Below are 54401 nucleotides of genomic sequence, written 5' to 3'. Positions count from 1 at the left end.
TTCTTATAATTATAATCCTTAGCTCTAATTTAATTTTAATTTGTCCTAATTAGAGAATGAGTAAGGATGACTGTTCTAATCATAGGTTGCTCTCTCACCACTTGTATTTCACCAGCTACAGGACAGACAGTTTAATAATGAATCAATGGCAAAAGAAATCCTCTCATATGAGGAATAAAATCCGAACAGACAGGGCTGACAGGGCCATTAAAACACTCCTGGATTCAACTTTTGCTAATAAATTAATAGTTTAGGGTAAAAATTCGTGTTACGGTGTCATGATGTCGCCTATGAATTTTGCAAAATTCAACAACGGCAGCTATTGAAGTTCTCCACCAACTCAGCATTGTGTTTCGATAAATTACCCAAGCTTCCATCCAAGTGTAGTAAACTTTTTTAGCAGGATTTCAGAAAATCTGCAAAAGAAAATGCATAGCAAAGAGCATTTCCATCCACCACTCTTCATGACATCATGACAAACAGCTGGTGGCGCTAGTTTTCCAGCTGGGTGCCATTAAACCTCTGCAGAGGAAGAGGCAGCAATGATGGAGTAATTAATCGACATTAATAGTCTCCTCATGGCTCCCCAATCAATAAAGCATCACATGGATTGACGAACAAAAAGCTTTAACTCGGATGACCTGAGCTGAGTTTACCAAATTTTGCTGATGCGTTCATTGATGAAGCTTCAGCTAAAATCTGAACTAGAAGCACTTTTTGATATAATGCAATTCCCAGCTTCTTACCCGAACCTAATTCTAAACATAAGCCTGAAATAAAGGTTGTTGTGCAGTCAGCTTAGAGCCCCTACTGGAATATAAATCAAACACACACACACACACATACATGAAAGGCAGCAACAAGGCAGATCCAAAGGTGTCTCCCCTCTGCGCTGAAGAGTAATTTCTACATCTTGATATGAGCTGGCCAGCCTTTGATCCTGCAATCTGCTTCACCGATGCTGGATGCTGAACATCCAGACCTCACACGGTGATTCAGAGCCTTTCCCCCCTCCAGAGCTTGTGATAAACCTTCTGCTGTGCGGTTAAATTTTGCACCGAGGAACATTGCTTGGATTAAGCAGAAAAACAACAGATAAATCCAAGAGGCCACCTTCACTTCCTTTAATACAAATTAACCTCATCTTATCAGCTGTGAGCATTAAACAGGTGAAAAGTTCATAAACACTGTTTGGATTTTTGTTTTTTTCTTCTCACTCTCAGGAGATCTTCGGGAGGATAAGCTGTCCTGTGTCTGGATTTGTTCTAAGGCTGAGAAGATCCTCGAGCCGGGCTTATGATGTGGTGTGTGCCAGAGCAGTGAAAACATGTGTAATGGCCAGAATTCCACTGAGTTTATCTTCAGAGAACACTGACGGCTTAAAACAAAGAACAAGACAACGCCAGGAAATGTGAGTCTCACGCTGTGAGATGGGGACGTCCAGACTTTTAGCGAAACGGATAATGCTTCCTGGGTTCAGGGCTGGATTCAAGGGTAGATTAAGAACTCTTTGCCGAGAGCCGTCTGTGGAGTCGATCGGCAGGCGGGCCGTGATCGCTGGCAGAGATCCAGCGCAGAGCTTTGCAGTATCAGAGTTTAACGGGCTGCACCTGCAGCTGACTGATGAGTCAAGTCCTGCCAGGCAACTGTCACAACTACTTTATTTACTCTGATATTAAATAACAGCGTGCCACAGAGTGCCTTGCAAAAAAAGCATATTCATCGATATAAAGCATGGAAATTTATATCACTTTCTGCAGTGTCTGTGCATAGCTGTGGTTCACTGGAGCTAGCTCAGAGCTGAGTTAAAATCAGCTTGTTTAAATGAGCTGCAAAGGCTGCAGGTCTTCTACAGTGTAGTCTAGTACAAGTCTGTTGACTTGTTGTTGGGAAACGAAGGCTGTTTAAAAAAAATGCTGTGAGCCGAACTTGTTTCTCAAGACTGGTCGGATGCTTCAACTCGAGGTTTCAGATTGGTTGCCGATGCAGCTGATGTTCGGACTGAAAAATGTGAGTTCATTCATTCGTTCATACCTGCATCTGAATTGCCATGCCAGCAGTAACTTTTCGGGGAGTTAACAACGCTCACATCCGTGTTAATTAGTTAAAAATGGATACGTTCAGTTCACCATTGACCAAAACGTGAGCACATTCAAGCCTTGGAAGAAAATGAACTGAACTGCAGCTCCTCAATCCCCTGAGAGGCTTACAGTAAATCTGACAAAACATCTGACCCCGGCACTCAAATTTAGCCAATGATCAGATAATCTGTTGCACTTGAAAAAAGACACAATTACTTTCATCCTTCCTTTGCTGTGGCCTATCCAACCATGCACTGGGATAAAGGAGGGCAAAATCTTGGGAATGTAACCCTGAACGCTCCGAAGCACGAGCTCCAACAAAAGAGGGCATCAGCAAATCAAGCGGCCGGCATCAGACGCTCTCCTCATGTCAGTTTACTTTCAATAAGGGTTTGTCCCACTGGGCTCGACCGAAACGTAAAGGCATTCTCTGCCCCTGTGTTGACTTGGCATGAAAGTTGGAGTGGATCCAGGCTATCACTCAGCAATGCTGTAAGCTGCTTACAGACAACCTTCTCTATAATGCAAAGGACTGATGTCACAGCAATGAGGGAGACGGTGTGCAAATGTAAGAGTTGCTGCAAATGTGCTGAAGTATGGAGCGCGAGCAGTCCTTCCTGGACATGAGTTTGGACACGGGGGTCGCAGTGCTAAAACGTGCCGTGTCCTCCCAAGTGAGTGAAAGCAACTGCGAGTTGAGTGAGCAAAATCCAATGTCAGACAGCCTCTGCAGCTGGAAAGCATTATCAAATGTACTGAGCGTGGCTTTGGAGAGGTCAATACATACTGTAGGGCAGCACAGTGCTGCTTTCAGGGAGTGACTTCGCAATGTCATCTGTATCAAACCAGGCATGAAGTGCAGATGGGACAGATTGATGTCGAAACTGGAGCCGTGTTAAGAGGAAATAATGTCTGCAATTCATTGTTAACGTGACAAATATGTGTAAATATGACGTACGTAAACACAGAATCCCTCAGTCTATAATGCTTACCCGACAAAGGGTCCTGACACTGGCTCAGCTCCATTTCATTGTGATCCTGTGGAGGAGCATGAATTTATTTAAGATGGCTTACCAGGCAGGACTTTTGCCAGGATCCTTGCCAAGATGAGTAAGGCTGTTGGACAAATGCCTTGGCAACTTTCAGGTGGTTTAAACACCAAAGAATTTGAAGTAAATCTGTCAGCCTGATTACTCAGGCGCAGGAGGAACACTGATGCTGGATCAGTTTGACTTTTACAAGTGCGCTTTGTGATTGTGCATACAGTCACAATGAGGCAAACTCCCGCTAAAATGCCTCTGTGGTCAATATAATCATTGATTCTGCCTTTCAGCAAAATTGACAGGGCTGAACTCTGCACATTTAATCATGTAGATGCTTTGCAAAGCCCTGGCTGCATTCAGGTGGTCTTAAGGTCACAGTGATACAGCTGGGAGTACCTCCTTCAAAGGGTTTTTTTTTTTTTTTTTTGTCAGTGTGGGTGTGAAGGGCTCAGTATTGAAGTCCTCCACCGGGGCAGGACAAATGTAATCAATGCTTATGAAGAATGACAGAATGTGACACGCAGGGCAAACAATCAGTCACAGGCATGAGGAGAGTAGAGCTGCAGTCGGTTCCCAAAATGTGGTTCAGGGACCTTTAGGGGCCCTTAGACAGGACTTAGACAACAGCTGTGTTCTACCTCAGCTATATCAGTGCTGCACTGAGTGCTCATTGGCGACAGGGATATAATACAGTCAAAATATAAATCAAAGTAAATGTGCAAAGGCAAGCAAAGGAAACCTGCAAGGACGACGAAGACGATGTTTGGATGTCAGAATAATACTGTGAGCAGAAAGCATTTGTTCTGCAGACGAACAGCTAAATTATTACATCAGCTTCGAACTGAATACTGATGCGTTGCTGTGGAAGTAGTACTGTCGTAGCTGGTTGAGGTGGAGCTCGTTTTAAGGACATCCCATGCTGTTGGGCAGCATCGTAGTTTACAAGATGATCATACAGTATATCTTGGGTGTAAAATCTTCATCAGCAAAGTAATTAGTAACTTAATTTTACTGTGTATGGACTACTTCAGCATTTATCCTTTGTATAATTATAATTATTCTGGAGGAAATGAACACTGCCATTATATTGACATGCTGATTGGATGATAATCTGTGGAAATGATGTGTTGTCGATAAAGTTTTAGTTCCTACAACAACATGTAGTTAACAACAGTCGTTTCCCCGGTGACTCACAGATTCAGCAGGGATGCTTTTTAACAGAGTCAGAGGAAGAGACGGACCACAGCAGTGCCTCTGCGCATATCCACACACACACACACACACACACAGCTGCTGCAAACCTCCACTGACAGGAGGTTGTAAACTGCGATCAAACAGTTGGATCTGGACTCTTGAACTGGCTTTACAGTGTGGCTGCGCCTGCTGCCGGAGACGTGCATGTGCAAAGGATGATTTATTCCTGGATGTCTCATCAGACAAAAGGATCTCCCCTGTGACTGCACGAGCCGGACAGAGTGAAGCTTCCAGGTAGGCACTCCATTAACAACATATACTCACTTTTTTTTTCCACCCTGTTTCATTGTCGCGATGGAGTTTTGTCTTGAAGTCAAGACATCACGTGTGACTGAATTATTGTGCATGCAATTTGAATAAGAAAAGGCAAAATTAGAAAATGGGTTTTTGTTTCTGGCTGTGTTTGTTCATTTGAAGATTAATGTTGCACCAACTGGACGTCATAATTCACACAGTTATTGATTTCCCACTGTAAAAAAATATATATAAAAATGCTATTTTAAAGAGAATTTTACTGTCTCATTAAAGACTTTTTTTTAGGGCTGCAGCTATATATTCTCATTACAGATTAGATTAGATCTGCTGATTGATTAGTCAATTAATCATTCAGGCTGTAGACCAAATTTGGCTTTGCAGGGAGCTCAACCAACAGTCAAAAACACATCATATTCAATTTATTATAGAGGAGTAAGAAAACAAAAGTATTTATATGTACAACCAGAATAAAAGATGGAACCTGTTAATTTTGATTTTGCTTAAAAAAATAACAATTGTTGCTGTTTCCTTTTCTGTCGAAAGACTAATTGTTGTAGTATTTATTATCACAATAGGTATGTCATATTCTAATAAAGATGATTGTGATTGGCTGTCTTACTCTCTCTTTTGCACCTGCAATAAGATTCCTACAATGTTTCTACAGTCGTGTAGTTTTAATGAGACATTTAACTTATCAATATTTTTTCTGGGACACCCGGATAAATCAAAAACATGACATTCATCGTCTCGATCAAAAAAGCTGCTTCCTGCTTATCAGCTGGTCTTTGTGTCGTTATCTTCCAGACAAATGCATTGTGTCCTTTGCAGCCTGACCTTCACTGCTCTCACATGCACCGCTGTTAATCGACACACAGTTTTTTATTATTATTATTAGTTAATCGCAAATCACTGTTTCAAAGTTCATCTGCTGCATACTGATGAGCTCACACCTTGTTTAATGGCTTGTCATTCTCTCCCAGGGACACATTTTGAATGAAGGGGCCCATGCTACAGAAATATGCTGTTATTATTATTATAATCTTGAACTTTAGCAGCTTCCTCTCAAAGGAGGAAGGAGTCTGAAAAGGGGCACTGGTGTAGAAATTTCACTGAAGACGTGCTGGAAGGTGACGAGACCAGAAGACTGACAACCAGAAAATGATTGAAAGCACATAGGAAGTTAGTAGAGTTGTCAAATCTTCCTCAAACTCACACCATCACAGGTTTTAACGCCATCTTAGAAGAGCAAAGCAACAACTTTACTGACTTCTAACTAACAACCTTCTCTGGGCAGCAGAATACAAACAAAGAAATTCCTGAATGTGAACTTTCGGGTAAGACTTGACATTTTCTCAATCTCACCGCCATCTCTTTGTCTCTTTCTCTCTTTCTCAATCACAGGTTTCTTCCGAAAAGACGACTCAGTCAAAAAATGTAATTCCTTTTCCCCTCAGCTGGGCTGCACTTTGACATCTCATTTAGCGAGTATGCAAACCTTCGGACATTTGCCCCTTTGGAGTTGGATCTGGACGTGGTTTTCCGTAACTGTTGAGGTAAATGACAGACAATAACGTCCGAGTGAATCCTGAAACGTGCCCTGAGATTTAAACTTTAGCCAGTAATGCTCAAATTAAGAGAGACTTTAGTCCTTTAGTCCTCATTCATTCGAACAAGGCCAGCATGCAGAGGGGTCCAGCAAAAAACTGCAGGGTCATCGGCCAAGAAAGCTGAACCTGGCTGAACATAACCGAACATCACCCAAAAAGGGACTGCGCTGGCAAATCACATGCATTCAAGTGCACATTTCTGTGATAACTTGCCAGAGTTATAAAATCTTGAGTATCTTAAACCACTGCGCAGTGTTTTGGCATCTGATGACCCTCTAAATTCACTCAAACTGGACTCCCTCGTTTCTATTTCATGTCTCACCAGTACCCAAAGCAAAACACCCCCACCTACGCAACCCCTGGCGTTATTCTAACGCAGGGCTGATTTCAGTGTGAGCGCTCGCTAATGGGGGCCTCTCGAAGGTGCGGGTCATCCATAAAACCTCCTTCCTGCCGTCCTCTTTCGTTCGTGGGAGCACTGTGGCTTTTGTCAGCGATTATGACTGTGTGTGCTTGCCCTAAGGTCTGTCATTGCACGGACAGGAACGGTGTGGTGGTGCAGTGCACCTCGCGCAACCTGGAGAACATCCCGCCGAACTTGCCCAGGGACACCGTTGTTCTTTTGATTTCGTCTAACCGCATCAGGCACATCCCAAAGGAGGCCTTCGCAGACCTCCACCGCCTCAGGGAACTGGACTTATCTCACAACGCCATTGAGAGCATGGAGGTCGGTGCCTTTCAAGGAATTTCCGAGAGCCTGCGGACCATGGATCTTTCAAACAACCACCTCAGCAGCCTCCCCAAGGACACCTTCACCAAGCTCCACGCCCGTGTCCGCCTGTCCCACAACCCCTGGCACTGCGAGTGCTCCTTACAGGAGGTGCTGAGGGAGCTGAGGCTGGACCCCGAGACGGTGAACGAGGTCAGCTGCTACACGTCAGTGCAGGAGGAATACGTGGGACAGCCGGTCATCCACGTCCTGGATTCGGGGATCAACTTTTGCAATTTCCACCACAAGACGACGGACGTGGCCATGTTTGTGGCCATGTTCTGCTGGTTCTCCATGGTGACAGCTTACATCATTTACTACATCAAACACAACCAGGAGGACGCCAGGAGGCACATGGAGTACCTCAAGTCCCTGCCCAGCACTTCCCACATAAGCAAGGACTACGACACAGCCAGCAGCGTGTTTTAGTGTCTGAAAAAATAAGCAACTGTACCAATGAATATAGATGAAAGTGCACCAGTGAATACAGATGAAAGTGCACCAATGAATATGTTTACAGCATACAAGGAACTGATAAGTCACAGCTTTGCAGTAAGTGATAAAACTCAGCACAAAGACATTAGGAAGAGGTTTAACAATCATTATCATCATCAAGTGCAAACTGAAAAGTAGCATCAGACTCTTTAAAGCCACAAAATAAAACAAAAATAGTTAATTTTACACTTTCAGCGACTCAAATGTGGGACCAGCGGGGAAAAACATTTAAAGCAATCTCGATTTGTTTTCCTTCTGTGATAACAAAAGGTGGCAGATCATTATTTTCCTCTGAAATGTTATGTATAATGCATAGAAGCATCTCCGAGGGAAACTTCACCAAAACCCCAAACAGTTTTGCATATTGTGATGTGGTTTAAGAGTTCGCGGTGAATTCATCCACCGAGTGAGGCGAACCTGAGAGCCACTTTTTCGTGTCAAACAGAGTTCGGTGAAATTAGGTACCTGAAAAATAATCCCCACAGCTGCACCGGGGGACAACTCGTAGAAGAACATCACTTTTAGGTTGTCTGTGTGAGTAAAGTGAGTTAAGTTTTTTTGACGTATTTAAAAAAAAAAAGGAAATCCTGACTGGGGACTTCTGGGGAAGCAGCAGAGAAAGAGTGAAAGTAATATCTGTTAAAGTCCCTGTGAAGACTCGTATAAGCTTCTTAATGTGAAGTGCATTTAATAATCCGCAAAGGATCTAAGATAGAAGCACAGATTTGGTGGCATTGAAACCTCCCGACACATTACATTTAAGGTGGAAGGGCGGCCAGAATTGCATTTCACGCTTGAACACTTGTCACCTCGCTTAATGTTTTGCTTCAAAAGGAAATAACTTCGCCACTTCTGAGAGTGAACGTAATCAATTCCTGTCACAGAAAGTGTCGATTAGATGATCTGACAGATTTCTAGAAATTGCACTCATGTGACTTTTGTCAAGTTCAAGATAGTAGAAAGTGGTTTTGTGAAATTCCTCCAAACATTGTAAAGGAGAGCTGACCAAACAGCAGCCAAACTCCGGCACGTTACAGTCGTGTTCAACATGAAAGGAAAAACGCAACAGATCAGTAAACTCTGCACTCACTGGATCTGCGGTTCTTCTTCAGGTGGAAACGAACACTGCAGCATCTTCAAGCAACTTCCTGCACATGCTTCGCCCACTTCCTGATGTGCCTGACACCTGAAATTAATTTGGGTAGGTGGATCCAGATCACATGGTCTTGCAAGTCAAGGGTCCATGCAAATATAGTGCAAATTCTGACCAAACTGAATCCACTGCTGCGATGTGCCTGCGTCGTTCCTTCAGTTGCAGCCCTGCTTCTTAATTGAGACTAATAAATTTGGTGGATTTCTGATTAAAATCTTTATGTTGTTGAAGTCAGTTTTCTAGTTGTATTCACACTGAGCTCCTGTCCCGTCTTCATAAGGCGGATACAGATGTCTCGCTTCTTATCACAAGACGGTGGTGCACTTACTTTTGTCCTTCTTCTGGCTGAAATAAAACAAAACTTCACATTTCTCAGAATCCTGCTCCTTCTTCGCCTCAGGAAATAAAGGATCTGCGTTTGTTTGATGGAGGGATTTGAATCCTGCATTGAGTTCTGTGTTTTTTAAAAGCATTGTTTTCTCCAGCCAATTCATCTGCTGCAACTTTTAAACCTCTCATACGATCCTTTATCAACTCATCCGGAGCTGTGACACACTCCTCACTACTACATCCTGTTATTTATCCCCCCAGATTACTATGAAAAATACCCACAGCTCCAAATATGGAACCCATATATCTTCTGCTGCATAGATCCTGATGAGGCAGAGTATTAATACAACGTCTTGCAACCCAAAAATAGTTTCATCCCCACAGTTTAAATCTATAAATCTAATGAGCCTTTGTGCAGGGCATTTCAGGGGCCGCTCAATTAAGTTCTCACTGCAGAATCTATATTGTGGATGTCTCAATGCATTTTAAAGGGGGACAAACTGTCATACTTTTGGACCCTAACAAACATAGAAATGCACCGCACCTGCAGCAATTTTATTTTCAGTGAAAATAACTCCTTTGTTTGTCTTTTGTTCAAATGGCTCACACCTGAGTGGCAATAACCTGCTCATCCTTTCTGACACAAACAGCTCAGAGACAATATATTTAATGTTTGACCTCATCAGCTTGGATGATTTTTGTAAATATCTGCTTATTCTGAATTTGACAAGAGCAAACACCTGTTTGGAACATTCCACAGGTAAACAGGTTGATTGGTAACAGGTGACAGTATCATGATTGGTTATGGAAGGTGCATCCTGGAGAGGCTCAGTCGCTCACATGACGATTGTCATTTCTGTCTCTTCTCGGCTGCAGTAGCCAAGGCAAAAACCATCTAGCGGTAGCTGGAAGAAGTCATTGGCGTAGCCAATCAGAGCTGCCCCCCTGAAGTGAAAAGAGAAATTTCATCTTGAACAATGATGAATTAATTCTGTGTGACAGCGCTGGCGGCCTATAAATAAACAGGCCTTTAAAGGAGGCTGGACTTTGGACGCATCTGATTTATAGAATGATTCATCTGTTTATTATTTCTGAGTGTTAGTCAGTTTGCTGTGTTTCACTGACACAACATTGTGTGTTGTCCTCTAGCTTCTGTCTTCCAGCACACAGCACTGATATTTTATATCTATCACTGACCTTGCAGTCTCTAAAACCTGACCTATCTGTCCTGTCAGCCTGTCACAACATTAATTACAGTCCACATTAGTTTGTGTTACAAGTCCCAAGGGCTGTGCTGTACATCTTGATGAATTGAATATTATTAATTAGCTGCATACAGACGAGGTCAGTGTGTCTCTCTTTGTCTGAGTTCAGGAACAGAGTGGCACTTGATTAGTGTTACAGAAGCAGCAGGAGAAACATTTGCTTCAGACCTCGTCCATCTCTTCACTATCAAATCTCCTGGATTTCAGACGGAGGTACGCAAAGGCAGGCTTCTTATATCCTCCACGTTCTCAGTTCTGGATCAGCACTCATGAATCATCGCTCTGCGGACTCTTGCTTGCTTGACAGTTTAGGATTATTCTGCCCCATGCAAACACTGAGCGTGCACAGTCTACATTTCTTTGAGTTCTCAACATTTTAGTAACCTTCAAAATCACAGCTCCTGTAATGTGGCGTAAAAGGCAGGGCTAATATTGTAAAAGACTTGCTCCTCAAACTGACCGCAAATTAGATTCCGCGGGCTGATGGATAATCGGGCGCACACACCGCTGAACAAGCAAGTCTCAAAATGTACATTAAAGATTAAAGCCACGTGTCCTGTAAGTGTGGCAGCCAGACAAACATTTACATTCTCCTCATTTGAGAAGACTTTCTTGCACTGTACTGACATCAGCGTGTTGGCAATTGTGCTCTTTTATTAACGTTGCATTGTTCAGTTTTCTTATTTACTCGAAAGCATCGCAGTGGCATTGATTTATGATCAGAGGCTTCAAAACAACAGGATTCCTTTATGGAGATTTACCACAATGTTTGCAGATTAGATGAAGGCCATCCTGTGTCTTCATCCATAACAATGACCTTCACTGAAATAGAAAACGTCAAGAGGTAAATGTGTATGCATAGCAGTTTTAGCTCCTGTCTTATCACTCTCTGCAGCCAGTCAGGATTAGGCCTCCTCTCAAGGTAAATTAATTCTTGAGTGTTACACAAATTAAATTCAAAAGTATTATAATTTTTGTTGCCAAGGGGCCCATATTAGGCAATGCTGAGCTCTCTGGGGTCCCGTTTGGCCCCTCGACAGATGTGCTGATACAGTATGTGGTCTTATCAAAATCTGCATGCTGAGTGAACAACTTTGCACCAAAACACTGACGATGTCTGTGTTTTGGGCTCACTCAGTCCTGCAGGAAGCCAAAAATGGGAGGGATGCATGAATCTTGTCATTGTCAGCGCTAGGTTAATAATTTAAGTCGTATATTCTCCTCTGCGATTAATCAGTCTGCCTTTTTAGCACAGAGGGTTTGAGCGTGCAGACAGCAACCACAAGGCCATTGGCACGGTGCCCATGCAGCAACCGAACGCCAAAAGTCGATGAAGTTCTAACTTCAGGTCAGAAGATGGAAGGTTTGAATCCCCTGAAAATGAGCATGAAAAAATATTATTTCTTATGTGGGACAATAAATATTAAGTAGAAGGTTACTTTAAATGGAATCAAAGCCAAAGCCACTAAAATAACATCCACATTGCAAGTGAAAGTAAACCTGCGTTTTAATTAGTTTATCAGAAAATCTGCTCTCAGTTCCAGTCATGCTCTCACTTTATCCACAAAACAAATGCGTCTCTGTCACACCGACTTCTTACAATACTCATCCACAGACTTCACCTCGATCAGGTTGGAGCTGATGCGTGACGCAGCACCTTCACGGATCACTGTTCAAGGTTCAACACCTGCAGAAGAGACAGCGAACGAAAAGGATATTTATACTGAGATGCCTTCAAGACGAGCCCTGTCTGTCTCTCACAATCTGCCCTTCTGTCACCACAGGGATAACTTATTTGTATTTCTCTCTTAACAAAGATCAATATTTTCAGGCTGTTTACAATACAGTGCAACACAATGGCAGTCTTAATGCTGTTTTTCATCAGTAAAATGACTGGGCAGCTATTTTTCACTTGAAAGAAAATAGCTGAATATATCAAGTACAGTTTTATGATATCACTGTAACTGAGGCGATGGCATGCTGACACAACTATAAGTGGTGACTTCTGCAGGTGTAAACACTCTCCTCTTACACCTGTGACCATATCTGTGAGTCTTCAAACTGGACTGAGAAGTCAAATGCACTGCATAAGACAGGCCAGAGGAGACTGAGGACCTTTCTGACTCTATCTTGCATGGAGCGGTCTCTTGGGGCAGCAGCATCTCGACTGCTAACACGAAGAGACTGAACAGACATATTAGAGAAGGCCAGCTCTGTCCTGAGATGTCCCCATCGACCCAGTGGAGGTGGTGCGGGGAAGGAGGTTGCTTCACCCATGCTGTGTGAAGGAGAGATACTGCATACCGTCTTCCTTTCTGCTGCTGTCAGACTTCATAATCACACTGCTCCCGGGCGAACACACACACCCAAACTGAAATTCAATCATGTGCAATATCATTGTACACTAAACTGTATGTGCTACAATGTGAATTCAAGCATTGTTGAATTGTTTTACTGCTATTTTACTGATATTCATAATGACCGTGCTAATGCACATGCTAATGAGACTTGCGATGCATCCTCAGAGACGAAGACTGTGAGTGAATGTATGAATGAATGAGTCTGTCACCACATTTCTTTTCCTCTTCATTCCCCGAGCACATGTCAGTGTTTTCTGTGCTTGAGGGAATTAAGAACGAGAAAGGGATCAAAACGGAGACACAAAGGAAAGCAGTCGCAGCACACTGCGACAGAAAAGTTGAGAGATTCCCGGAGAGGGGCCTTTCAATTTTGGATGCGGCGTTTGGGTTTCGGGAGGAGGAGAGAATGATTCACTATCATTGTGTCGCACAGGGGTTGGTGGATGAACACGCTGAGAGAGGGCTGCTCAGTTCAGGATGAATTCTCAAAGATATGAAGCACTTGAAGTGTGTGTGCGTGTGTGTATGTGTGTGTGTGTGTGAGATGAGGCAGGTCAGATAAAACAAAATAAATGAATGAATTCAGCACTCTGACATGTCTTTTGATTCAGGCAGCATCCTCTGAGGTGCAGTTTGTAAATTTATGTGTGTGTGTGTCTGTGGGAGAAGGCAAGACGAGACACAAAAGTATGTTGACAACCATACATGATTAATGAGCATCTCACTCCCAGACCATTGGCATTAGTCTGCTATTATAATGTGTCGTCTTTGCTGGAAACCATCATACAGGGATTTAGTGGAATCAGCAGGTCTACTGTATATCTACAGCTACTTATTTCATTCCTGAGTTGTGGAAGAAATGTGTGGGAGCTACGCAGTATGCAATTTAAAAGTTTCGAGTATCAATACAAGTCATTGATATTTGTTGTATATTTAAAGGTGATTAAAGGTAAGGAGGCCCTTACAAATTATTATTATTGCTCCATTTGTTCTTATTTGCACCCTTATTGTCCTTTTTTTGCACCTTATTGTTCCTATTGTTCTTATTTGCACCTCCATTTGCTGTTTGCACCTTAGCTGGACATAATTAAACTTGTTTAGCAGGAGCATTACAAGATTTTATTTGTGGTTGTATGACAAAAGAAATTAGCAGAAATCAAGGAAGCATCACAACTGGATTCAGCCCCATCAGAAACTCTAAACTGATGGAAAACCTCCCACTTATAATTTGCACATTTTACTGCAAATTTGAAGACCAATGCAGAAAGTTTTGTTCACTTGTTTCCCTTTCAGTTTCCAGTTCTGGGGTTTGAAGCACTGTTCCATGAAGATTTAGCACAATATAGACCTGAACCAGTCCGTGCCCTCAGCAACCCATTGTAACCAGTGGCAGGGGAAGTCATTTATCAGAAGCTGCTGCAACCCTTGAACTGGGGAGCGCACAACAAAGAGCTCGTTTATATCTGTAAAAGAAAAGTTGAAAACAGCTCTATCACAGCTAAATGTACCCTTGCAGGGTGAAATGTTTAATCCTGAGGGGCTGCTTTAAGTACACTTAATCTTATCCTGCTCAGCTGCTCTGGGGTCAGAGAATAGCTGTAAAATCCTCACTCAGGGGTCCAAACTCCCGGCAGTGTGTCATGTGTGCAAATGTTTAAATGAGCTGACATGACTGTGTGTGTGATGGCCGGGGTCTCTGTGGCTTTTCTTCAGCTAAACTTATAAGTCAGGAAACATGCTGCCCTCCTCTGGGTGGCACCATTATGACAAGGGGAAGCACAATAGAACAGCTGTTGTTTGGCTAGAAGTAGAGCAAAACAACAAAAAATCCAGAAGATCGAAGAAGTACGCAGCGATACTCCCCAAGGAAGAGTTATTGAAGGCAGGCCTAAAAGATGTATGTTATCATGTGTCCTCAGGGAATGTACTCCCACCCAGAGTGCTGTAATTGGACATCCTAACAGCTTCCATGGAAACCTGACGTGATCCTCTTTAACTTGTCAAGTTGTCACAGGATTTGCATGCTCATGCTGAAAAAAACCTTTTCAGGCTTCTCAAAGTCAATGGTACAGACCACAGATTCCTGACAATTGTGTGCATTTTCCTTCTTTAAAATATGCTCCAAACTAAATAAATAAATAAGTGAAGCTAACGCCTTCTCATCGTCTGTCAGAGGACATTTCGGAATGTCGCTGCATCACTCCGAGACCATCGGACTGTGTCAGCGGGCGCCTCTGCCGGCCGAAAGATGCGCTCAGCTGCAGGCTGGGAAGGCGGCTTGAATGCATCAACCAGGCACGATTACAGATGCATAGCTGAGCAAGCACAGGACTCCCCACGGTGCTGTGTGCCCCAAAAACGCTGTAGAATACATTCTGACACCCGATTAAACATGAGTTTAAATGTGTTTGCACAGTGACAAAACACAGATACGAAGGTTAACAACTGGAAGAGGCGATGCAATCAGTTTGTGCAGATGGGATTAAATGTGAAAGCATCAGTTAAATCTCTCCCTTCAGAATAAAACAAAGATTTGTGAGGCAAATCTGCTGCCGGGAGTAAAGTAAAACAGACCAGCAGAGAGGATCATGTCTGCAGTCATCTACGCTGTAGGATGTCTGAAACGTGCTCAGTCAAACACTGGGTTGGCTGTAGCGTCTAAAAGATGTTTTGCCTCTCATCCAAAAAGCAATGTTTCCTAAATCACACGCAGGTAAGCTCAAAAAGTCGAAGAAGATCCACGACGAAGGAAAGCACAGAGCAGAACACTCAACAGGAGAGGTCAGGATGGTTCAATCAAAGCTTTTTAGATCATCTGTTCACACCTGGAATCATGTGACCCTCTCACATGACAACCAGGCAGTGGAGGAAGCTTTCAGACCCTTTACTTTAGATGCAGGATTTTAATGTTGTAGCTGGAATAGAGTGAAATGATCCTTTAACACTGACCTGAATGTGAAGTGTGTGTGAACAGCCATGTCTCTTATGGCTAAAGCCACAGGGAAATCCTTAGCTTTTGCCAACAAGCACAGGTGTAATTAATAGCATTAACGATGGCTTTCCGTCGTCCAACGTGCTTGTTGTCACGGCTATTGATCACAGCTTTGTGTTTCCTGTGTTCACATGTCAAAATGTCTGCTGTGAAGTATATAACAGTCATATTTATATCCCTAAAGTCTATATATCTGCTCACTTATGGTTCAACAACACGTGGAAGTGATTCTTCCTGGTTAACGACAGAATCCATGGATTCATTATTTGATTAATTGACTCCATTAATTATCCTCAGCTCAAAATACATTTGAAAGTCCTAGAATCCACGCGCCACTTCTTCTTCTTCTTCTTCTTCACTTCTATAAATAACACCTCACACACTTTGTTTCAGGATGAGAATCTGAAACATTTTTTCTGTTAGCTCGAGCGACGGTTCTGCAAATTTCCATTCAAAGCTCGGCAACGAATGAGACGGACACAAACACTCATTCTTGCAAGAGTTTTTCCTCTATCATCTCGTGAATTACTCATAGCCCGAGTCTGTCAGACCAGCACTCACACCGACTCAGTCTCATCCAAACAGACAACATGGAGCTTTACTTTGAGTTCTGCAGATTGTAAAAGTGCATTTGTACAACAGTGACTTCAATGAAAATGAAAGATTTCTCGACTTTTTCCAAAGAATGTTATAAATTCACATAAATACACAGAAATATTACACAAAGAGCTTCACTGAACTGTGTGACGTCTGAGTCCTTCTTCCCTTTTCCCTTTACAACACACTGAGGTCCTCTGCAGTCTGGTGGTCCAGGAGGGAGCACCGGTCCTGCTTTTCCTGGACAGAGTTAATAGAGGGTCCCCGGCTGGACGGCCGGCTGGAGAGGGCCAGTGGGACGGCGCCGCTTTGGCTCAGCTGTTCCTGGGCTCGGGCGGGGAGAGCGGGGCTGCGGCGCTGGCCTTCCAGACCCAGATGTGTGCTGATCTGCGACGACCGGAGGCTCCTCATCTGACCCCGCGCTTGCACCTCATACAGCTCCACAGAGGTTTTCTTGTACCTGGAGGAAACAGATGGTTATTACTTTCACCTCTGAGACACAATACGATGAAATGTGATGAAAAATACAATAAAACGAAATGAACAAGAGAGGCTGCTGCAGCAGAAGTCACAGGATATATGAGAGAAGGACAAATCTGGAATGCACACACAGCAGTGCTGGATAATGTAACCAACATTGAGGATTATATACAGGACACATATGCACGATTTTCTCCCTGTTTTTGCAGGCAGTGCAACCTACCAAACATACTGCATGCTCTCTATATAATCCCACACGCATTTACACATGCATCTGTTCTACTGCTCTATTTCCTGTTTACAAAAGTGCTTAATATGCTATTGTTTACTTAAAGGCCCATACAAACACCCTTTCCTCACAAATGTGAAGAAAGCTGATCCAAGAGTTGCTTTTAAGGGGAAACATGCAACACACTTGAAACTTTAAATCTATTCTATCCATTAAAACTTCTTTGCCTTCATTTCATTTTGCGGACTCACAATCTCAGCAGTAAAGACGAGAGGACCACGGAAACAGACGAGGCAGCCATCGCAGCAGAGCCCATCCAGGGTTGAAGCACGAGGCCGGCAGGCATGAACACACCTACAAGCCACAGAGGAGAGGACGGGATGGGCGACCGGGCTTTATATGTTCACTCATTGCAATGTAGAAGCTGCACTGGCATCATGTCTTCACTTTTCTGGGAATGTATGGTTTTTAACCTACATTTATCCCATTTTTATAGGCTCTGATTATCTTTCAGGCAAAAAAGTATTCCTCCACAAGAAAAAGTGTGGAAAAGTAAAGGATTGACAGATAATATAACATGTGAAGAAAGTATTTTAATCAAAAACCTTTTTTGTTGGCAAAATTACAGCCCAGTTTTACTGCCTTGCAAGTTGTCTTGTTGTGCTTTATTGGTGATTATAAATCCTCAGCAAACAGATCTGAGCTCCTAAAAAAAAAAAAAAAAATTTAATTTGGCGTATAATCCAGCCACACCTGCAGCGATGGGTATTCCAAGGAGGTTGTAGATGAGGGCGAAGACAAAGTTGATCCTTATCCTGCGAACCGTCTTCTGCGACAGCTCCACGCTGGCCACCACATCCAGCAGGTCGTTCTACAGAGTGCAAAAACCTTCAGGTCAGATGTTTACTGCATCCCCACACAGACCCTCAGCCACGTGCATCACCTACTCGGATCAGGACGATGTCGGCCGCCTCGATAGCCACGTCGGTGCCCGTGCCGATGGCGATGCCGACGTCGGCCCGAGCCAGGGCGGGCGAGTCGTTGACGCCGTCTCCAACCATGGCCACCCGCAGGCCTTTTTCCTGCAGCTCTTGCACTTTTGCCACCTTGTGTGAGGGCAGCACCTCTGCAAACACCTTTCTGATCCCCACCTGGGCTCAAACAAACAGCATTTAATTTCAGATTATGCTACATTCAGAAGCCTCTTTAAAAAAAAGCATCAGAAATGTGTGTTTTACCTGTGCAGCTATGGCTTTTGCTGTGCGCCTGTTGTCCCCTGTTATCATAACCACCTCGATGCCCATGCTGTTGAGTGTATGCACTGCTAAGGCCGACTCTGCCTTCACTGTGTCTGCAATGGCTAACATGGCGCACAGCACTCCTACAGACAAAACACATGCAGCGTGCAGTGAGGTGCAGATGCAGAGGATAAGACATGAAACCACGCGTGTGTTGTTGTTTTTTTTCTCCTCACCATCTATCGCCACCAGGATAGCAGTCTGGCCTTTGGTCTCATGGCTGGACATGGCGGCATCGACGTCTGCTTCGATGTGGTGGCCGTTCCTCCTCATCCACTCTCTGTTGCCAATCAATACAGAGTAGGACAAAGGCTCGCCTGGAAGCAAAGAAATACTGTAAAATCAAACTTAGGTGAAATTTGAAGAAAACACTGAAAATAATGAGATAAAGCGGCAACAGTGTTCTGTCTTAAATAATTCTTGCTTATATGAATTGTAGAAACAGAATCATTTATTTTAGTGGTTTTGCACAGTGTAGTCATGTTGAACACAATAAAACTAAATCACTTACATGTCTTTTGGATTTTCAGGGTGGTTTAAGGGCTTTCTGAGATATAAAAACCCTTTAATAGTGACCAAATGATATGAAATCCAGTTCTTAATTTATACCTTAACTGGGCCTTAACTTTTCAATGAAGATGTAAATTCAGCAATGTCTTAAATAATACAGCTACCCCATTAAAACCACACAATATATTATAATCCATGAAAAAAAAAATACAAATTGAGGTGGAAATCTGTACCATCATTTTGTACAATGGTGTTTTTTCCTTTTAAAAAATTCCTTAATCCATGAGAAAAAATATTCCAGCCCAATAATATAGCACTAATCTAGGACAAAACATTAAAAATACTGACTAAGAATCTAATCTAATCTAAGAATCTAATAAGAATCTTAAAATATCATTAATCTGTGAAGTGAAGTATTTCAGGCCACTGAAACCAAAGTCACAATCTTAATAATATCTTAAATTGATAATCTAAAATATTAATTCGATGTAAAATTAAGGTTAAAATCACGTACCCCTAAAAATCTGCTTAATTTGTTAATTGGAGGCTTTTTAAATTGGTGTTTTTTTAAGGGAATTATTCATCTTTCATCTTTCATCTGAGGGTTTCTTTCCAGAAAATCTTTGAAAACCATGTGTGACATCTGTGTTAAATGAGAACCCCTGGCCAGTATGTGAATGCGAACCGGCCTGGTCCACGTTGTGGTTTATGATGATAAAAAGCGGGGATTTAACCAGAAAAGCTGACAAAGAAGCCTTACAAAGGTAGATAAAAAATTCTGAGGGTAACCCCAGACACTGAAAGCCTCCAGACCTGCAGACGAGTCGTCGGCAGCAGAGAGGAGGCTGCTCTCGTCGGTGGTGGCTCCCGGCAGCAGGAAACGCTCTTGGCTCTGCGGCTGCAACAGATGTTCCACGTTGGAAACCCGGCAGCTGATCCCACAACCGGGCACCGCCTGGAAGTCCTGGCAGTAGCCCAGCACGGCAGAGCCCAGCTCCTGTCATGTGCACGCAAGCAGATTATCAAATATCAGAGCTGTGATTGCTTTGTGTGGATAAAAGCTTCACAGAGCAGAAAAATACACACTTGTAATTGTTCAGAAGACTTTGTGAGGGTGCGTGTGATCCACCACTTTCACCTCTTTGCAGTGTTTGGCGACCGCCATGCCCAGTGGGTGCTCGCTGCTGGCCTCCGCCGTGCCGACCACAGCCAGGATCTTCCTCAGGGGCATTCGGGCCATTTCCCACAACACCAACACACGCGTCACCCGCGGCACGCCGTTTGTAATCGTGCCGGTCTTATCGAACATCACCACGCGGATCTGGAGCAGTCAAACACAAAACACAGCAAAGTCACAACTCCCATCTTCTTTTTGATGCTTTCGTTTTTGATCATCTTCGTGTGACAGGTGGATTTCTGTCTCTCAGGCTCTCATTAGGACGACGGCAGAAGTTGGAGTATACACTCATTTGAAAGCTGAAAGGCCGGCATGATGGCGGCACTGAAGTCGTGGTTCAGTCGCTTTTTTCAGCACAAACTCTGCAGAGAAAATCAGACACTTGGAATGATGAAAAGCTTGGAGCAAAACAAACGAATCCAGTCCTGAGCTCACTAGACCGCGTTTAGTCCAGCGCAGTCAGCGAGGACACGTCGGATTTAAACGACGGTTTCGCCCCCAGGCAAACACTTGCTCATTTTCAGACTGTCCACAGCTGTGAGATCGTGAAAATACCTTTGAAGACCTGAGACCTGCTGCTGGATTACAGGCTTTCCCCCCTGAAGGAAGCAACATAAGGCCTGCTGAGGTCACAAATGGGGTGAAAAAGTCACCAAAACCTAAAGGTGTCTTTATCTTTGGAGGGTAAATGTGTACAGAAAATGTCAACACAGACTGTGACATTTCTACCGTTGTGGCAGATAATCGGCAGTGTTTAAGTAATCAAGCAGTAACGTTTGATGCCACATGGTGTCACTAGTTAATTAGCTTTGAAATAGAATGGATACGAAAATGAAAGTCGCAGAATGATTGGATTAGATAGATATTATATTAGAAACTGGAACATTTCATGAGAAATGGGAAATACAACAAAGCATTTGGTTTCTCAGTGATTGTGAGGATCTGATGTTGCCTGGCAACAGTACTGTACTCTTTTTCGCTCTGCCGTAAAAGAAAAGTAATCACGAAATCTAACAAAGTGTGAGTATCAGCAGGATGTGAAGTGCATTGCCTTATGGGCCATCTCCAGCGGCTCGCCTCCTTTGATGAGGATCCCATTCTGAGCTCCAACCCCTGTGCCCACCATGACAGCCGTCGGGGTTGCCAGCCCCAGGGAGCAGGGGCAGGCGATGGACAGGACTGTGATAGACGCCTGGAAGGCAAAGCGGATAATGACCTCCGCCTTGGAGATGTTCTGGTTGTAACCCTGCGAGGAAGAGAAAGAGTCGTCACAGTGACATCAAAACGCTGAAACCTTTTGAAAGCCGCTGCGTGCGCACCTACCGGGAAGTTCTCCTTCACTATGTCAAAGTTGACAAACCCGACCGCCAGCCATGCCACCAGCGTCAGCAGAGAAACGATCACGATGAAGGGCACAAAGTAGCCGCTGAGCCTGTCTGCAAACTGCTGGATGGGAGCCTGAAGAAACACAAGAGAGTCAGCAGTGTCAACGTGCAGCAAGAAAACATGCCGGCTTTTCTGGATAGAATATTTCTTTATATGTTTCAGCTGGACTAAAGGTTGTAAACAAATGTGCAATGGTGCATATACGTACATATATTTTTGTACAAGCTACAAAGCAGGTTATTAATGTAATCTGCTACATTAGCTAGATACTTGATAGATCATTTTCTTGATGTTGGTGCATGGATTTTTCTGATTTCCAGACACTGATTTCTAGAAAATGCATGAAAAAAATTCGGCCAGTTCTTGAACGGCATTCTGCAGTTCAAGAACTGGCCGAATTTTTGACAGGTTTGAATGAATGTATTCGATATTAATAGAGTAAAGTGAATGGTTTTGCAGCTGAAGCAGCGACTTCTGTAGCTGGGTTTCCATTCACATGTATCACAAATTGAAACTGAAAATCGCATCGAAAATGGAAATTGGTTCATAGAGATGAGCAGTAGGTGGCGCCACACTCCACATGGAAAACCATTGCACCACTGCAGAAAAAGCAGGTGCAAGATGGTGCAAGTAGCTGAACCATAAAAAAAACATGACAGAAATATGATATTTCTGTTTTTTCATGTATTAACATGAGGAAGGATGCATCTGAGCACAAACAGGTGATCAGTCACATGAGCTCACTGCCTCCTACCTTCGAGGTTTGGGCCTCCTCCACCAGTTTCACGATTTGGGACAGAGTCGTGTCGGCGCCAACGTGAGTGGCCTCCACCAGGAGAGCACCGTGAGCGTTGATGGAGCCGGCAATCACCAAACTGCCCACCTTCTTACTGACAGGCATCGGCTCACCTGACAGGAGGAGGTACAAGCAGAAATGGACCAAAAAGATCTTCCTCAAGTAAAGAGAACAAAGAGCTAAAATTATTTTCTTTGGCTGTTTTATGATGACATAATTTTTTATGTCCTTAATGGCTTGGAGGTAAATGATGCCAGCTAATGCATCCATTAAAAATCTAATGGAGAGTGTTTTTATAACTTAATCTTAAATGCCTTTAAATCGCAATGAATGATGCAGGATTGCTGCAAATTTGAGAGGAAACTGCAACCAAACACTTTTACTTACAAATAAAAATCAGCCAAAAACTTAGCTGGTTAGAATTTAACTGTCACATTTGTCAGATATGCAGCTGCCATTTGTGAAGTTGCTGGTGTTTGCTGCATGCTGACATAAATAACAAAGCACCAGGAAGCTGAGATCACCTCTTCTCCATGTTCAAAGACTGTATAAACTGTCAAAGTTGCACAGTTTGCTGAAATGCATTGCTTGTATGGTATTAAAATGCTCCATGAATGTGTCTCAGGTATATCAATCCACTGCAGGTGCCTCCTCCTACCTGTGATCAAGGACTCATCTGCCATGGAGCTTCCCTCAATCACTTTCCCGTCAACAGGAAACTTTCCTCCTGGGACGACTTTCACGATGTCACCCCTCTGGACCAGCTCCACCACCACCTGCTCCTCACTGTAGCACACAGATGCATTCACGGTCACGCGCCATGTTGGAATTGCTAGTTTAACGTTTTTTTTGCTGTCGTCACCTGATGATGGAGCCGTCAGGTCCCAATGTGACCACAGTGGCATCAGTGGCTTGAAGTGACATTAATTTGGCCAAAGCCTCCGAGGTTTTATTCTAAAAACACAGAAACAACAAACATATCATCACCGTAAGAAACTAACCACTATTTAACTTGATAGTTTTCAGGCTAATAGTTCGATTGTCTACCAGTCAAACGGTTGTATAAAAGAATTTGCGGATTTTTAAACACGTATGTATGTTTTTTTGCTTATTGATTTTATTTCTTGTTGTTGTTTTTTACCTTTGCAATGTGCTCCAGCCATCGGCCCAGAGCGATGAACACAAAGAGCATAGGCGGAGTGTCGAAAAAGGTGATGGGGCTCTGGCTGGCTCGCTCGGCCATGGCTACAATGAGGACCACGCAAGAGTAGATGTAGGCGATGGAGGTGGCCAACACGATCAGCACGTCCATGTTGGCCGTGCGGTGTCTCAACGAGCGATACGCCTGGATATAGAAGTATCGGCCTCCAAAGATCTGGGGAGAAAAAAAACAGTTTGAAATTTCAAGGACTCCTTTAAAAGATTAATTAGGAGAATTGTGCACAAAGTCATTAGGATGAAACCAGCCTGATCCTGATGCCAGACACGTTGCGTTCTCTTACCTGCACAGGTGTGCAGAGCAGGAAGAAGGCCAGGTTGAGGAGGGAGAGGCCGGGCAGCAGGTTCTGCTCCTCGGGCATGGAACCTCCATGTTCCTGGTGCTGACTGTCCATCACCATCATGTAGATCATGAGGCCCATGACAGGCAGGCCGAAAACGAGGCTGAGCAGAAAGGAGCTCTTCCACCTGGAAAGACAACACAGATGTGTCAGATTACGGAACGAGGACCCCTCTTTTTATTTTTGACATTATCTGTTAACTGTGCACTAGTATAGCATTCAAGACATCTCTTTTGTTGCCCCAGTGGCCTAATGGATAAGGCACTGGCCTCCTAAGCCAGGGATTGTGGGTTCAAGTCCCATCTGGATGATGTATGATGTATGATAGGAAATATTGTGGAACCATACTGGGTCTAAAACCCAGATGTTGGTATAGTAGCAGTGTGTGAGATCTAAAATAACACATCACTTTTTCTGAATGTATGAGCAATTCAAAACCAGATACTTGCTGTTGAATTTCTTCTGTGTGATCCAGGTTGTTCTTGAAGCCAGCTTTTGTCAGAGATGCCTCGAAACCAAGGCTCTACAATGAGAAATGAAACCAGTTTAAGCTGTAATGTCAGAAATTTACAGGAGAGGAGGGCCAAAAAAGAAAGCGATCACTACCTGAATGATTTTGATAATATCTCGAGCCCCGAGCACCTCTGGGTCAAACTGGACCTGTGCTTTGTTGGTTGCCAGGGCAACTGAGGCCCCGAGGATCCCTTTGGTTGAGATGAGCTTGGACTCAATGTTGTGGACGCATGATGCACACGTCATGCCTGTGATCTAAAAGTGAAAATTAAATTATTAGTGACTTTTTGGGGGCATTTCAGGGAGCGCGTTACCTCTAATGCAGAGAAACCAGCATGTAACATCCTGAATTACTCACAGTGAGGTTCAGTTTCCCATGTGTTACTGCATTATCCTCTATCAGTTTGGCACCAAAGCCCAGTTCTTCTATGAGCTGAGCGACCCCGGCAGCGTTCATGACTTTTGAGTCATATTTCACCTCTGCCTTTCCGGCCATTAGTGATACCAACACCGTGATGATTCCTAGACGTCAGAATAAAACACGATTAGATGTGTGAACTAGCACAGATGTTGTGTAACGACACTCGAGCCGGCTCACCCTCGTGTTTGAGCAGGTTCCTCTCGATGTTGGCCACACAGGAGGCGCAGGTCATTCCCGTTACGCAGATGAAGCACTTTTGGACTTTCATCTCTCTTCCAGCACAGGTTGACTGTGATCCAGTGCCATTGCTGACTCCTGCCTTATTGGATGACTGCAAATCAGAGAGGTCAGAAGGTCCAGAACTCACAGGCCTGGACTTGTCATGAGTCTGGATGCTCTTTGCAGATTCTGTAGAGAAGAAGGAACAAAGTGAGTGGCAGCATGGACAAGAGCCAAAATGTTGAATGGTAGACAGACAGAGGTGAGCAGTTTAGTGGGTCACTGTCCTTCAGTACTGTATCTCAACTTCTCTTCATTTTTTTCAAAATAATCTATCCCCTAATTTGAGTGCAACCACGAGGTTCACATTTGTAATTCTGAGGACAACATCTCAACAGCTATTGGATAATTTGCAGTGAAATCTGGGACAGACATTTCCAAATACCATGACCAAATACCTGCAAAACACTGATGGCATTCCCGCTAGCCTCAGCTGTACTTTGTGTTTAGTTCTAATTAGCAAATGTTAGTATGCTCAGATTCTTCAGTGCTAACCCTCAGTGACTGACTACGATATGCGGTTTTAATTAATATCTTTCTGTTGTGTGACACTCAAGTGTGCAGCATGAAAGCACTTTTCAGTGTTAAGACCTTCAGGTTAACGTCCACGCTCACACACATATCATTCATTTTTCACTTCTCTTCTTCCCGCTGGAATGTGAACTTCCATTTCTATTTGTAAAGCAATAGTTTAAGGTTTGAATTAAACATGAGCACAGGCCAAAGACTAAACAAAAAGCTGCACTTGTCTCTGCTTTAAAGAAAAAAAAAAAAAAAGCTTGACCTTGAAAGGTACATGAAAGAGTCAGCTCAAAATCTGCCCGAGTTAATTCCACGTCTTGGCAAGCTGTTATCGTCATTAAATCTAACAAGAGAGCCCCGACGGCATAAGAGCCCTCCATGTCGCACCGGAGGGCATACTTGTCTGGTTGCCACAGTAACCGGTGGAAACAGAGGCGAGGCGAACACGAGGTGTACTGTTGGCTTAGAGGACCAAAGCGCTTCGCAGAAAGAATTTAATCAAAGTGTTTTTGCTCATGATGTTCATGTGCTACCAGGAGCTCACACCTCTCCAGACTGTAATGAACACAATGTTTGGTCGTATGCATGACGCTATGAATAACACAGTTCTCCTGAATGCACCTTATTGCACCAATATATTTAACAATGGGTGCTTTTCAACCTGGAGCTGGACGAGCTGACAAACCACCTCAATGCTACCTGTGATCCAAAAGCAGAAAAAGATAAAGATAAAGATAAAGATAAATTAGATTAGAAGGTAACAGCAGATCAGCTGCGCAGACAGGACAGTTGTTTCTTACTGCGTCATCATTTAACACCTGTATTGCTTTCATTTTCAAGCTGTTCTGTTGAAGACTCTTTCACAAGAACTGTATCATGTGAGCCAGACTACCTCCACATGTGGTCAGACAGAGCCAATCTCAATGCATTTACACCCAGCATTTGCATGTATTATTCCTTATCTGGATAATATTTTTGTTCTGTTCTCAGAGCTCCACACAAACACCTTTATCTCTCCTGTCAGGAGCGTACTGTCTGAATGACGAGTGGCCTGCCTCTGCACTCCCTCACAATTGTTCCTTCACGTGTTTTATCTTGACTTACAGCCTTAGAATAATCAAGGAAACGGTTCTCATTTGTGCCTACCTTCAAGTGACGCGTCAAAGCCCATGTCCTCGATGGCTGCGCGGAGCTGCTCCGGCTCCGTCAGACTGGGGTCAAAGGTCACTGTTCCCTTTTCCTCCTTCAGCGACACCACTATGGACAGCACCCCTGTCATCTGAGAGATCCTCCCTTCTATGGACTGCACACAAGAGCTGCAGGTCATCCCTACAATCCAAATGGGAACAGTCTGGATTGAAGTGTCCAATATGGCCCCCTGCCAGTAGCTTATATCTTGTCCGGGTGGATCATCGGCTAGTAAAGTGGCACCAAAGCCCATGTCCTCGATCTTGTCTCTCAGCTCCTGTTGGGTAACTAGAAGAGGTCGATACACAACCAGCGCGGCGCCGTCTTGAAGGGACACCTGAATATGTGAAACCCCTGTGAGAGGACCAATCTGCCCCTCAATGGACTGCACACAGGACTGGCAGTGCATGCCGTCCACCCCAATCCGCACCGCTGATTCCACATTGAATCCCATGCTCTGGAGCTCCAGGGCGATCTCTTTGGTTGTGATAACTGAGGTATCATGGTCCACTTTGGCCAAGCTGCTGGGTGAGGACACGCTGGCAGCGAGTACTCCATTCAGGCCAGAGATGCGGCTTTCGATGGCTTGGGCGTGCTGCTCAGGAGTGAATCCCAGGAGTTTGAAGGTTGCTCTGGAGGCAGTTTTGGATGGGGGGCAAAGTTCACTCTGACTCCCATACTCATAGGCCAAGTTGTCAAGGCCGTGTTTCTCAATGCCAGGACCATTCCTCTGGAAAGACAACAGAAACCAGGTCAGCATGTCTCACTTCTGTAAACTTAGGGACTCCATTAAAATTAAAAAATGAATATACTTGGTTTAACTGAAGAATCACTGGAAAGGATTGACACCTGAATCCAATCAGCAGTGTTTTGGATCAATAAATCCTTTCCTGCTATAAAACCACATTATTGTAGCTGCACAGGATACATCTTGTAGTTGTCTATGCCACTAAGTTCTTACTGTGTTGGCTCAGGAACAATCACAATGCATACTTTTAATTTCCTGTTCCATCGGCATAAGCATGCCGACCCTGTTTTCATTTCCTGAGTACAAGAAATACAAGTGGAACTAATGGATGGGTTCCTCAAGCCAACCGCTGTTGGACTCCTCAACAAGCACCCACTTGACCCCATTCAGGCTTTTATGTGTTCCTTCATCCCTTGTTTAAAACCCCCATCCTCAAATCTCTGCTCAACCAAAAAAAAAAAGAAAAAAAGACACTTTTCAAAGCAAGTCTGGAAATGATCGTATACATGTTATGCATGCATGGGTGTTTGTTTTTAGCATTTGTTTTTAACACACTTTGAACTGCTTTTGCATTAGCTCATCAGGCCACTTTTTAAACTGGCTGGACTGGTCCCTTGTTAAAACACAGCCCTGGCTCCTGCTAATCACATCGGCAAGACTTGAAATAGGAGTTCACCAGACAGCTATGTGTTCTGGTGTAATATATTGGTGTTTAATATATAAATGGTAAACTCCATCACTCCATGTGTTGTCATGTAAAACAGCTGCCTCACTCTGACCCAAACAGAGAAAAGCCCAGCATTGCCGGTTCAGGACCTAAAAACCACATGACTTGCCCGTTACTTAATCCTCCCAACGTGACTCTGCTCAAAGTCAATACTGGCTCCTCACAGGCCTGAAGGGAGAAGTCAACTCTAAAGGGAAAATCCAGGTGACTGGCTGGGATTCTCTCTGGACTCAAACCCACAACCCCTGGCTCAGGAGGCTGGTACTTTATCCATTAAGCCATTAACCTTAAAACATGAGCTCCACCCCTGTGCATCACAGTGAGAAAGGCGAACACTGAAATGTTGTTAACATTTAACTGTTCAAAGTGCAACAAATCACACACGAACATCAAACTGTTTCACCATCCTCTGTTCTAAATTTCCAGTGTCTCCACAGCGGTGAACTACGTCCCACTGACTCCACTGTAGTTGTTTGTTTACATTTTTCAGCCATAAGAGGAAACAGGAACTCACGCACAGCTGCAGGCCTGTTATTAAGTTGCAGATGATAACACTGACAGGCTGCCAACCTGCCTCATGAGTTGCACCAATCAAATCCACCCACTGTAATAATCTACATGTTGACACTGGGCTCGGCGTCATTGATTGGTTTTAGGCTCGTTGGCTCAATTTGAGGACACTTTCAGAAAACCAGCTGACTCACACAGATATTCAGACACAACGGGCTCAGTGGACGGCATGATTTATAAACTGAAGCTACAATTCGATACGAGCTGTGAATGTCACTGTGGCAACAATCAGGGTGTGTTTTATCTCTCATGGTGTAATCCCAAACCATCTAGGATGCAGTGACTTGCATGATTACATTACATTCACCTGGCTGCCGTCCAAAGCACATACAATAAGTGCATTCACCCCGCAGCTCCAGGTGATACACGAGCATGTTCGCTGGCGTCATTCACTTCCTGACAGTAAAACGTTTGTCCAATGCAGGATCACTGCAACAAAAATCAAATAATCATGCGTTTCACATAATATGTGTCTTTGTGGCTTGTAACGTTAAATCTAAAGGTCCGCCGTGTAGGATTTAATGGCATCTAGCGGTGACTGAACTGAACACCCCTCCAGTGGCAGTTTAAAACAGGGAAAATGTGAAAGGGGCTCTCTGAAGCAAGTGTTAATGAAAAAGCTAAAAGGCTGAAAACAGAAACATGGTTTGGTGTAGCAGAAATAGTGCACATAATCAGGTAGATTGACTCCAGAACTGTTCCCTCTGAACAGCTACAGGAACTGTCTGAAGCCCAAACAGGTTCAATTATCCAACATTTTACAAAATGCACATCTCAGAGAAAAGAATAAAATACAGAAATAGATTTTATTTTATTCCCCCCCCCCCCCCCCCCCCCCCGTTAATCATCTCGCGACTCCTTAGTTTTATCTCCTGAGCCTTTCAGTACAGTTTGCAGATAATACTTTTGTTTTGCTTATGTAGGATTTTGAATGCAGGACTACATTGTTGTTGTCGTACTTTTACTTCAGAAAAAGCTCTGAGTTCTTTCTCCACCACTGTTTTTTTCTCATTCCCCTTTTATCTTCTGACCTATTGGATTTATCTTTGGAGCCCCTGGTGGGTCCCCTATCCTCAGGTTGGGAACCACCGCCATAAAGCATTGCTATTATCATTGTATGGCTCATCGGTGATTAATGACAATGAAGTGAACTCAACCCAACTGATTTATCTTCAACGATTATTGTTATTTTCTTGGATAACTGATCAGTCATTTGGTCAATTACATGTCAATAAATTTCCAAATTATGTAGTCATCAGCAAATGTCTCATTTTGTCCAATAAAAAATAATCAAAGATATCGAGTTTACTATCACAGAAGAGGAAGGAAGCCTGAAATCGTTAACCTCATGAAAGCTGAAACCAGAAGATTTTGACATTTCTTCAGAAAAAACTGCTTCAAAACATTTAATTACTGAATATTTTTCGATCAATTAATCAACCAGTGGTGAAGGAACTGTTCAGAACGTGGAGTAAAAGTAGCAACACTGAAATATATTTAAAAATACTCCACTGTGAGTAAAAGAGCATTGCTTGTGTTGTAAGTGCATTATTGACATACTATACTGCAGCCTACAGCATGAAAAGTAAAACTACTCATAATGCAAATGGCTGTTTTGCTTAAATTAATGGATTATTTTCACTGGTGCATTAATGGGGATGTATTTTTTTAACTGTTGCAGTTGGTCGAAGAGCTAATTCAACTACTTTTTATGCTGTTTTAATCCAGAGAAACGCATCATGTTGGAAAGACACATTAGTTTTTCTTCAATATAAACATGCAGTTAAATATGTAGTGGAGTAAAAAGTACAATATTTCCTTCTGAGTTGTCGTATAGCATTAAATACTTCAGTATTTGAGTAAATGTACTTTCAGACACTTTAAACAGCTTTTTGTTGCAGCTCTTCATGCGGGCTTTCGTTAAACAAGTTGCTGATTTGATCTGATATTAATAAACTTAATTTAAACCAAACTGCTGCAGATGGAAACTTTCAAAATAAAATTCCGGCCTCGGCGCCGTGTGAACCTGTGTGAAGGATCACGGACCGCAGCTCTCCGGAGGCCTACCTGGACCTGTGGCGCACAGCGTGTCCAGCTGCTGCCGGCGGAGTGGGCGCTGCAGGTGCAGTCCGGCTCGCAGCCACAATCAACCATACAGATCTGCTCCTCGGGGCCGTGCGACTGCTGGGAGACATACTTTGAAAGACTTTTAGGCGACTTTGGAGAAAACATGCTCGAGTTGCTCTAACGCCGTTTGGCTTATCTTCACCAATCAAAGGCAGAGGGCAAAAGTCCACAGTGGGAAAGCGCTGCGTCCTGTTCCTGGAGATAAGGGCGCACAGCGCAGCGCCGGGGCGCACTCCGGTTCATTGTGCCGCGTTCAGCTCTGGAGCTGGAGGTTTTTCATCAGAGGGGGGTTCACGAGGCAAGGGTGGGCAAAGCCTCCAATCACATGACCTCTGCATGTTTGAGGAGTGCAGAAAGAGTCGATTTAAGCGCTCCAAAACTGACAGGAAGTTCATTTGATCTGATGCAGCAGCATGGCTTTCAAGATTACCTGTAAACTGGGTGCAGACATAAATCATGCTTTCCGTAGGAAAATAAGTTTTATTCAAGTCCAAATAAATTCAAGTACAAGCACTCAAAGCAGAAGAAGCCCCCTTTTAGCAGTCTTTTATTCTGAGGGATTCGATCTCATTTTCCAAAATAAAGTTTTGACAGCGAGAGATGAAAAAAATGCTGCTAAAAATGACTTAAAACGCAATTTCAGTCTGACTCTGTTAATCCTCAGTAACCGCACAAACTGACTCCAGTATGTATTTACAAAATACATTTTATTGGGGGGCTTTAAAGCAAACCATCAGGGTGGTAAAAGAAGGATGGAAAGGAATGTAAGAAATGCAAGAAGAAAAAAAGGACAAAAAAATCAGATTTTTTTCTGTGAATAAATGAATATAAAAGGTGGCACAGTGCAAAAAAATCCATCTTTTGTCATTTCGTCTGTTGTGTCTTAAAAGCTTATTTTTCCTAAAACAATTGACAAAAATCTGCCAGTTGACTGAGATACAGACAATAATTCCTCTTGTCTAAAGAACATGCAGAAAAATGTCCCTGACTGCAGAGAATAGGAGTGATTGATCAATATCTTCTGATGAACAAGTCTGCATAGGAATCTAGAAGGCACTTAACCTCCACCAATACTTCTCTCGTCACCATCATGCTCTCATAATTCGTTTTCATCAGATTCAAACACTGATACTTTGGAACAAAGTACGTCTTCACTGTCGCTGCTGTGGCTGAAAAATGTTCTTCTAAAAAAAAGAAACAAACCCCGATTACATCTGATGTGTTGTCGGATATAAAATGTTTCTGACACTTCTTAGAAATCTGTTATTTTTCCTCATAAATCCTGCTGGTAGACAAACAGGAAATGAAACAACCTCCTTGGCCAGAGTAACAAAAGGAATCATCTCACCTTGGCACAGTTTCTCACTGTTTTAAGGAAACGGATTTTTAGACCACACGTAAGACTAAAATGTTCAAACAGACATTTCTTGCAGTGTACGTCTGTACAACGGGGGCTGCAGGGTGGGACACGGAGCAACAGGAAGGGAAACCGTTCAGGCTTCAGCGCTGCCGGTCCCAGCGCCAGATTGAGGCGTCGTCGCACACGGCTATCAGGATGCTGCTGTCACGGCTGAAGCTGGTTTGCCGGATGGCCGACGTGCATTTGGGCAGGGTGAGTGTGGTGCACCTGGAGACCAGAGAGGAGACGGTTTACAGCAGCTGCATTTGATAGATTTCAATCAGCATGTCTGTGTGTTTCCCAGGCTGCATTGTCATCAAATATTCATTGTAAACTGACAAATCAATTGACAATTATCATTTCAGCTAAGAAAATAAAAGAATACTTTGTGTCATTCATATTTCCTCTTTTGTGTTAGCCAGGAATGATATTTTAAGACAAACAAAGAAGAACTGAGGTGTGTTTGTTTTTTCTTCCATTTTTGTGACTCAACATCCGTGAAATATTTGTTGATGTGTTCGTGCCTCTTGGAAACTGTTTAGAAGTTAAAAAAAAAAAAAAAAAAAACCCTCACAAAACAAAGGATGGCTGCTTTAGTTAAAATGAGCAGCTTCAGTCAACAGTGTGTATCTACTTCACAAAACAACAAATTTGAACCTCACAAATCAACATCTGGAAGTCAAAAAGATGACGTGAGCTTCAACAAATTACCATTTCTGTGTTTCTGTTATTTTGTCCACACCCTGGAAATCTGCACAAGGTTCAAACCAAAGTGAAACTAAAGCTGTTGATCATATTGACATCACACTTGTAGTTTCCAGGGTCACGAAAGTGTTTTTTCCTGTTTCGGGCTGCTTAACCAGTCTGGTATGAATCATGCACCAAATTACATTCATATTTTGGGGGATTTAAAGATGATTACCAGTGGCAGAGGGAGTGACCTGGCGTCAGTGGGGATTAAAACTTTGAAGTATCCGTTTTAATAAAAGCTTTCTTGCATCTGAGGCTGTTCACTTACTTTGCTTTGTGTGGGTCTTCCACTTCAAGGTCCCACACATAAAGCTTCCCCACCTGGTTTCCCAGGGCTAGCATCTGTAAACCAGCATCAGAGAAGACATTATCAGCACCAGGATCAGATCTAAGCTGCACATTTAGGACCATGACTGTAGCTGAATCACCAACAACAATTCCTATATTATTATTCCAAAAAGGTATGAAATACAAAATGAGAATATAAAATGACCACACACAAAAATAAGTGACTTCACCTTCTGCCAGAAGTCCATAGAGAAGCGCATGTACCAAATGTCACACTGGCTGTAATCAAAGCGTCCCAGAATCGTCACATTTGACTCATTTGGTTTAATGTGATCGATGTCGTCCTCCATCTTTCCTGGTTTCCAGCAGACGATGGCATTTTCACAGGACTGCAGTGAAAGATTTGATTTTGGTTAACATTTCAGCAGTCTCTCTCAGAAAGTATTCAGGTGACTTTCTGCACACTCCATGTATTTTAAATTGATTAAATTAGCCATTTTTTGTCAAACAATTCCACACAAAATAACCCCCAATGACAGAGAGACTCACTAAACTCACTACTAACTTGCCTTGGAAAGAATAAGGTCCCCCAGCCACCGCACACAGTCAACATAGTTTCTATGGATGTCTCGTGTTGAGAAGTCGGGGAAGTGAATTTTCTGCGAGACAAAGGGTCTGAGGAACACACACATTGAATAAAAAACAAAGATGAAATCATGATGAGAGTTAAAAAACTGAAGATTTGACAGCTTATGAGTGCACAGGTGAACTGTGAAAAGACCTACCTGTTGGTCTTGGAGGGGTTGTACTCATAAGACCCACGAATGGCTTTTTGCATTCTCTCTGAATTGATACGCCAAAGTTTTAGGGAGTGGTCCATCCCACATGACATAATCTTTTCACCCAGAAGATCAAAATCCTGCAGCAGGGGTATAAAAAACAGATTTAAATCCACATACTGTTTGAGATTTACCGTTTTCCACACAGGGCCGGATTTAACGATACTCACAGCACTAAGCACTTCATCTCGATGTCCTTCCACTCCACCAAATATCGCCACTAATGTGTCCGTCTGTATGTTCCATAGACGAAGGGCGTGATCTGAGGAAACAAGTCCAGTCAAGTAAGCTTGAACCAACCCAGTTTCAACCAACAATATCATGACATCCATCAACCAATCAACCCTCAACTTTTAGCAGCACAGAGTGAAGATTTGTTAGCGAGCTAACAACAGCATGGTGCATGTTTGTCAATCTGCCTGATAAAGGAGGCCAGTAGTAGTGAATGCAAGCATCCAACTCTCAATCACTAAAATTCTCCATGTCAAAATCAAATTCCGCTCAACATTATGTCCTGCCTGCATATCATGTTTCACTCAGAAACACGCAAGCAAGCTAGATACTTGTGAAATCCTGCTTCATCTGGACTCTAAAATGTCTGATGTGGAAAAAGTCTTATTTCAGCTAAAATGAAGTGATGTTTGCTTCCACATTACAGTGTAATTAATTTATCACTTGCAGCTGTTGGTGGTGACGGTGAGGCAGCAGATGAAGCAAATGAGCGACGCCTCTTCCATCAAGATGCCGTTTAGCAAGACGAGGTGGGAACGTGTGAATTTAACAACTTTAAAGCAGAGTGTACCTGCGCCCAGCTATCATTCGCCTGATTAAACGTCTGCTGCTGTTACCTAAGCAACGAGAGACCATCTGACAATCATAACAATTAAAAAATGAGCAGTGTTGCACAGACTGGTACCTAATTTTTTTATAACATTCAAGACAACTCATGGGTGAGTAAGTTGTCAAGATGTCTACAAAGCCATCAAAGCTTTGGGGCCTTTTCAAATGTCACTGCAGTTTTATTTACCTTATAAAGGAACATATGATGAATAATATGGCATACTGGCCTCTGAAAGGCTTTTCTGTCATAATTGTTTGTAAAGAATTTTGAAGGTTAAAAAGTTTTTTTTTTTTTTTTTTTTACCTTTGCTGACAGACAGAAGGAGATTTGGATCCCTTGGATGAAACTTGAGCTCATTGATGGCATTTCCATGACCTACATAATGCTGGATTTGATTTAAAAGAGAAAAAAGGTTGTATTGTAGATATGATCTTGTTTTATTCAATCTCAGCAATGAAGATTAATCACAATGTAAAGCTTAATTTATGCACAGGGCATAATTTTTAAAAAACAGTTATGTTAACAGTTGATTCAGATAACTACTAAACAACAATTCTAACTTGTGCCACCTGTACTGACACTCTAAGGAGTCACATTTAGAAAATTTGGAAAAAAAAATATATTGAACACATGGAAAAAAATACACGTGACTCTCAGTCAATCTACTAAAGACATATTTGACAGCCTGCCTGCAACTCTCTGATTCACTAAATAGATCTTTCACCATTTAATTGCCCTTTTCTTTTAGGAAAAGCCTGTAGAACACTTTCAATTGTTTCTGATGTGTAAATCAGAGACATTGAGATTGCATCAATGTATGTCATGTGTGTTCAGCAAGAGGAATGAGGGCAAAGTGTGTGCTGGGTTACTCCAAGAAATAAGAATGCTGTTCAAGTTAACCAGCAAAACACAGTGCAGGGAAGCTACAGACCTAATGAAGTCTACATGCTACATATACGTGTTGAGCCTGATCACCCTTACCTTGATGCACTGCATTGTGATGTGGTTGATCACCCGAATGATGCCACGAGACCCGGCCACAGCCAACAGCGGATGGCTTGTGTTGGTGTCGTAGGTCCAGGCACACGTGTAGAAGTTCTCATCTGCCTTTGCACGTGTTTAGTCAAGGAAATTAAAACAAAAACCTTTCCCAAGAGAAGGCTGATTCATTCTGCAACATATTGCCTCATATTTGCATTTACACATGTCCAACAACTTTTGTTTACCCCTGTGCAGCTCTCCTGGACCAAGTAAGAAAGCCTTGCTTTGTGGCTGGTTGCTAAAACAGTTGATATTAACCAGAATTTTCCTGCATGGTTGGGATCTTTACCAGCGCACTCATATCGAAATTGTGACAGAATCTCACTTCAGCTGTTTGATTTAAGATAGCCACATGGCCGAGCTTATCTATAACACTCACATACTCATAAACATCTCTATGCAAACAATTCAAGTACGGCCTTATCTTAATCCAATTCTTGCATAGACAGGACCCAGTGTAAAAAGCATGTCAAAAAAGTGAAAGGATACATCTGCATCAACATAAGACTGCAAAAGCCTTATTTCTCCCTGAGAGTGACATTCATACAGAGTTACCTGGTGAAGAAGAAAAGACAGCACCAGTTGAGCAAAGAGTGTGCATTGCAATATGCTGAGCCACTACAGTAGTGTATATAATAGATGAAATACATTCAAAGACAAAGCCGCCATACAAAAAACCCACAAATATAAATGCATTAAATGCTCTAGTCCAAAAGAAGACAGGCAACATCAAGAAATGGGCCAATTCAAAATACCACATGACTCTGTTGTTACTCAGATGCCTCATCACCACTTACCCTGTTACTCCCGACTGTGGCAAACACCAGCGGGTCTCCCTCTTTGCTGTGCCAGTTAAACTGGACTCCAAAAAGCGGCTGACCGTGGTCCTCCTGTGGACACCATTATTAATTCATTATCAATGACTTTCAGAGGGTGAAGTCAACTGACCTCTGCTGAAACTTTCGGCATGCAACAAAACTGTGCTCTTCAGAAATCGGCTTATGGTGGCTGATGGACTGTGAGATGAACCAGAGCTGAATGTAAGAGGAAGTTTCTCTTAACATCTGGATGGTGATTATTACCATTCAAGTTCTTAAAAGAGATGGTTTCAGTGTGTAACTCAGCTTAATAAACGACATGTTTGTTGTCCAGGGTGGCATCTGTACTCACCCTCAGACTGTTGACACATTTAAAAGAATATCTGCATTTCTTGGACTTCCACTTGCCCTTGCCCCAGCTCTTTCTGCCCGGGGCGTTGGCAGTGTTAGTGGGTGTGTCTGGGCGCTCTGCGTTGGTCCCACTCTCAACACTGACAGCATCATCCTGCAAATGCAAAAAAAGACAAACGTAATGTGTAGACATGTTTAAGATTTGTCCTGCAGAAATGTCTGCCTGTGCTGAATAACATCTCAGCAGGAGAAGAACAAATAAACAACCACCTGACCTGTAAAACTAAACATTTTTCTAGCTTCTATCTGCTGAGGAAGTAAGTAGTAGTGTTAGTAGCAGGAGTAGTGGTATTTGCTAGAGAACAAGATGGCTCTGATGCCAGCATATTTCTGTCCAAATTTGGCAGTGACAGGACATCCTTCATTAACCATAAAGATATTCCTACCATCTCAAGCTAACGCCTCTACATCAGTCCTTAAATGAAATCTGCCACAACGAACATTCAATTATTATTTTCCTGATCAACTTCTATTAGTTGCTAGCGCTGATGCTAACCTTGGGTTACACGTGAAGGATGGTCTGAGCATAAAGAAAACGTGTTTTGTGTATGTACATTATTTAGTCTGAAAACACATGTTTGCAGTCTATTTTGGACCTGACAAAGAGGTAACCTGCTAATGCCCTCATAGCTAAAGTACACCGGCTGTTTGAATCTAGCCGGTGTAGGTGAACAAAGCTGCTAGCTAACCACTTTAGCTGGCCGGCTACTTGAGCCGATGCTAACTCGCTAGAAGCACTTTGTGGGTCATTTGTCGCCGAAGAAACAACGCGGTTTGACTTCTTACATTCTCGTCTCCTGATAAATCGGGGTTACTGTTCTCGTCACTGCTTAGTTTCTGTTTCTTCGCCGGTATTTCTTTTCCCGCTTGAGAGGGGGACTCGGACATGTTCTTATTTTCCCTCATTTTGGCTCAAATCCCACCTCTTCCGCTCAGCCACCGGAAGTACTACCGGGTAAAGTAGTTCGAGTCCGTCTCTGGTTGTAGTTCATGTAGTTTTAATTCATATACTTGTAGAAGGAAATTACCCGTTTACTAGTTTCTTTGCATTATTGTTGACATTTTATTCAATAGCATAAAAAAATGAGAAGTTGCAGTCCTTGAAATCAGTTCATTGCTGTCGTCCTTTTAAGGACCTCAGGGTGCTGAGGTCCTTAAAAGGATTTGAATTGGCACGACTACATCTCCCTGCTGGCCTGCAAGAGCATGGCTATGACCCTGGAGGTGGACACTGCATGGACAAAGAGCCATTTAGAACCCTTTTTCATAGAACCTCAAAGGCTTCCTTCAACATCTATTGTTTTTTCTTTAGGGGTCCTGCTCACCCACAGGTGTTTTTACTTGTGTGGCTGATTGGACCACTGCTCAGGTTGGACATCAAGAGACATGCCGATGGACATATGAGGTCACAATTTTTAATCAGCCCAGAAGGATCACTTGTGTGTGCAGGTGACCTAAAACCAAACTGAATGCAGGTGAAAGAAAACATAAAAACATGCACATTTAAAAGTATTTAATAATAAAGAAAACAGTTTACAATTAAGTTTTCTGAAGTACACAGAAGTTTGCTTTTACAGTCCAACATGGTTATTGTCCATTTGTGTCATGTGTCATGTTGGAATGAGATGAATGGCTTCAGGCCTACAGCATCATATCTGCACCCTCCAAGGAGGCCTCGCTCATCTCCTCAGACAGCTCTTGTTCATCATCATCATCATCATCATCATCATCATCGTCGTCGTCCTCCTTGTCCTCCCCTTCAGCTGCTCTCTTCATGCCCCTCTGCTTTGATAGGGCCACTGCGTAGCGAATGTTGTACATGTTGAAGTCACACCTGTGCAAAGAAAACACATATTTATAATGACTGACTTGGTTTGGAATTGGGTGTCAGGGTCCACTGAGGCCAAATGTTGACACTTACAGTTTGGACAGATTGTCAAAGTGTCTCTGGATGCTCTTCTGTAGCGCCTGGAGGGTGGGCAGTATGGCTCCTGACCTGCACGCCACGTAAAGATAATCAGTTACCGTCACTCACAATTACAGTGAGACAGTCATGTGTGCTTAAGGGACTGGGAGCAGACCTGTTCTTGAGTTTCTGTCCATGCAGCATGAGCAGGCTCTGGGCCCAGGTCATGAAGAACTGCAGGTGACCTGACTTCTCCAAACACGCCGCCACGAAGCCCAGAAGCTTCTCAACGTAGATGTCAGGAAGAGAGCCACAAACTACTGGGACTGGAGCAACAAAACCATCCGCATTAGTCGGCAAGTTCATCACAGCGAATCATTTTTAATGTGTCATGAGGAGGATAATTTACTCACTCTGCTCATGCGGCACCGTTTCAAGCACTTCCTGCTTGAGGGCTTTTTCATTGAGTCTGAACGCCAGGACGATGGCCGACACCCACTCCTGCAGCCGCAGCTGCTTACGTATGCTAGCCGGCGTCACATCCAGGTCGAGGTCATAGGGGTCAAAGACCAGAGATGCATCGAGGGAATAGACCAGCAGGCCCTCGGTGGTGGTGGCTGACCAGCTACGACCTGAGAAAAGATGGTTTATGAGACCAGTTTTTAATATTCTAGTATATTTAAGTATGAGAGGGGACTGAATGTGCAGAAAGGTTGCTCTGATGAAGGACTAAAATACTTTAAAGAAGTTTAATATTTGTGAGCATTTTTGCAAGATTTAAATGCTCACATTTTCAAACCTGTATCTCTGATTTTAATCTCGCTTGTCAGACTTTACTAGAACTCACAAAACTTCTCTTCAGGGAGAAATATAAATTTCTCCCTGAAGAGAAGAAAAAAAAAAAAACACCTCCACCTACCAGTAGGGGAGAAACGCAGTGAGCTCACTCTGATCTCTGGCTTGAAGTGTCGAGAACTCATATCACCTGTAAAGAAAAAAAGAAAAAAGATTTGTGCAAAAAAGTGACTTTAGACTTTAGATAATCTGTCAATTTATGGAGAAAACCGATGCTGGTAACTCTCCTCATTAAGCAAATGCAAATAAATCACTCCTGTCTGGTGGCAAAGATGAAATCGCTGAAATATGAAGGAAAAGGTCAACACAAATTCCCATACCTTTATTTGGAGAAATAAGGCATGCATATGCAAAATAATATCTGGTGTAAGTGTTGAAGTGAGCGTCCTACCTCTCCTGACTCCTGGGAGGCTGATGTTGACCCCGTCTCCATCTCCAGCTCCCTCGTCCACCAGAGCCAGGCTGCCGAACTCCGTCATCTTGCGTCGGTCCAGGAACTCCTGTGGGTTAACGTGGGACCACAGCAGGGATCAGTTAACAGACTACCACTATGACTAACACACCCATTTCCAAGACTGATTGTGCTGATTGGTGAAAGTATGTTGGTGATAAACACTGGTCTGAATCTCTGACGTAAATCACACAAAACATCAAAAGAGTACAAACATAAAATTGAAGACCTCTGCTTTCCTATATTTTACTTTACATGTACAGTTCACGGCAGTTGCAGGTCCTGACTGAGCTCTAGGTGAGGCCGTACCTCCATGGCATCAAAGGACAGATTGCAGGAGATCTCAAACTTCTTCATGAGCATCTGCTCCTTGACGTTGTAGATGCAGACGAACTTGGACTGGCCTCCCGCCAAGATCGACTCCCCATCCGCAGAGTAACACAACGACGTGAAGGACCTGCATGTGCATAAAGCATCAATCAATGCCCAAAAAGAGTCATCAAATCAAAATCTTCTATGATCTGGGCCACAGGAAATAAGCTCTCTCACTCACTTGCCCTTAGCAGACTGCTTGGCTGTGATTTTATCGGTCTCTTTGCGGCCCATCTCCAGGTCATGGCGTCCAGCCACGGAGCCGGTTTGAGTGGCCGTGTGGGGGTTCCAGAAAGAGATCTCACCGTTCAGAGTGGCCACAGCCAACTCCTGACCATCAGGGCGGTAAGTCACTGACAAACCTGAAGAAAAAAAAACACAAAAGCACAGTGAGCATGGTCACTGTTGGTCTACTACAAAAAAGACGAAACATTTAAAAAACAAGATTTGAGTGGATCTGAGTGGACAAAAAAGCCTGTAATCCACCCCAGGTATGTCTCTGTCTTACCATCAGAGGTGAGGGGAAGTGTTTCTTTGACCTGCCAGCTGTCCTTCATGTCCCACAGCCGGACAGTGCGATCCCATGAGGCGCTGGCCAGGATTGACTGAACTGGACTGAAACACAGGCAGCTGACTGGACCCTCGTGGCCCCCAAGGACCTAGTCAATCACAGGCAGATGTGGTAAATAACAGCATAACCTTTGAATACATAGTGAGAACTGCAGTTTATCCTTTTTAATGTCAAAATATGTCCTAATGTGCCCACCTCCAGCAGTCTGCCTGTCTGCATTGACCACAGAAAGATCTCAAAGGAATCCTGGGCTCCTGCGCTCACCAGCTCTCCACTGACATCTACTGCAAGGGAGGAGAACTGCGCCGGACGAGGCGACGTGAACGTCCTGAAGTTTCTGTATCTGTAATTCATAAAAGGACACACGGTCACACATGTCGAGCTGATGTATTTATACAGCACGTACTCAAACACATTTGTATTCTCTGTGCTGCTGCTCAGCCCCCATCTCCTCACTATCAGTCACCTGTGCAGGTCGAACGCTCTGACCGTCCCGTCAAGAGCAGCGCTGACGATGACGAAGCCGCTGGAGGTGAAGGTGACGTTGGTGACGCTGCTGGTGTGCTCTGTGAAGGTGACGAAGCACAGGCCGCTGTTGGTGTTCCACACTTTGACCTGTGGAAATGAGCCCACAGTCTGAACTCTGACCACTTCAGGTCGCAGCATTTGCAAGTGTTACTGTTTGTTGAATTAAAATGAGAAACTTGAGAGCTCACACATCAAAGCCTGCTGAAGTTAACATGGAAATGAAATTGCTGAAATATTCCATGCCAGTATTAGTGAGTCTGCAGCCACAGACACATTTTTACAAATCTCACTGTTTAAAAATCCACAATCTTTAACAGATTTTATTTGGGTTTGTTTTGTGGCCACTCATAACTGAAGGTTATTTTTCCACAAGCAAATTTCATCATATGTGTAATGACACCAGTTTAACAGCCACAAAAAAAGGAATGGATGGACCGACATGCAAAAAACAGTTTTAGTGTGTTTCGATCAGCAACGTTTGCTTGCTAGTTGCTAATTCATGTTGAAATAAACTGCTTAGAGTATAAATTATAGAATATGGTCCACTTATCTAAGTTGACACTTGATCAAAATGCTGTTTTTTCACTGCATGATAATGTGTTGCTAACTGAAAAGGCTAACAATAGCTTGATAGTTGCTAATATGTGTTGCTGATATACTGTTTAGAGTGTAAAGTATAGATTATGGTCCACTTTTGTCATTTGATAAAGCGTGAAACACCCACTTTGCCATCGTCGCCTCCTGTTACGATGTACTGTCCGTCTGGCGAGTAAGCCAGCGAGGCCATGTTGTTGAAGTGTCCCTGCTGTTTGAAGACATACGACTCGCTCTGCCACTCCCACACCAGCAGCTGACCCATCCCTGAAACAACAACACTGACATTAGGTGTCCTCTGCTGCTTACAGAGCAAGATATATAAGACAAACACAACTTCTTACCTGAGCACCCAAAGCCGATCCAGTCTCCAGAGCTGTTTATACTCACTGAGGTGATTCTCTGGTCTGAAATACTGGAAGGAAAAGCATTCAAATAGCATCATTCAAATGGGCAAACAATGCTTTTTAAAATCTACCCTGATAAACAAAAAGTTCACCTCTCTCTCACCTGAGGGAGTGAATAAGGTTAAACTCTGGAAGTTCGTGCAGGTGGAAGATGCCTGAGGCGAAACCTGTGACCAGGATGTGTGTCGGCTTGTGGTAGGCGGCGGCCGTCAAGTTGTTAAAATCCCCGTCTTTGTTGAAGAAGTGCCTGCAAGTGCAGAGTGAATAAACAAAGCTGAGCTGCAGAGGTGCTTCCAGCCTTAATTTAACTTCTGGCGCCAAGAGGCATCTTAAGAAGACGCTGATGTCTTTATTATCAACTGAAATTTGGCACTTCTGAGGCATTTGGAGTCATCACCTGGTATTTATCTCCACTCCGCACCTTGTTGGGGAGCTCGTTTTTGCACTTTCAGGAGGTTTAATTGAAAGGAAAAAACGACTTCGAGACATTGGCTCAAAGCCAAAGCACTCGCTGATTTTCATTACAAATGCTGATACCGCTATTGCAGTTTTAGAACAGCCAAGGGACAAATAAACCTGCACTTTGTGAAGCCAAAAGCGTAATGGAGAGCGGGATGATTGCCAGTCCAAGTGTCAAAGAATGAGCGGTACAGTGTATTTTGGAAGGGCTTCTGGCAGCGAAGAACTACTGTGACTGAGAGATCGGCGTGAAAAACTGTTGTGTGGCTTTCAGGTTCAGCAGGAGGAACTTCATAAGAAAATGAATTTGAAGGACCATTTCACATGAAGGACAGAAAAGTCTGTCTTACTTGCTCTTCTGCTTGTATCGAACGTTTTTGTGCTTCTTCTCTTTGGGAGCTTCAGCTTTCCCTCTGATGACCTCGCCCTCCGTCCTGTCCTTCTCATCCTCCTCCTCCTCCTCTTCATCCCCCTGCCTCGGGGTCTTGGGTTTGTCCTGGCTTTTCTTCAGGATCAGGCCGTCCAGCTCAGTGTCGCTCTCCCAGACACACAGTGTGGCGTCCTGGCTCAATGTATACAACTGACGACACAGGAACCACACATTCATCAGGGATAGATTTACAAGGTCTCTATATCAACAGTTTATTTGATAATGTCCTGTCAGCCGAAATCATAAAATAGAGCAAGGCAAAAATAAACTCACATCCAGACTGTCCTTCTCAAAGAAACAGCCCACGATGACGTCCTTGTGTCCACCCAGGGAGTAGTAGATAAGGTTGGCCCAGCGCTCCGCACCAAACACCCACGTTGACATGTCTTTGCTGCCCACCACAAAACACCTGAAGGATAATGTCACAAAAATGATTTTTCCACAGCTGTAGGCTTCTTGCATGCTTTGACGTTTAACAAATTGCAACTGAGTCACTCATAAGCTCTTGTTTGCGTCTAGGGAGAGAACATCACCCCAAACTCCATTCAAAAATATGGAAATTCAACAGCCTCTTGTTTACAAGCACAAAGCACAAATTCAACCAGTCCACAACTACACCAGTCCGCAGTGTAGCTTTATTATAACTTTATTATAGTGCAAGACAATTAGAGCCTTTTTTCATCATTTAAAAATGATGAAGTTTTATGATGAAATGTGTCATAGACATCAGTCAAACTTGAGTATGAATGCTAACACTCTACGACAGAAAGCCTTAAATGTGCTATGTGATTTTTACATTTACAGATTTGTAATGACATATTAAATTAAACATTTTTTAAATTAAGTTTGGTGCAACGTTCTCTCCCGTATAGTAGTTGTAGATCGATGCCAACAAACTGTTTAACTTTAACTCACTTGGAGTCGTCCGTCCAGTCGATGCAGGTGGTTTCATCGTAGGGACCATAGTAGCTCTTGTCCAGCACGAATGCATTAAACTCCCGCTGCTTTCCGGGAGCATGGTACATCAGAGCTACGTTCTCCTTCGTTACAACAAACTTCCTGAGAGGGAAAAACATATCAATGCTCCGCATCTTTTTTGTTGCACTTGAGGTCAGTGTCCCACAAATGAGTTGCAGTTATTAATAATGTCTTAAAAGATAGTTTGGAAGTTTATAGTCTACAATATGAAAAATGTGGAATTGTTTTCCTAACTGATAATTATTTTTCAAGTAAAAATAGCTGCCATTCGCTGGATCTGGCTGCTCCTCTTTGTCATATATGACAATAAATTAAGGACAAAACAAGTAATTTGAAGATGCCACCTTGGGGTCTGGTAAGTTGCGATGAACATTTTTGACAGTTTTTTGACATTTCATTGAGAAATTCACTCGACAGCCTTACCTGCCATCAGGTGAGAAGCGAATGCTGTTGACAGGTTTGTGAAAGTGGAAATGATGAAGGATGGCTCGAGTGATGAGACTGACCAGCAACGCTGCACCGTCTGTGTGACACAAACACAGAAGCCCATAGGGATTTCTGTTGTTTTATTTGCAACAGGACATTAACTCCTGCCGAAGTCCTTATAATCACACCTTACAACAAAATGTTTCATTCACATCAGCGGAACTTCTTACCTTCATCCACCACGATTGCCAAGTTCCCATCAGGTGACAGACCAACACATGTTATGTTCTTTGTGGTGGAGACTGGTAACGTCTCAGATGTGTTGCTGAAGGACAAAGAAAAAAAAAAGAGTCTTGCTTTGGCTTTTATGATGAATGACTGTCAACCTAGCTTTCATTGAATGACATGTCACACCAGTTCATGGCACAGCATCCAGATGTTATGAAAAGTAAGAAAGGTCTGAAACGCCTACATATGACGACATTAACAATTGCTCAGTATTTCAGTATTTAGTCATGACTTACTTTTTGAGGTCGAAGACAGAGACTCTGTTTCCAACCGGACTGATCACAGCGTTTCCATCTTTAGAGAAGTTCAGATTTCCCTGACGATAGACGGCTCCCAGCAGATTGGAAAACTACAATGTAAAGACAGTGGGTGTCTTTTATAGCACTAATAAGCCTCAGGCTAGCGAGACATCCCCGTGCCGAACTCCATTCAAAAATATGTGAATTAAACAGTGTCGTGCTTACAAGCTGGTGTGCTTAAATTTCACGGCTCCAACTAGATAATCTTCACCGAAGTGTCAATACGCTGGTCCTTCAGTCGTGTTACATTAGTTTTTAAGTGGAAGACGATGAGAGAAACCTCCGCTACATAAGGATAAAATGATATGATGGAATGCTATTTAGAATCATCGACGCCAGCCGGACTTAAGTGCGCATAGAAACACTTCTCAGTTCTCCAGGACCTTTACCGACATGTCATGATATATCAGATTAATCCACTTTTGAATGAAGTTTGGTGTGTTGTTCTCTTCCATTCACTACATTCAGATCGACGTTGACAAGCAGCGCGACAGTACGAAGTTAGCTAGCAGTGTCGTACTTACCCTATAAGCGAACTTCATTTTACTGGATATCCCTTAAACTTCATGCATGTATGTGCTTTTTAATTCTTTATATATCTCAGTGGAAGTGTGGATATAGCAGTAATTTTACACATGCCGCTTCCCCCACGGCTACCCCACACGTGTTTGCATTTTGTTGACACTTGACACTTCCGGTTTGAGTCGAGTTAAACTCAGAACACTGCGCCCTCTAGCGGCAAGGAGGGTAACTGGGTGAAAACACTGCGCCCCCAAGCGGCAGGGAGGGTAAAAGAGTGAAAGTCAAAGCATGGCACGCCAAACTTTATTCAAGACATAATCCAGTTCAATCAGAAAAAAACAATATACGGACATCAGAAAGTGATTAGGGAAATGCAACAACTTGCGCATCCAGCTAGTAATATTCCCAGTTTTATCATGAGTTCAAATGATTGTGCTTTACAGTTGATTTTGGCTCTTATGGTGTCATAAATATCAAATACAAATTTCGAACGGTATATTTATATAGTAGGATGTATACTGTAATTTCCACCAGCTAAATTCACATGTAGCCTCAAAAAAATAATTTAGCAGAGGATGTTCACGCTTCATAAGAAGGGGAAGCAGTCAAACTTGGGCTAAAATTGGTACAAGTACTGCAGCGAAAGAATTAACTGAACTAATTTATGTACTTGAGGGAGATCTGCTTGTCTCAAAAGATGTTTTTTTCTGTATCTTTAACAAATATTACCTCAAATAAAAAAATCATTTTAAAAGCAATCACAATAACATTAGGCAACAATCTGGAAATAGAACTCAAAAGACAGAACTACTCAGAAGCTTCCATCAAAGTTAATGAGGAGCAATTAGTTGTCATTTACTCATCCAATGTACTGTATATACACCCAAGTTAGACACAGTGCAAACAAAAAAATCCCGCTCAAAATAAATGACACACTTGGAACAGAAGAAGCCCAGGCCTTCACACGATCCCTCCGGCCCATTTTCACTAATACCCCCGCTGAATAATTTAGCATCTGGCAGCTACAGTACAGCACATGTGTAGAAATGGGTCGGCGCCAAAGGTAAACTGAAAGCACCGCACAGTGAGAGATAACGTTGACTGGAACTGTTGGCTGAGGTAATGGCTCGAGGTGCTATGGTTCCGTACAAAGTCCAGTCCATGTCCAGTTTCCGTGACTTTTAATTGAAGGACTACATCTCAAAAACAGCTTGCACTTGTAGCATCTTGCACCACCAGAAAAGCAAAGTTTCTCACAGCATAAAAATGTCTCTTTTTCACCTCAGCGTTTTGTGCCAGAGGTCAAAACAGGGCACCACGTGCAGGCGGACATATTTCTGCCCCCCGGTCGAGCACTCCAGGCAGCCGTAAACAGTCTCCCGCCGCTGGTTGCCCATGCCGCAGAGCGCACAGGGCCCCTTGGGGATGTTGTGCTTGAGGAGGTTGACCCGTGTGTGGGAGCTTTCTCTCAGGTAGGCGGTGGACACATCCGTCATGCTGGCGGCTTTCTCGTAGTAGTCGGTAACCATGTCATCCATGTAGGTGTCGGAGTGGGTGAGCTCCTCAAACGTTCTGCTCTCTACACAGCAGTTGGACAAAGTAAAAAGAGGAAGTTATACTGAGAGTAACGGAGTGTTTATGATGGAGCAGAGGTCTTTAAAATACCTGTTCTGAAGGGGTTCCCATAGACGATTCCAGACAGGAACCGCCGCAGTCGACCCATGGAGAACTGGCCAATGAAACCACCGAGCTGCTCCCTGATCTGCTCCCGCTCAAACCCCCCTTGAGACTCCGGAGCGACACAAATATCTGACACAGAAAGCAAAGTTTAGCGTTAAACTCTGCATCACATCAATTAATATGCTGCACTGCATATTTCTGCAAATAAGCATTTGGTCTACAATTAATCAATCAGTCAAGTTTGGCACTATTTGATCACCACTTCTCCCTCAGTTAATAAATCAGAAAAGATAATCCTCCAAATAGTTTACCTGGTTCACAAAGTGGCAGCTTCATTGCTGTTGTTCATTGACAGAGATAACAGTTCCAGGTCATATTGCATTGAACAGCTAACAATGATCCACTTAGATGTTGAAGGATTCAACCACGAAGGGACTCGAACCCTCAATCTTCTGAACCGAAGTCAGACGCCTTTTCCATTAGGCCACGTGGTTGACTAATGTCTCCAGAGTGTCCATTTCTCTGACGCAGGGTCAGCTACTTTGGCAAAGGATAAAAACATTATGAGGCATTTAGATGTCGTAGGACTTCTCAATTTGGGGCTTTTTGCTTTATTAGCATCCCACTCCAACCTTCTGAGGTAAAGCAACCGTCAGTTCTTGTGACTGATCCACCGCGACTTAGTGAACCGTCTGTGACTCTGGAGGAATGTTTAAAGGTGGAGAAGTTGTTTCGGATGAGAATGTGTGGCATGAAGAGGGCTGAGGAGCCTCCACAATTGATGCAGCTTTTCATGTGGGACACAGCTTTCAACCGTGAAGCGACTCAAGCCTCCAATTTTCACAATAACCACACTCCTTATCCTTTAAGCGCCCCGGTGGCTTTCATCGCGCTCTTTGTTTGGAGTGGATTAAAGCGGGAGTCAGAAAAACTGCAAAGCAGAACTATTTCCTACGAAGGTGCAGTTTCTAATTTCAGCACAGTGAGCTTCATTTAGCCATTTTTATGCTAGCAGGAGAAGAAAATTTCTAGAGTAATTTCAAAGAACAGGGGGAACACACACTCACCACACCACACACAAACATCTCATCTAACCGGATGTGTCTCTCATATAAAGTGGAATAAACATGTGACAAGAATCACATATGGCATAGGTGTGCGTGCTTGATGTGCAGCGGGTGAAGAAAGATGGGGAATGACGGCGGCAGCCTTCCTACCGAGACGCCCGTCCAGTCGAACAAACAGCTCGCAGACGCTGAAGGCGATGGTGGTGTGAGCCGGGATGACGATGGCCTTGTCTCGACCTTTGGGGTTCCTGCCGTCGTCGATCTGAAACTGCAGCGTAAAAGAAAGCTGAGCGACGCGCCACATCGGCCAGCACTCCACCTGAAAATCTGCATCTTTTTGATCGATGTGCATTTTGAGATATTTCAGCATCAAGCGGTGGAAACGACGAGAACAAATGACAAATATAGGATATTTCAAAGGACATTTGGCATTGCAATACATTAAATGAAATGAAATGAAAAGCTATAGAATAATTACATTTTTAAATAGAGAATGAATTTTAAATGGGTGACATGTTGGCACGTGACTTTAAATGACTGAACTGGGAACAGCCTGGGATGGATTGGTGTCTCCAGCGCTGCAGCTGTGTTTGTGTGCATCTACCCTCATGGTCGTCCCCCTCATGCCGGCATGAACGGTCAGCGAGCACTGCCGCGTGGTGCGGATGCTCTCCACGACGACACAGAGAACGCTGCGCCTGCTCTCCTTGGACTGACGAACCAGGCAGTGATCCAGGTCCACTTTCCTGAAACGCCCGGGAAAACAAGTGTTGAGACACACATTAGCTTGTTAGCTTTCTTGGCCCAACGTGAAGATCGATACCACAGGCAGGATTTGTTCTTGTACAGATGGAACAAATCATTCGTCCAGAAAATGTTAATTAATGAGCTTTAGAGATGCCTGCAGGTGGAATATATTCTCACTCTCAACTCGTCACACGCCGTTCGGGGCCACTTGGCATCACATTTTATGGCAGTGGGTGTCATTTTTCTAAATGCTGGACTCAACTCAAGATCAATAATAAGCAATAATAAACAGAAAATATCCAGTTAGTAACGTCTTGTTGCACTTTCAAAATAAAGCGTGCTGAGTAGACATGGTTCATGCTGTGAAAGGGCTGCACTTCGGTTCGATTTGGGCACCAAATGTTAAACAACGTTGGACGTAAACACAGTCGATTCTCTGACTCGCATCATCGTCACGCTCTTGTATGTGTGCCAGTGTAGAATAACGTGATCATTTATTCATCCTGACAGGGAAACCCTCCTCTCACGTTCCCTCTGCCACAAGGAGGTCAGAGGTCAGGTGTCGACATCTAACTGTTGTCAGGGAAAAAAAAAACATGAATGCAGATATCTAAAATGTCAAATTTGCATCAATAAAAACTTTATTAGGAAAATCAGCTCATTGCAGCTAACTCTTAAGATGCTTCTCCCACCTTCTCTCTTTTCAAAAATATAAATAATTCACAAAAAATAGATCATTTCACTTGGTTATTAATAAAACATTGCAGAGATGGCACCTGGTCATCTAATCCGTCTTAAGTGATACGATGATGATTATGTTTCTTTCGCTGATGAAGATCAGCGTGCTCGTAGAGCAGCTGTTGAAAGCACGTGAGCGCGCCGTACGGCGTGTTACCTGGAGTTGAGCTCTCGCAGCAAGGTGGGCACCTCCAGCTCGTGTTTGGTGACGATGCCGAAGGAGGCTTTGACGGCCACGGAGTCTGATCCGCTGATGTTGAACCCTACGTCGTTGATGAGGTGGTTTCCTAACCGGCCGTTGAGGGCCACGTCGGATTTGTCCTCGTAGTTCAGGAGCTGATAGGACGACACTCCTGTGTCAGAAAAATGTGGTCAAATACATTTACTCAAATCCTGCACCAATAAAAGTATTTGAAAGCTTAATTACGTGTTATTTCATATTTTAAATGGTATTTTAAATAATATTTATAAAGTATTTAACTCAAGCAGCCACAGCAGTAAAACACATTCATGTATCAATACGATCAATCCAAGAAGACTGCATTGATTACCTCTAGTTATGATGCTTAAAGTACATTTTGCTGATAGTACTTGCGTACTTTTATGTAAGGAACATTGCATTGCAGCACTTTCACAGCAATTCCCATTAGGGTAACACTGATTTTTGGGAATTCGTGGTGACGCTTTAGCCATGAAGAAATGGTTTTATGTCGTTGTAAATAGGGAGAAGTCTTGAAGGAACAGTTTGGCAGTTAGCTTAGCTTAGCATCAAGACTGAAAACACCTAAACAAACCCATGTTGTTCAGCTAAATTGCTCAAATTCAATTTCAGCGTGGATATATTTATATATATTTATACATATTTCTAGTGTATCGATTAGTTTTGAATGGAATATTTTTGATACCTTCAATGGAGAGCTCATGCAGATTATATATAATATTGTTTTTCAAATTTCAAGACGCTTAAATCCTTATAAATGGCAAAATCGCATGTTTAAAGTTTCTTTAATAAGCCAAAATTGGAAAACACATGGAACATCTCTCACAAGAAGCTGATCCTGCAAATTCTGCCTTCTATTTCATGACTGCACCTGCTGTGATCTCTTTCTCTCCGACCATGATGTCTTTCAGCGAGAAGGGCGTCGACGCGTACTTGTTCTTCTTCCAGAAATGCCTCTTCCTCTTCCTCGTAACCAGGCTGAGGGGCTGGTAGCGGTCGGCCTCGCTCAGGCTCGGGACGGGGATCAGCCTCCCCGTGTCTCCCACCTGCCTCACAAAGTTTTTAGTGGCTGCTGCGAACATTTCGAGTGATGCATGAGGACCAAACCAAATATCTTCCCGGCTTGAGAAACGACCTCAAAAGGAGGCTACAGCGCCACACACACTGCTGGCTCCATTTGCCAGGCTTGCTCGGTGAGCTCAGAGCTGCTGAACAATGTTCTTCTCAATGAGGGAGCTAATCCTGGAGTGTCCTTTCAGACCCGTGAAGTGTTCAATAATGCAGGTAGTGTGTAAGGGAATATGGGACAAGGTGTGTGTTAACTTGATAGGTAGCTGTGGGCCTTCAGCTTCCTGTCACATGACAAATGAAGTGGAAAAAAAAGCAAATTATAGGAGCATTGTCTTCCCAGTACTTTTTTTAAACTGCTGGCTGAAGCTTGAACTATGAATAAAAGTCCACAGTCTTTCCTAAACAGTAGCTACATGTTCTCCTCTGTCTCTGGGATCCAGGAAACATGTGCACCGGCCAAAGGGCTGTCTCTGAAAGCCTGAACAGTGGCCTGGATTATTTTTTTAGGGATGTCTCTGCGGTTTTTGTGAGATCTAATGTTTTTTCTGTGCTGCTTTTTTTAGTTTGGATAATGTCCACCTTCGTGACTGGTGGCCTCCTCTCACAGTGTGTGTGTGTGTGCGTGTCCATGCACACTCACGGGCTGATCTCTCCTGTGGTTGCGCTGCTGTCTCGTCCATACATCCAGAAATAGCTTGTACGTTGGTGCGTTTTCAATGCCACATGTAAGAAGCCTTCTTACCACAAGAGCTGGGATCAGAATTAGTTTTCTATACATTACACTCCCTGTAATTTCTACTTCTTGGCCAAAAGAAGCATGATTTTAGGATAAAAAAAAATCACATCATCACAGTGCAGTTTGTACTTACATGCAGGCTTGCCTGCTCTTTGAAATTTCAGGAACACCTACTGTGCAATGCATGTTGAATCCCAGTTAATTCAAACCTCAGTTTAGCAACTGAGGTTTTGTGACACACACAGCTTTCCCCTGGCACCACCAGGTGAGATTAATGCGGAAAAAGAAAGTGAGTTTTTCAGCTGTGATAGAGAATAAGAAAAGATGTCCCTGATGAAAAAAAAAAAAAAAAAAAAACAGCGACCAAGACCAAACAGAAGTCCCAGCACAGCTTTGACACCAGCTGGAAGCCCTCCAGCCCGGGCAGAAAGCACACATGCTTTAAAATCGTCTAAAATGACATGCTCAGTATCTCAGGAGGAGGCAGACAAACACTGACTGCTTCAGGGGTTGACATTTTTGACCTCTCGTCGAGACGACATCTTCTTGAACCACCAGTTCATCACACTGCATAAAAAAACGATGAATGCACAGACGCTGAGCTCTCATCTGATGCAGGAACTGTCTTCCCATCTGCTTCAGCTTCTGTCCCCCGTGCCTCTGCCCGGTTCTCCGACTCTTTAATGGGAAATCAGTCTGTTCTCCAGGCACCTGAAACACTTCCTGACCCGAGCTGTTCAGCAAAGGAAACAAGAGAAATCCACCTCATCCACTGACAGAAATGCGACTTTATGAAAGTTTTGATAACTCAACTGAAGAGGAAACTACTTGTTAAGTGTGAAGTGTTTTGTGCAGGAATCACCAGCAGAAACGACAGCAAAGGAGTCAAAATGTTCGTTTTGTTCTCGACCTCCAGGACATCACCTCGGGGACCGACGATCTGCTTGACGCACCGACTTGGCAGAGCTTCGCCCTGGAAAACACATCAGATGAATGCAACATGCACATTGTAAAACACTCAAGCCCAGAGAGCACAGATTTAGGACAGCAAGTTGAATTTCAGGCAGATAGAAAAATAAACTGGTTGCTTCCTTTTCAACACGTTATCTCAGTTAACGCTCTGGTGCAGCACTCATTAATGTTGGATTTCATTCATCATCAACAGCTGACATTCAGGAGCCATGAAAGAAAATCCAGAAAGCTCAAAGCACAAAGTAAAGAAAAGGAGAAACCAGGAAATGGAAATCTAATTAATTCTTGTGACAGTGTAAACAAACATCGTGCAACTCATTTGTCTTATTCAACCTGATTCTGATTCAACCTACATTTGATTTCTTGGCCACTTGGTGGGCAGTGCAACCAGCTGGAAACACAACACTGACATATCACATACATGCACAGCTGACGGCTAATGTGCTAGCAAACAGTCGTCACACCCAGCAAACATGGAGCAACATTAGCAACTATTTATTGGTCATGTCTCAGGCGACCTGTATATGTAAGTCCAATATTCACTCTTCTTTCAACTCAATTTCCCTCTCCACCAACTCTGAAGTGAAATATCTGGCTACATGTAGCGGCTAGCAACTGCTTAGCTAGTTGCTAACTTTGCTAGTCTGCCATTGTGCTGGGAAGGTAGCATCTTGTGGGTTTATCAGACTTTTTTTTTTTTTAAATAACAACATTTTACAACATTAAAGTTGTGAAACCAGAATAAATTAGCTGAAAGATGCTAAAATCCTCTTTAGAGCCGAGGAGAGCTAATTCTCTGTGGGTTCATCTCTCTTTTCACATGACACATAGAGCTGTTAATTTAAAAGTATTAATTAGCTTCAATTTGAGTCAATAGACAAACTTAAAATGAGAGGATGGTGAAATGATCTTTTCCAGCAGCAGACCTAGAGGATTGCAGCTAAAGTGCGAGCAGACATTATTCTT

At 43.3% G+C, this 54401-nt stretch overlaps 5 protein-coding genes and 1 non-coding gene across 6 annotated transcripts; 1 reads left to right on the top strand and 5 right to left on the bottom strand.

Moving 5' to 3' along the window:
- The first annotated feature begins 6646 nt into the window (after positions 1-6646).
- Positions 6647-7438, top strand: LOC121627540 (leucine-rich repeat-containing protein 3-like). The gene has a single exon (XM_041966489.1). It carries the CDS (start codon positions 6647-6649, stop codon positions 7436-7438), a length of 792 nt encoding a protein of 263 aa, XP_041822423.1.
- Positions 7439-16378: 8940 nt separating this feature from the next.
- Positions 16379-30836, bottom strand: atp7b (ATPase copper transporting beta). The gene is made up of 21 exons (XM_041966714.1): positions 30672-30836; positions 26518-27289; positions 24748-24978; positions 24508-24671; positions 24243-24404; positions 24086-24159; positions 23580-23763; positions 23219-23452; positions 22940-23031; positions 22736-22863; positions 22036-22190; positions 21219-21353; positions 20947-21141; positions 19857-20039; positions 19532-19715; positions 18385-18525; positions 18149-18291; positions 17858-18061; positions 17664-17781; positions 17162-17264; positions 16379-16661 (listed from the first exon to the last, which is right to left on the bottom strand). Exons 1-21 carry the CDS (start codon positions 30834-30836, stop codon positions 16379-16381), a joined length of 4050 nt encoding a protein of 1349 aa, XP_041822648.1.
- Positions 30837-31419: 583 nt separating this feature from the next.
- eed (embryonic ectoderm development) lies at positions 31420-38045 on the bottom strand. Its single transcript, XM_041966248.1, has 12 exons — positions 37905-38045; positions 37060-37212; positions 36687-36779; positions 36379-36444; positions 35830-35955; positions 35152-35233; positions 34178-34269; positions 33954-34087; positions 33738-33843; positions 33399-33557; positions 33149-33222; positions 31420-32358 (listed from the first exon to the last, which is right to left on the bottom strand). Exons 1-12 carry the CDS (start codon positions 38022-38024, stop codon positions 32232-32234), a joined length of 1332 nt encoding a protein of 443 aa, XP_041822182.1. The 5' UTR covers positions 38025-38045; the 3' UTR covers positions 31420-32231.
- A 571-nt stretch (positions 38046-38616) lies between these two features.
- On the bottom strand, positions 38617-46354 carry pwp2h (PWP2 small subunit processome component). Its single transcript, XM_041966232.1, has 21 exons — positions 46207-46354; positions 45620-45732; positions 45326-45420; positions 45093-45192; positions 44607-44750; positions 43965-44100; positions 43612-43841; positions 42906-43049; positions 42740-42810; positions 42526-42662; positions 41740-41888; positions 41469-41616; positions 41211-41361; positions 40884-41064; positions 40640-40787; positions 40271-40379; positions 39944-40009; positions 39438-39656; positions 39200-39350; positions 39040-39114; positions 38617-38952 (listed from the first exon to the last, which is right to left on the bottom strand). Exons 1-21 carry the CDS (start codon positions 46222-46224, stop codon positions 38760-38762), a joined length of 2778 nt encoding a protein of 925 aa, XP_041822166.1. The 5' UTR covers positions 46225-46354; the 3' UTR covers positions 38617-38759.
- Positions 46355-47481: 1127 nt separating this feature from the next.
- On the bottom strand, positions 47482-51738 carry pjvk (pejvakin). The gene is given in 6 exon segments (XM_041966497.1): positions 47482-47838; positions 47967-48013; positions 49102-49219; positions 49556-49697; positions 50594-50789; positions 51528-51738. Coding segments are annotated over 6 exon segments (1071 nt in total).
- On the bottom strand, positions 48306-48378 carry trnar-ucg. The gene has a single exon. It is a non-coding gene; the product is annotated as a tRNA-Arg (tRNA).
- Positions 51739-54401: the final 2663 nt, after the last annotated feature.

This window comes from Chelmon rostratus, chromosome 24 (assembly GCF_017976325.1).
Source record: "Chelmon rostratus isolate fCheRos1 chromosome 24, fCheRos1.pri, whole genome shotgun sequence".
Lineage (NCBI taxonomy): Eukaryota > Metazoa > Chordata > Actinopteri > Chaetodontiformes > Chaetodontidae > Chelmon > Chelmon rostratus.
This window is presented reverse-complemented; position numbering and strand designations above follow the sequence as displayed.

What these genes read in the sequence shown, in the direction of transcription:
- LOC121627540 (XM_041966489.1), top strand. Translation starts at nt 6,647, where the DNA reads ATGGGGGCCTCTCGAAGGTGCGGGTCATCCATAAAACCTCCTTCCTGC.
- pwp2h (XM_041966232.1), bottom strand. An exon ending in GATCGGCTTTGGGTGCTCAG is followed by an intron (nt 42,663 to 42,739) that starts GTAAGAAGTTGT and finishes TTGTTGTTTCAG; the next exon opens with GGATGGGTCAGCTGCTGGTG. An exon ending in TTTGACAATCTGTCCAAACT is followed by an intron (nt 38,953 to 39,039) that starts GTAAGTGTCAAC and finishes TTCTTTGCACAG; the next exon opens with GTGTGACTTCAACATGTACA.
- atp7b (XM_041966714.1), bottom strand. Translation starts at nt 30,836, where the DNA reads ATGTTTTCTCCAAAGTCGCCTAAAAGTCTTTCAAAGTATGTCTCCCAG. An exon ending in ATATTATCAAAATCATTCAG is followed by an intron (nt 24,160 to 24,242) that starts GTAGTGATCGCT and finishes TTCTCATTGTAG; the next exon opens with AGCCTTGGTTTCGAGGCATC. An exon ending in CACACAGAAGAAATTCAACA is followed by an intron (nt 23,764 to 24,085) that starts GCAAGTATCTGG and finishes TTGTCTTTCCAG; the next exon opens with GTGGAAGAGCTCCTTTCTGC.
- eed (XM_041966248.1), bottom strand. Translation starts at nt 38,024, where the DNA reads ATGAGGGAAAATAAGAACATGTCCGAGTCCCCCTCTCAAGCGGGAAAA. An exon ending in AGTCTTATGTTGATGCAGAT is followed by an intron (nt 35,956 to 36,378) that starts GTATCCTTTCAC and finishes ACACGTGCAAAG; the next exon opens with GCAGATGAGAACTTCTACAC. An exon ending in CCTTCTGTCTGTCAGCAAAG is followed by an intron (nt 34,270 to 35,151) that starts GTAAAAAAAAAA and finishes TTGTTTCCTCAG; the next exon opens with ATCACGCCCTTCGTCTATGG.